Source organism: Puma concolor, chromosome C1 (genome assembly GCF_028749965.1).
Source record: "Puma concolor isolate L17-30 chromosome C1, mPumCon1.1.hap2, whole genome shotgun sequence".
Lineage (NCBI taxonomy): Eukaryota > Metazoa > Chordata > Mammalia > Carnivora > Felidae > Puma > Puma concolor.
Window position 1 is genome coordinate 87,119,590 of NC_141674.1, and position 72,089 is coordinate 87,191,678.

General features: G+C 38.8%; 1 long non-coding RNA gene and 1 other non-coding gene across 2 annotated transcripts; one reads left to right on the top strand and one right to left on the bottom strand.

The window, feature by feature from the left end:
• Positions 1–1,904: 1,904 nt before the first annotated feature.
• LOC112849151 (small nucleolar RNA SNORA31) lies at positions 1,905–2,027 on the bottom strand. The gene has a single exon (XR_003222579.1). It is a non-coding gene; the product is annotated as a small nucleolar RNA SNORA31 (small nucleolar RNA).
• A 16,467-nt stretch (positions 2,028–18,494) lies between these two features.
• Positions 18,495–53,459, top strand: LOC147578206 (uncharacterized). Its single transcript, XR_015254222.1, has 5 exons — positions 18,495–19,136; positions 20,423–20,490; positions 21,099–21,183; positions 22,642–22,727; positions 52,778–53,459. It is a non-coding gene; the product is annotated as an uncharacterized LOC147578206 (long non-coding RNA).
• Positions 53,460–72,089: the final 18,630 nt, after the last annotated feature.

A 72,089-nucleotide genomic window follows, 5' to 3' on the forward strand; every position in this document is an offset into this window, starting at 1 on the left:
GAGGAAGCAGTGGTAACAATGAAGGTGAAATGGGAGGTAAAAGAGAAGGTTGGAGAGAAGAAAACACCACACTCCATTCAGCTTCAACTTGAGCCATTTCAGTCTTGGCTCTTTTCAATATTGGTTTTGGGTAAGTTTTTACATGCAATAAAGGATTCTAATCCTTAAAAAAAAATCGAAAACCACTTAAGTATTGTAGCTCTACCATCTTACAAATTAAGACATTGAAACTTACAAAGGTTAAGTGACTATGAGAAAAATTACACAATTACATCATTAGATTGTAGCAAAATTTAGATACGAACTCAGGTTTTTGAATCTCAGACTTTTTCACGTGCTCCATCTTTGATGCCTAGAGAGCACAGGATAAAGAACTATAAACATATAAACATATATGTAAGCATATATAAACATAAGCCTAATATTATCTTAATATGTTTCTTCATGAATATGTATGCATATTTGCAAATTATTTGTTTATAGTGACCCTTAATTCATGAAGAATTGACATGGCTTACAACAACAAATTAGGAATTTGTAGGAGGGAAAGAAAGATGGACGTAAAGGCACAACATACCAGTACTAAGGTCTAGATGGTTGTACGGGTGGGCTATGGGTGGACTGTGAGCTTGGTAGAGGTCCGTGCCTAGGAAACCAATTCTGCACAACCTAGATTGGGTTTCTGGCATCTTGAAAACACATGAGATCAACAATTGACAGAAAAACACTTTCAGAATCTGGACAAACAAAAGTAACTGCTCCAGACTGTCAGCTCTTACCGTTCTTGATGTGCATAAGGCTTACTTATTTCCCTTTGCTCTAACATACTCAGACTCCAAGTGCCTGAACATAATGTGGAGAGTTAAAATAGGAGTGCCTCAATTCCCAAAGTGCCTTACATCTGTCAGTTTAAGAGGAAACCATGGTATTGCTTTAATGTGTGTGTGAGTGTGTGTGTATGCGCCCGCACACACTTTTATTAAACATATGCTTCCAGCCACATTCCACTTGGCAAGATCACAAGTACATAATAGCTACAAGCTGTAAAGAAAAAAATAAAAGAGAACTTAACCAGTGTTTTTAAAAATAAGATAAATACGACCTCCCCAGCTACTTTAAGCATTCATTTACACATTCTTTGAGTGTGCACACTAGCTTTTCTTCTGTCTCCAAGTCTCTATTTATTCACTCCTGCCCAAAGATGAATATTGCAATTGTACATGGTGCAAACATTGGAAATCTGTGTTTACGTTTGTGTTTCCAACTGAATATGCTAATGGTGTTTAATCAGCAGTGATGTTGCTTTATATCAATGTTTTGTGCCACGTACAGCCTCAGTGATAATGTTGTGATAACCAAAATTTTCCCCACATCAAAACTTGGAGACCATCCCAGTTTTTTTTGAACAGCCATTTGATTTCAAAATATGATGAAATCCTTTAATCGTCTTCAGGATTATTTCTGTGTTTTCAGGAAGCATTCGATATCCCCTTAGTTTCAGTAAGGGGTGGAGGTGGGGCTTGAAACAGATTTGCCCTTGCAGCAGTTCAGAGATTTTGGTATTCCAAACAAGCTCACCAGCTGTCTCAGAGGACCTGCAGGAGTAGGCTCCAAGGTTGGTGATGCCGTAGAAGGAAATGGCTGCAGGCTACTTGGAGTGCGATTTGGGATACTCTGTGGTGAAATCCAGCAGCACGCTGGCCAGAAAAACAAGAATCCAGGGGCAGTTGAGTGTGATGGAGGTGGGAAATGACAAGCTTTTAGTCGCGAATTTACAGAACATATTTCTAATCCTCTAATAATCTAGCTAAGGCATGAGAGGGCCTGCACAAGATTTGATGAGTGTCTGACCCTAGGCAAAGAGCTACTCTGCAGATAAAGTATGTACTCTTTTTTTTTTTGGCAAATGTATTCCCTTATTCAATCTGGGCCACAAAGACAGAAAGTACACGAGTTTGTTTCTTTTGTATCCTAATGCAAACCAAAAGAACAACAGCAAATTATTTAAGGCCTATCAGTAAATGCAGTAAAAGGTCATACTCTTGAGTCTTAAGACACACACATATCCCTCTCCTCTCAAAAAAAAAAAAAAAAAAAAAGGAAGAATAGCAACCCCAACCCCCAAACTTCCTTTTATAGAGTAGAAGTATTTCTTATTCTTTGTGTATGTTCAAAGTTGGGACTGCTTTTTTTTCCCCCCCTCAGTGAGTCTGTGAGAACCCTGCTGGGCTTTTTTTTAACAGAAACATGACATACCTTTTAAGGAATACTGTCATCTGGAAAACAACCCACCCTTTCATTTTAGCCTTGTTAAATTGTATCCAGATTCTCTTTAGTGCTGCTTCTCTCACAGGACATAAAACATTTTGGTTCTTAAACACTTATGAGAGGTACACTGCTTGAGATGTACAGATAGCTTTCATTAGCACTAATGGGAGCTATGCTTCTGCAGGAGAGAATAGAGCCCGAAGATTTTAAATTATGCTTGATGCAGATCTTCCAAATGGAATAAATTACGAGGGATGCTTAGGGGGAAAAGGTCTAAATATCCCCTAAAGCCATAGTTTAATAGCAAAGCAATACTTCTGAGTAACGGAAGTGAAGTCAACAGTAATGGCTTTGCTCCTATCACCATGCTAAGTAGCTGATATTGACTCTTGAAAATTCTTTATTGGATTAGTACTGCACTTGAATTCCATTATTTTCCAAAGGACCTGAGAGATAGTTGTCTGTCTTGAATAGTCCACTAAAATGGATTCAGTTCAGTGCAGTTTTCAAGGCCATTTATCTTAAAATCAGTAAGTTTCCAATTGGCGAACATAATACCAAGATCTTTATTTTTGTTTCTTAATGACCCATTCTGAAAATAGTGCTCCCTGAATCTTTCTTTTTGGGGCATATCTTTTATTTTGTTTTTTAAAAAATGTCTACATTCCATTTTTCTTTGAGAACTATTGCCCACATCTCTGAGATCACTGAAATTGTTTCCTATATTGTTCATTTTGTGACATACCTCCTGTCTTCTTATTTTAAAATTTGTCACATTTTCTTTTATTTGAGACTTCCTCACCCTCCCTCTCCTTCCTCCCACACCCCATCAACCCTCAGTTTGTTCTCAGTTTTTAAGAGTCTCTTATGCTTTGGCTCTCTCCCACTCTAACCTCTTTTTTTTTTTTTTTTGTTCCCCTCCCCCATGGGTTTCTTTTAAGTTTCTCAGGATCCACATAAGAGTGAAACCATATGGTATCTGTCTTTCTCTGTATGGCTTATTTCACTTAGCATCACACTCTCCAGTTCCATCCACGTTGCTACAAAAGGCCATATTTCATTCTTTCTCATTGCCATGTAGTACTCCATTGTGTATATAAACCACAATTTCTTTATCCATTCATCAGTTGATGGACATTTAGGCTCTTTCCATAATTTGGCTATTGTTGAGAGTGCTGCTATAAACATTGGGGTACAAGTGCCCCTATGCATCAGTACTCCTGTATCCCTTGGGTAAATTCCTAGCAGTGCTATTGCTGGGTCATAGGGTAGGTCTATTTTTAATTTTTGAGGAACCTCCACACTGTTTTGCAGAGTGGCTGCACCAATTTGCATTCCCACCAACAGTGCAAGAGGGTTCCCGTTTCTCCACATCCTCTCTAGCATCTATACTCTCCTGATTTGTTCATTTTGGCCACTCTGACTGGCGTGAGGTGATATCTGAGTGTGGTTTTGATTTGTATTTCCCTGATGAGGAGGAACGTTGAGCATCTTTTCATGTGCCTGTTGGCCATCTGGATGTCTTCTTTAGAGAAGTGTCTATTCATGTTTTCTGCCCATTTCTTCACTGGGTTATTTGCTTTTCGGGTGTGGAGTTTGGTGAGCTCTTTGTAGATTTTGGATACTAGCCCTTTGTCTGATATGTCATTTGAAAATATCTTTTCCCATTCCGTTGGTTGCCTTTTAGTTTTGTTGGTTGTTTCCTTTGCTGTGCAGAAGCTTTTGATCTTCATAAGGTCCCAGTAGTTCATTTTTGCTTTTAATTCCCTTGCCTTTGGGGATGCGTCAAGTAAGAAATTGCTACGGCTGAGGTCAGAGAGGTCTTTTCCTGCTTTCTCTTCTAGGGTTTTGATGGTTTCCTGTCTCACATTCAGGTCCTTTATCCACTTTGAGTTTATTTTTGTGAATGGTGTGAGAAAGTGGTCTAGTTTCAACCTTCTGCATGTTGCTGTCCAATCCTCCCAGCACCATTTGTTAAAGAGACTGTCTTTTTTCCATTGGATATTCTTTCCTGCTTTCTCAAAGATGAGTTGGCCATACTTTTGTGGGTCTAGTTCTGGGGTTTCTATTCTATTCCATTGGTCTATGTGTCTGTTTTTGTGCCAATACCATGCTGTCTTGATGATGACAGCTTTGTAGTAGAGGCTAAAGTCTGGGATTGTGATGCCTCCTGCTTTGGTCTTCTTCAGAATTACTTTGGCTATTCGGGGCCTTTTGTGTTTCCATATGAATTTTAGCATTGCTTGTTCTAGTTTCGGGAAGAATGCTGGTGCAATTTTGATTGGGATTGCATTGAATGTGTAGATAGCTTTGGGTAGTATTGACATTTTGACAATATTTATTCTTCCAATTCATGAGCATGGAATGTTTTTCCATTTCTTTATATCTTCTTCAATTTCCTTCATAAGCTTTCTATAGTTTTCAGCATACAGATCTTTTACATTTTTGGTTAGATTTATTCCTAGGTATTTTATGCTTCATGGTGCAATTGTGAATGGGATCAGTTTCTTTATTTGTCTTTCTTTTGCTTCATTATTAGTGTATAAGAATGCAACTGATTTCTGTACATTGATTTTGTATCCTGCAACTTTGCTAAATTCATGTATCAGTTCTAGCAGACTTCTGGTGGAGTCTATCGGATTTTCCATGTATAATATCATGTCATCTGTAAAAAGTGAAAGCTTGACTTCATCTTTGCCAATTTTGATGCCTTTGATTTCCTTTTGTTGTCTGATTGCTGATACTAGAACTTCCAGCACTATGTTAAACAACAGAGGTGAGAGTGGACATCCCTGTCGTGTTCCTCATCTCAGGGAAAAAGCTCTCAGTTTTTCCCCATTGAGGATGATATTAGCTGTGGGCTTTTCATAAATGGCTTTTATGATCTTTAAGTATATTCCTTGGAGGAGTTTTTTTTTCTATGACCCAAAGAGTCATTTCCTTTATTTCATTTCCTGTGACAGCACTGTCTTCACTTGAAAATTTTATTTTGTCTTCCAGGGGAAATCAAGCATTATTTTAAATCAGTATTGATGACTTTTATGGGTAGGAAAAGGGTAGGGCATAGGGTTAGTGAGAGGAAGACAAGATATCATGCACCAGGAGAAGACGAGGTGACTGCCAAAAGACCAAATTGGCTGGTGAATTCATCGTGATTCACATCAGATCTGAGATGTTCAGTATCCCAGCATTCACAGGAATCACATAAGTAATGCCAATCAAACTTAAAACGACTGAAGTAGAGAACCCAGATAGACAAGTCATGAATATACAATGGGAGATACTATTTTCTAGAGTGGGATGGTGGTGCCTGCTCTTCAGGACACTTCTTTCACCTCTGGAATCAATGTAACAAGAAGCCAAATGAATAACCAGAAAGTTTTTCAGTAAGCATGAAATCAGCATAGAGGAAGAGGAAATAAAGAAAAATGAAGGATAATTCATCCAAGTCAGTTGATGCCCAGTGAATCATACCTTCTCTACAATAGGGTAATCTATGTGAGGGGTTCACATGGTTTGTATTCCTGATCACTCTCCCCAGGGTAGTCTGGAAACTACTACCAATCTCTGGGATGTTGGTTTCTATTTTTTTCTTCCATCTGACCATTTTCCTGTGGTTTATTCAGTCCTTCTTTTTTTTAATACTCAGTCTTTCTTTAGACATGGTACAAATTCAATTGCAATGGCTCTTGCTTGTCCAATTACAGTTACTTTGATTTCACTTTTGAGCTTTTCTAAATTATTTTTTAAACATTTATTTATTTATTTTTGAGAGAGAGAGAGAGAAGAGGGTGGAGGGGCAGAGAGAGAGGGAGAGAGAATCCCAAGCAGGCTCTGCACTGTCAACACAGAGTCTGACAGGGGGCTCGAACTCACAAGCTGTGAGATCATGACCTGAGCTGAAATCAAGAGTCAGACACTTAACCAACTGAGCCACCCAGGAACCCCTAAATTTTTGAGATTAGTTAAAATCTCTAGTTAGTGCAACCATCATATGTGCATTTTTCTAGTTCAGAGGCATATTTATTTTCTTCAGTTTTAAGTTCACAGAAAGAGAATGCCTCTCTGTTAATCATTGTATACTGCCACACATCTGCATTATGATACTCTAATAATTTTTTTGAGTGCCTATGATGGACTGGATACTCTGCTGGTGTTCTATGAAGTTCTAAAAGCAGTCTATTTTTATAGGTTAGGAAACTGAGGGTCACAAGAGGCTAAGAAACTTTCCCCCAAACCTTACAGGTATGCAAGAGTGAGAGTTGGGATTCACAGCCAGTTCTTTCTGGCTCTTTTCACTGTGTCCCTCAGCCTCCCATATTTTGTTTTTGATGTTTTGTTTGAAATTACTAAAATGGAAAATGGCATGAAAGGTGGAAGAAGATACTGCTTTACTGTTTTCTTTTTAGTTCTTTTTTGGGAAACTAATGTCATCTATTCCCTGAGCCTACATTTATTTTAATTGTGCCTAGGATTTGGTTAGTATCCATGTCTGCAATCAAAGAAAACGCAATGGAAAAATTCTGAAAAGATGAGGATGCAAGTTGCATATTTCCAAGTGAAGTAGGCCAATCTGGAAAGACTACAAACCAAATGATTCCAACTATATGACATTCTAGAAAAAGCAAAATTATGGAGACAGAAAATGATCAGTGGTTGCCAGGGGCAAGTGGGGGAGGAAGGGGTGAACAGGCAGGTAATTTTTAGCAGTGAAACTGCTCTGTATGATAATATCATGGTAGATTCATGTCATTATGCATTTGTCAAAATCTATAAAATGTACAATACAAGAGTAAGCTCTAATGTAAACTACAGACTTCGGATGATAATGATATAACAATACAGGTTCATAAATTGTGACAAATGTACCATTCTGGTGGGGATGTTGATAAAGGGTGAGGTTCTGCATATATAGGGACAGGAGGTATATGGGAACTCTCTGTACCTTCTGCTCAATTTTGTTGTGAACCCAAAACTGCTCTAAAAATAGAAGTTATTTTTAAAAAGTGCAGTGGAAAGTAGCAAGATGAAGTGGGTGTTCTTTGGAAATGTTGCCTGCTCCCTCTTTGAATAGATGTAGCACATTCAGTTACACAATCACTTCTCTACCCTCATGAGCTTCCTTTCTCTTCTTCCACTCACCCATCCTCATCCATTTTCCTCACAAAACCTTCAGCAGAGAGTAAAGCATCTTTGTGTGCATTTGTGTGTTGATCTGCAGTTGTGGAAAGGAAGGGAAATATGATTAGTGTTTGGTCTGAATAAAGAAAGAATCGTTCTGGTTTCTCCCCTCTCTCCACGTCAAGGTTGCCTTGGTAGAATTGGAGATCGTGAGGATGAATTGGAGGGGCTAGTAGCATAAAAATAAAATTCTTGAAATAATTGTGAAGAGCTACTTTCTTGTCACCTGGTATTTTTCTATCTCATAGTATCTGTTATATTTCATAAGCATTAATCATCAAGAAATACAACTCCTAGGAAGGTTTTTTTTTAATCCCCCAAATAACTCAGTCCTAGAATTTAAAGGCTCTATATGACATTTTATATGTCAAAGATTGCAGCTTCAAAAATCCATCAAATCAGACAGCTCACACTGTTACTGGAAAGGAACATTCGAATATGTGAGCAAGCTTAATGGCCTCTGCTGCCTTTTAAGAATATAAATGGACAATTCTTCACATGCACAGTGCTAAAATTAAATTAGCGGCATGGGATGGCAAATGGGAAAATAATGACATGAAACACCCAGGGTGCCTGCTACTTGCTCAGTGGGGAGGTGAAGACTCCATAGGAGGCAGAAAGAAAAAAAATAGGCTGGGCCATCTAGAGCATGTTCTATGGTTGGCATGGGCGAGGCAGTTGGGCAGCACTGACAGCTGGCCTGCAAGTTGAAGAGGATGGGAGAGTAGGAGGAACAGGCAGGCTTCACTTCAAGCTGTTTTGTGTGCATATGGCCACAAGCTGGCTCCCTGTCAATCTACTGCCCACACCCTCCTCTCTTCATCCTGAGTAAGTATCCATTTTGGAATGTAGTCTGTCAGCCAGAGCCACTGGACATTAAGTAGTTGATCTGCTCAGACAGAATTTGTTCCAACTATAGAAAAAAAAAAAAAGGCAAAGGATATAGTGCTCTGGCGGTTTTTCCTTTATTGAGATACTATATTTCAGTCTTGTAATAAAACTGACCTCTTAGGTCAAGGCTGGTGAAGGACATTCCAGGATAGACAAGGATGGATTTCAGGAGAGACCTAGAATTTAAATCCATTTTAAATTTGAATTTAAATCTACCCAATCCATTTTAAACTAATTGTTTGCTGCTATTTTGTTAAAGATTATTTCTGAAAGCTATTGAGGAACACTGGGAATCACTAGGAATTCTATCTATCTCTGTGATACTATTTAACTATGCATAGAATAGTTTCTTAACACTTTAAAAAGAATAGTTGAAGAAGTAAAAAAAAAATAATTGTTCAAATGGGATTTAACTAAACAGCTACAGACATCTGCACTCCATGAGAAGTATTAGAAAATTTTGTGCACATGTGTATATGAATGTGTAAGTATGTGTGTGTGTATTTGTTTTTGGTGGAATGATTGAAAAAGAAGCATACCAAATAAATATGGTATTTATGTTGGTGACCTGTTTTTTTTTTCTATTTTAAATTCCAATATAGTTAACATACAGTGTTATATTAGTTTCTGGTGGACTGTTTGTTGAAAGGATAATGGCTGTGCACATGTTTGGTAGAAAGCTGTCAACATTTTCACTTGTGGTAATAAGACCACAGATTTGTACATTTTAAAAACATGGCTTTTATCATTTTCTCAGGATCCACATGAAGGAACAAATTGGGATCATTCACCAGTCATAAGCCAAGTGACTATTCATCTCAGTTCTGAATATATAGGTTTTACAAATTCTCTTTTACACAAGAATGCTACCCAAGAGCAACCCTAACTTTTCCCCACCCACACACTTCCAGAAATTCTTTTGAGATCCATAGAAAAGGGCCTTCTGTATTTACAAATAAACAAATTTACAATATATGTTGGAGGAACAATTCAAGCATATATTTTGAAAATAGGGGGAATAACAGTAAGCAAAGGTAAATTATAAATCTAACTGGAAATAGATATATATTTTAAAACCAGAGGATCACACTAAACAGATGCATTTGGTAAGAGAGGGCATGACAATATCAGAAGTTCAAAAGGAGAATGGTATTAAAATTGTAAATCATTAAAGATAACTTTTATTATTTGAACTTTAAATTTCAGAATATGTAGCATAAAGGTGGGGATGTGCATTTATGTGGATTTCCCTTAAAACACCACACTGAGCATTTTTAGGCTGGCATAATTTAACTTTATAATTTAAAATAATTTGGTTTATTTTTCTCCCTGTTTCAGATCAATGGATCAACATTACTGCATTTATTTTAAATGGTGGCATGGGGAGCTCAGGTGATCTGTTAGCTGGTTCCAGAAAGAGTATTAGACTTTGAGAGAAGCTATGAATAAAAACTCCATTCTGTTGCCTCAGTGATTAGCTAAGCCATATTGTAATCTCATGGTTTACTACATGTGGGGCTGAGTGCTTACTGCTTAAAAAAATGAAAGTGACTAAAATGTCTTTAGACAAGAACTGATTGGAGGGCACTTGTTGGGATGAGCACATTATGTAAGTGCTGAATCACTAAATTCTACTCCTGAAACCATTATTACACTATATGTTAACTAACTTGGGTTTAAATAAAATGAAAAAATAATAAAAGAACTGATATTTTCAAACATTGTGATCTAATATTTACAAAGTGTTAGACATCCAGGAGGTGGTAGTAGTGAGTAATGATTAAGAGTATGGACACAACCCAGGCCGAGAAGATTGATTACCTTTCCAAAACAGGAGGGACCTAAGTGGTTCAGATGTGGCAGATACACGAAGGCATCTAAACAAATGAGAGACATTTTTCACAGACTGATAATGTTAAAGTCAGCTGGAGGAGGCTACATCTCCTCGAACCCTAGATTGTCTCTTTGATTCATTGGAACAATATGACTATTGTAAAATATGACATCATGGAGACATTTTCTGAAATCTGCAAGAGAGGGGTAAGGCATGATAATAGGGTTAGTCAGGCCAGATTAGTCTCATGTTGGCCTTATTGGAGTGACCGGTGCAATTGAATTCAATATTGTCAAATGGTCAATCTGATTATACTTGTGTGTGTGTGTGTGTGTGTGTGTGTGTGTGTGTGTGTGTGTTGCAGGAGCATTTGAAGGGAGATGATGGCCAATGTATTTATGGGAATTAGCTGGCAGGTAAAAGCAGTAAAGGAGAGGGTTATATGTGATTGTATGTGTGTTAGTTATCTGTTGCTGTGTAACACATTGCCACCAAATTTAGAAGGTTATAAACAACCTTAACCATTTAGTATCTATCACCTTTTCTGTGGGCTAGAAGTATGGGAACAACTTGACCAAACCGTTATGGCTTGAAGATTCTCATGAGATAGCAGTCAGATGTCAGGTGAGACTACTGGGATATGAAGACTTGACTGAGGCTGGAACATCCTCTACAAAGGTAACTAACTCCTATGATTGGCAAATTGGAGCTGACTATTGGTGGAAGTTCTCAATTCCTCTCCCGGAGTGCCTTTCCATGTGGCTGGTTGACTGTCCTTATGATATGGTGGCTGGGTTCCACCAAAGTGAGCCAAACAAAGAAACTGAAGCTTCAATACCATTGGTAGCCGATCGTTGGAAGTCACACTGTCATGTCTGCCTGTACTTTAGTTATCACATAAGCCAGCTCTGATTCGTATAGAAGGAGACTAATATACAGCATGAATACAGAAAGTGAGGATAATCAGGGGCCATTTTGGAGGTTGGCTGTCACAATCCATTAAGAGAAATTCCCTTTCCTTTTTCAAGTAATTGGGATAGAACATGTTTTCACTAGGAAGTCCTTGTGAATACTTGTCATCATACTGTGATGTTGAATCACGATATTTATTATATGCAGGAGTACTGACAGAAAGTAGAAGTACATTGGAATTACCCTGTGGAGTAATTATGGTAGAATTGCTATCAAATAGTGGTAAGAGAGAGAAAAAAATCTGTCCCCCAGTCAGATTATTACATTAAAAGAACAAACTGAACACAAGCAAACAAAGCAAAAAAAACATAATGACTCTGGAATGGCTAAAAAAAAAAAAAAAACAACAAAAAACTGGGCTAACTTTTTGTATTAGAGACCAATCTGAAAAACCTGTCCTTTTTTGAAAAATATATATTTTCTACCTCAAAAGAGAAAGGAAGAAGCATATAGTCTGCGAACATTCAAGAACATGACACAAGTGGATTGCCAAGAGGCTTTCTTCTGTTTTCTGCCAAGTATCTCAGTGATTGAACTGTACTCCTCATTTGAGTTTACTGTATTATTGAAACTGTCATGTTGTGTTAAATGGAACCATTTGTTTCTCCACACTGGCTGATGAGTGTTTTAGGTTGGCATTGTACTTGGCTGGCCTATATTCCAGTGTACGATGACTAATTAGCCTGAACTTGGGTGACAGAGTTGGGAAGGGAGTAGTGAGTGGTTAGCGAGATGTCAATCCACTATTGCCAACTCCTACCTCAAAATTTCTTGTTCTAGGTCTCCATTTATCATCCATGTCAACTTTTCTGCTCATTGGCTCCTGCTTGACATCTAAATCACAATTTGGGTGACCATAGGCATTCTGATACGTAAACATTCCTTTGACCAAGTTGAGTATGTAATAAAAATAAGTCCCATAAGGGATTCTAGCCACTGCGATTGATTGGAAACTATTCTAGGGCTGTAAAACTTGTGGCATTCAAAATAATTTTTAATATGGGAGGACTTCAGAAATGTTGTAAGAGAACTCTGCAAATTCAAGTTGTATTGATTCATGGGTGAATAACAAACCCAAGCACCATAGTATTTTCTTCCTCTCTAGATCTGTGCTGTAATGATATCCAAGTTTCAAAATATTACTTGTCTTGTAATCTACCCAGATTCTTGGCATTTTAGCAGCTGTGGCCTAGATTCGCATTGCCCATCCTAGTATCCATCTCCTCTTCTTAGAACTCTAAGGCACGTGATTGTCTGGAATAAGGACAACATTTGCAGTTAGATATGGTCGTATGCCTAAAGGTCTATGCCTTTGGCTAGACCTTTGGAAGGAGGACAGTGGAAGTGCATGACAGTTTCTGGGAAACTTCTGTAAGATAGATTGTAGGTGTGCTTTAAACCTGCTTCCCCCTTACTTGCTTCCTTCTGTGTAGAACTCAGATGTGATGGTTGGAGCACCATGTTGGACCAAGTATAAGTAATCATGAAATGGAACTGAAGGCAGTCCAAGTCCCAGGTGATGAGGAAGCCACCATATCAGCTCTTGCTTGCCTATCCTGGACATCACGTGAGAAGGAAATTTCTATTTGGTGAAGGTAAGTTACTTTGGTAGAGCTCCATTGCAGGATCTTTATGAAGTCTTAGATTTAAAAGTGGTCTTCTACTATGCTGGTAAACATGTGGCATTGCCAGTCCCTTTGTAAGCTGTGTAGAAATAACAATGGCACTTTCCATGTGATAGTCAGAGATACATCACTTTAGTAGCATCGCAGGGGAGAATCACAGTACCTCAATGCAGTATGCCTACACAGAAGCTCCAGATGCTGTCACTTCTGTTGCCAAGAAAGCAGCTGCCTCTCCCGATTCCCTGTTGGTTCCAGGGCACATTCCTGGGTGATTCATCTTGGGACACATGTGTTCATTCTGTGCCAGAATGAGGAACACCAATTTCAACTTTTGCAATTCATTAATGTTTTCACACATGTGAGGTCATGGAAAGTTTTTGTAATGGCTGTTTTACGGCATTATGACTTCAGTGATAAAATACTAATTTTTTTTCATATTAGAGGATAAAAAATATGAGAAATTTAGCGTCCTATATGTGGCCAAATGAGTCCAAATTTTTTGCAAATAAAAGATAGAGAAAACAGACTTGGAAATAAATATTCAAAACATGAAACCTGTAATTATTTAACTCACAAGCTGTAATCCTTTCTGAATTAAAGCTCTGGCTTAATATGCATGTTTCAATAGTATCATACCCTTTAAAGTGAATTCATCCACAGTTTGATTAAAGAATTACAGTCGTGTTAACTGTGGCTATTTTTGTAAAGTAATTATGGAATACTTATTATGAATAAAACACTGAATTATACCCTATGAAGGGGGGAACACAAGTGTCTAAAGTAGAGAAAACAGCATGAATATGTCTTACTTAGTATGGTATTAACGGTATACACATATCGTAATTCATTGAAGACCTGAAGGAAATGTGCTGAACTTTTAGCATTAGTCTTGAGTTATTGTGCAGGGTATTTGGTGAATCTTTAGTGTCCCTTGGTAGCTTCAATAGGTGTTTGATAAAAAGCTATGTTTTTCAAAATCATGGCTATTATTTGATTATTCATGTTTTCATCACTAGACACTGCATATATGATGTATCTTATAATCTCTTCTAATTAAAAAAATGCTGCTACTGTAAACATGGCTGGCAACTCCCTTTATGTGCACGTTTTGCAAGTGTGAAGAATGGCTGTTCATTTGCAGCTGTAATCAGTTCACTGAAAACATTTGTTTCTCTATAGCTGACAGTTCTGAAGCCTGTGTTAAAATAGAGTCAAAGTCGTTCCTTAACAGAAGTGCAAGAGACAGTTTTCTACGGTTTCCTATTATCTCTCAAATGTGTTTTCTACTCAGCTTACATGTTCTATACAGGTTTGCAAGAGAGCAGCCGCTTGGGAATCCTGATGCCGAGAGTGATAATAATGCCTATTAGAAGTCAGGTATTTTACATATATTTTTTGTAAACTTCATAATAATTTAAAGGGCAGTTATCATAGCTCCCATTTTGTTAATGATAAAACTAAGACACAGAGGGGCGCCTGGCTGGCTCAGTCAGTTAAGTGTCCGACTCTTGGTTTCAGCTCAGGTCATGATCTCAGGATTCATGGGATTGAGTTCTGCATAGGGCTCTCACTGACAGCGCAGAGCCTGCTTGGGATTCTCTCTCTCTTTCTCTCTCTCTCTCTCTCTCTCTCTGCCCCTCCCCCCCCACACTCTTTCTCAAAATAAATAAACTTAAAAAAAAAACAAACCTGAGACCCAGAGATTTAAGTTAACCTTTTAAGATCAAAATACTGATTAATGGAAAACGTTGGTTTGAACTCAAGTCTGTCAGTAGCAAAATTGTGGTTTCCACTATATGATACTACTTTCCATGTGATACTAGACTTTCACTATTACAGTCCCTTTACAGCAGTTGGGATATTGGAATGAATCTGCTTCATTTTTAGTGGGTTGAAATATTTCATGACTTTGTTGTGAAGCCCAGTTGATTTACTGCTTAATGTCAGGTAGCGTCCACTGACAACACAGGTGAAATTACCTAAGAAGCCAAACATACACACCATGATTATGACCGTTTACCATCTCTTTTCCCCAAAGATGCTTTTATTGTTAAAGAGGTTGTGCTGAAATGTGATGTTTTAAAATTAAGCTCATTGAGGATATATATATATATATATATATATATATACACACATATATATATACTATTTCTAGGAATAATTTATTTCTAGGAATTCCTGGTGATGATATTTTAGGGAGTCTCAATTAAGAGAAGAGGTGAATATTCTAGTCAATGGATGCAAACAGTACTGTAGAGATGGGTGAAAATGACCACATGATAATAGACTGTCAGGGGGATGGTTTGTAATGCATGAACTGGTTTGTGGCGCAGGCCGTTCAGCCGGTAATGAGGCAGCAGATACTGCCTGTGGCTTGCACGTTTAAAGCTTTCTGCCTAATTTGCAGAATATTAAAGGGAAAACCTGGTAGAACATTAGAATAGTATTCCTTTAAAGGCAAACCCCAAAGAAGTCAGATCTACTGCCTGTTCCTCAAGGTATGATTCAGGCCTGTTTAGAGACACGCCCTTTCCAGGCCCCAATTCATTGTATTGTGTTGCAAATATAAGGCAAACGACGTGTTCCTTCCCACTACTAGAGAGCAAACTTCACCCAAAGGCTCCATTTCTCTCTCTTGTATAAAGCCTAAACCTTTTGATACCTCCCTGAGGCTTTTAAACAGTTAAACAGGTGATCTCATGGTTCCTGAGTTCAAGCCCCCACGTTGAACTCTGTGCTGACAGCTCAGAGCCTGGAGCCTGCTTCAGATTCTGTGTCTCCCTCTCTCTCTCTGCCCCTCCCCCACACATGCTCTGTCTCTCCCTGTCCCCAAAATAAACAAACACTAAAAAAAATTTTTTTTTAAATAAATAAACAACAGTTAAGCATGGCAATGTTGGGAATGGGTTGTCCAATGAGATACTTAGAGATGACAAAATCCTGGGATCCTAGAACTCCTTGAACTCAGAAAAAGCATCTGAAAGACTGACAGTTTTGCATACATAGATTTTTAAATCTCACATTTTGTAAGAGACAAGCCATTTAGCTCTTGTTTTATCACCAGCAATTTGAAGCTATCATTGAGACAGAAAATATGACCTGTGAAGTTTCATGGCATATGTAAAACCTTTCCCATTTTTCAAGTTACTCTCATTTGCTTAGTCATTTACTGAAATAAGATTTCTTGTGAGATAAAACACCACAACCACCACCTACACAAACAAATAAATCAATAACTAACTCTTCCCTCAAATACCTTATCACAAGAAATTCATTTGCTTCTTTCACAAATCAATTATTTGTATATTTGGAACTTGATGTCTTTGCAAGTTAATAATTGGTTGTTTAAATCAGGAGTAACTGCATTTGAACAAAGTTATTCCCATATTGGACCCATTCTTTTTTGAAGTTGGAACTTCAGGCAGTAAGGAGTTCATTATTCTTTGTTTGTATTTTGCTATTGTTAAATAATTTAAACAAGGAAGCCTTTGGATTGAGATGGCTTTAAGGTCCTAGCAGCCTACATGCATAAATGAAAATCTAAGCCTGTAAATGCCTCAAGGTTATGAATTTGAAACCTAAGGACAACCAATCATAACCAACCGAGACGTTAAACTACAGCCAGTCAAGAATTTCCTTACTTTGCTTCTACCTTTGCTCTATAAAGTCTCTCCCCCAGCTGCTGTCAGTGGATCCACCCTAACCACTTCTGATTTGTTGCTGCACTGATTCAAATAGATTTTTGCTTAAATAAACCCTTAACATTTTTGACATGCCTCAGTTTCTCTTTTAACAGTATGAACTGTTTCCCACTCCCCACTCCCCAGTCGGGTTAAGAAGGCGTTTGCAAAATCATATATTCTTAGAATTTCCCCATGACTTTGAACAACGATTCTGAGTAAGAGATGAATTCTTGTGCTGTGTAAGGTAATAATAATACTTACCCTATGGCACTGACATAAGGATAAAGTGAGTTAGTATGGGTGAAGTGCTTTTTATTTTTTATTTATTTATTTATTTATTTATTTAAAAAAATTTTTTTTTTAACGTTTATTTATTTTTGAGACAGAGAGAGATAGAGCATGATCGGGGGAGGGTCAGAGAGAGAGGGAGACACAGAATCTGAAACAGGCTCCAGGTTCTGAGCTGTCAGCACAGAGCCTGACGTGGGGCTCGAACCCACGAACTGTGAGATCGTGACCTGAGCTGAAGTCGGATGCTTAGCCGACTGAGCCACCCAGGCGCCCCTGAAGTGCTTTTTAAAAGAGTTCCTGACACATAATAGGCGCTCAGTGTAAGGTGGTTATAATTATTGCCTCATTGCTTTAGTCCTGATCATCATCATCTTTCACCTAAATAACAGCAATAACCTATTAATTTTTTTTTTTTGCCATCAGTCTTATCTCCCTCTAGCCTTTTTCCACAGAACAAGCCAGAATTATCCTTTTTGAGGTACAAATATGCTGCTCCCATTGCTTGACTTTAGTAGCTGCCTGTTACTCACAAGATATAATCTAAACTCTTTACTATTACAGTCTGGTTTCTCTTAGTTCTCTTGCCTTATCTTGTAATCCCTCAACCTCAAAATCCACATCTTTTAATTTTATTTGTAAACCCAATGTTTAAAAAAAATGAATTAGAAGCTTCAACTTGGTTTTCTTTTATTAATAATCAATTCATGAATTAGTGGATTAAAATTTCCCCTGCAATTAACTCCATTTATAAATTTAGTTATTTTATATTCCCTTGAGTGTTTCAAACCACATTAAAATTTTTTAAATCTCTTGATCTTAGGCGCCTTAAAAAACAAGTAAATGTGCTTTTTTTTATAACGGTAAAAAATACATAACATAAAACTTGCATTTTTACCATTTTTAAGTGCACAGTTAGTTCAGGGTCCTTAAGTGCATTCACACTGTTGTCCAGATATACTTTTAACTAGAGCTTTAAAAATAGTCTAAGGGCTTAAGCATATTTTGTAAGTTTGATTAAATCAAACTTATAAATGTTGAAAATTGGGTCTCCAAAAAATTCATATTCTGTCCACAATTTAGTTATTTTATATCCTTTATGTTAAAATAAAAATACCAGTTAGATATTTCAATGTGAAATCACAAGGCTTTTATGTCATATTCTCTTAAACATTTGGAACATAAAAAATACATTAAAGAAAACATTTCAAAAATTTACTTATGAAAATGGGTAAGGTTGTATTACCATCTTGATGCAAAGGAACAGCATCCTAGTAGGCCAATTTAAATATTCATTTTCTGCAGGCACATCATACAGGAAATGAGAATAGTCACATAACCAATGTTAGACTTGCCAAGAAAAAAAAATTCAAAGATTTGGAAATGGGCAAGAGGGATGATTGCCCTTTTAAAGGAATGTTAGGGATTTCCTTCAGAGATTATCTGACATTATAGGGCTATGCACCTTTGATTGTTTCTCTGTGACAATTTCAAAACCATAGAGCTAGAAATTAAGTTATAGAAAACTGGTATTTCTCAAGTGATTCTCATGCATAGCAATACAAGTGAATTATGTCGTGTAGAGATGTAACTTGTTTCTACTATGTGGAAAAAATAATTTCAAATATTTTGTTTTAAGTTATTAACCAGTTTTAATCTATTAGCAAATTCATTTTAGCAAGCTTGATTGCCTACACATATATATCTATCTGCTTTAAATTCACCTTTCAACCAGTTTTAACACCTTATTGATTTGCTCATTAATTAATGAGCTAAAATAAAGTGTTTGATAGTATTCATTTCATACTTTTATGAGTCATGTTCTTAATTTTGTAAAAATATATACTTCAGAAAATTAGATTTTTAAAATAGAATGTCTGATTAAAAATATCCTGGGGCGCCTGGGTGGCTCCATCAGTTAAGCTTCCGACTTTGGCTCAGGTCATTATCTCACGGTTCCTGGGATGTGACGGGCTCTGTGCTAACAGCTCAGAGCCTGGAGCCTGCTTGGGGTTCTGTGTCTCCTCCTCTCTCTGCCCCTCCCCTGCTCATGCTCTCTTTCTCTCTCTCTCAAAAATGTATAAACATTAAAAAATTTAAAAAAAAATCTTGACTGACAAGTGACAGCATGCTGAGAGTGAACTATTTACTAGTTGAACAAGTCATAATCCCTATGTTCTTTAGAAAATTTTTCACACAGTGGGGATTTATTCCCAGAAGAAGTCATTAATTACTGCATGGAAAACATTTCTGTTCCAGACCAGTGTTGAGAAAAGTTACAAACTTTTAGAATGTTTCCAAAAATTATTCACAACATTCTTGAGGTTACAGAACTACTTACCATTTCTGGCTGTCCTTGGAGAAGAGACCCAGGATGATTCAGCCAAGCCGCAGGTAAACATGCTGAATATTCCCATCTCTTTCTAAGGAATTTTTTAAGATATGCCTTTTTGGTGTGTATATGTTATGCATCTTTTCTTTTTTCCTTCCTTCCTTCCTTCCTTCCTTCCTTCCTTCCTTCCTTCCTTCCTCTCTCTCTTCCTCCCTCCCTCTCTCCCACCCTTTCTTTCTCTCTCTCTTCCTTCCTTCCTTCCTTCCTTCCTTCCTTCCTTCCTTCCTTCCATCCTCTATTTCTTTCTCCCTCCCCCACCCTTTCTTTCTCTTTTTCTCTCTTCTTTCTTTTTCTCTTTCTTTCTTTGTCTCTCTCTGTCTCTTTCTTTCTTTTGCCTTTCTATTTTTCATCCTCTGATTTTGATGGATAGAATCCCTTACTCGTTTAACTAGGTAGTGCTAATCTCTTTGCTGAATGTTTAAATTGAACAAATCTTTTTATTGCCTGATTGGTTTCTATTTCTCTTGCTCATTAGACACCATTCTTTCACTGACACCCATCTTCACTCTTTTCCAGCTCATACAGAGAACTACAGACATTGCCCCTAGTACACCAGGTTGTCCCTTGTCTTTAGATCTTTGTACCTAAACCTGCAATCATCCTGCCCCTACTTCTGAGATGAACTTCTCTGGGAGGTTTTTCTGCTTTGAAACTCAGGGTTAGGTTTATTTTGTGTGTGTGTTCTCATCACAGATGTATCTATCTCTCCTGCGGTGCTTATCACACTGCATTGTAAATACCTGTTGCCTTGCCTGCTATCTCTATTAGATAATCTTGAGGATGGGGACAACATCTTGTTCGCTGTTGGAGCTTTCACACTAAAGAGAGGCCCCATAGAAGGTGCTTAGTACATACTTATGAGAAAAAAAAAACAGATGAAGTTCAGGGAGCAGTTCTGAGACTTCAACACTATATTCTGATGGTGGAACAAAGATCAAACACTAGAAAAATAAATCCATGTTGTCAAAGCTCCTAAGGAATCTAAGGCCACTTTAGTAGCATTTTGCTAGTCTTGTCAGTTTACTGACCTTATCTAATTCATTCTTCATCAACCACTTTTATAGAAATATCCTAAGAGGACCAATGGCTAAAGGTACTTGTGACCTTATTAAAAGCGCTTATGGTTGCTGGATGAGTAACTTTAAAACAGAAATCAAGTTTTCTCTTGTCATAGAGAATGACACCAACTCTCCTCTGCTCATACAAAAGATTTAAGCCACGATAAATGATGAAACAATTTTAAGACATCATATTCCAGCAGCTGCTAGTTTGGTGTTTTCTCTTGCAGGCAGACACGGTTTCATAGAGTCTTTGCTGGTGTTAAAGGGAAGCCCTGACTCCAGGCCTTTTCCATAGGTGAGGTCTCGTTCCTGTCTTTTCGTTTTGTTTCACTCCTTAGAAATTTTTTTTGTAGAGTTTACTTTGGACTGTCCAAGATTTCCAGTGTTTCTGTTGCAATCCAGTTGGCTATGACCTAGAGACTTATAAAGAAAACAATTAGCATTTTATGTTTAGCTGCAATTTTCAGTGTATCAACCACATGTGATTGTACCATATTTCTGCTCAGTGACTCCCTAATTAGTAACAGTCACAGATGCTCTTGCTGCATTCTTGGAATCACTATCTGAACAAAAATAAAGCTAATGTGCTCTATTTTAGTTATAATAAATTTTCAGGTACCACACAAATCATGAAAATAGTCAATGACAACAGATGTTACCAATTACTTTGTAGTTCTGTATTGGGGGGGGAAGAGGGGGTTGAATATGCATAAGACATTTCTTTCTTTCTTTTATATTTATATTTTGTGATAAAATGGTAGCTGAAAGAAATGAGATAATTCAAAATTATTAACAGTATGTGTGAAATTGTACAGAATACTTCTATAATTCTAATGTTAAGGAAAGAGTTGATACTAATATATTACCTTAGGTAATTATGACTTATGTTTATTGTGTTTCAAGGGATGTGATTTGCTTTTAAGAGCCAGACAGATGCTACAAATCTTTCTTCCCAAGAAAAAACATTCTGAGATTCCTCTCAACAATTGTGAATTATTTGTTTTGAACATTGTGGATGTCTGGCATTCATTTTGTGTTATCCTGACCCTTTTGTAGCCAGGCATCAAAATCCGTTTTTCTAGTACTGTGGTTAGTCTGCCTGACAAGGATTTTAAAATGCATTTTAGTTTGGAACCATAGCTAATGTAGTTAATGAAAGTACTTTCTTACTTTCTATTCTGATGATGAGGAAGATGTCTGTGCAGTGAAAGTAGTTAGCTAGTAAAGAATATCATCTCATAGCCCATTGATATGTTATTTTATGAAATTAAGTGAGGTTTTCTTCTTTCTTGTAATTACTGTCTATCTTATTCCATATAGAATGTCAGATACTAGGAAGAATAATAGATACTTTAATTTTACTTTTTTAATTATCAAGAATTAAAAAAAAATATGACCTAACCCTTCAAGGGTGGGTATGATAAGAATGTTTACATTAAGTATTCCAGGTACTAGAAAAAGCTAATCTGAAAGTTACCAACTACTTTTAGAAAGAATTATTGGGTTGGGGCACCTGGTGGTTCAGTCAGTTAAGTTTCTAACTTTGGCTCAGGTCATGATCTCACAGCTTGTGAGTTCAATCTCTACCCTGGGCTCTGTGCTGACAGCTCAGAGGCTGGAGTCTGCTTTGGATTCTCTGTCTCCCTTTCTCTCTCTGCCCTTCCCCTGCTTGTGCTCTCTCTCTCTCAAAAATAAACATATAAAAAATAAACATTAAAAAATTGCTGGATTTATTTTAATTTATATAATATAGATGTATATTACACATATAATTAATGTTGACTTTTAATGTACCCGACTTCACCCATGAGGGGTTTCCAATTAGGGAATTGTGTAACAGTGTCTAAGATGACAAGAGTAGCAAGGGTTTTTGCTTTTTTTTTTTTTTTTAATTATCATTTATTTTGAGAGAGATAGAGAGAGAGCACGATGAGGGGAGAGGTAGAGTGAGAATCCCAACCAGGTTCTGCACTGACAGTGTAGAGCTCAATGTGGGGCTCGAAGTCATGAACCACAAGATCATAACCTGAGCCAAAACCAAAAGTTGGACGCTTAACCATCTAAGCCACCCAGGTGCCCCTGTTTTTAAATTTTCACCCCTACTTTAGTTTTTTTTCAAGACACTAGTCAATTTGGGGACATTGTGAGCCATTGTGGTATTGATGTAAGCTTCTTGCTGAAAAGGAGATTAGTTGGCTATAATAGGAATCTAGACATACCTTTTTAGTAGATTAATTGGATCAGTGGTTCCAGATCTTTACCCCTCCTCTAGCCCATGAACTTTGCTTTGTGACTTTGAAGTTGCCCTTACTTAAAGAGGTAAAGTTTCTCTCTGTCCCTAAATTCTGAATTTGGCCACGTGATTTGCAGATTTGGTATGTGTAGACGTTTGAAAAAGTGCTTGTATATTCCTGCTTCTGCTCTTGACCCTCTGCCTTTTCCACAGGAACACACCCAAGCTAGGCTGCTGGAGGAATGTAAGGGACATGTAGACAGAATCAGCCACTGACAGCCAGTCAACCCGACATGCAGGTGAGTCCAGTTGTTAGCAGAAGGCCCACTTCGTCTAACTTGCTCACATATAGACTTGTGGACTAATTAAAGGCTAATTTCTAGCATAGTTCATTCATAGTATCATTGTGGCAACAGGTAACTGATATAAATCTCATTCAAGATTTGTTTCTTTTGGGGGGAAATGAGAATTCCCAACTAATGGCTTCAGGGATACTTTCTTTTTCTTAGATTCAGACAGTTCAACCACTGGATAACGGAGGCCTGATAATTCCAGTTAGATAGGATTATAATTGTAGCTTAACCGTGAGGATCAATAGAGCATGTGTTTTAGGCCCCTGGTGCCTGCTTCAGGTGCAAGAAGAAGTTTTAGGCTGAATGCAAAGTATTAATTACCAGAGAACACAGAGTCAGGCATATATTTTTTGCTAATGGAATGTACTAAAACCTGATTACAAAAAATCCTAGGGGACTTGGGAAAAAAAGCTATAAGGGGCATTTTATAATGTCCCACTTGCACTGAGTTCTAAGTTAGGTCAGGGGGATTTAAAAGCTTAACATTATCCAAAGACTTTCTTGGTACATCAGGTGTTTATAAGGAATTTTCAGCATATTATCTATTCACTATATAATCACACACATAAATATATTTTTGCCCTCTCTAGAAAATTTTAGAGGGAGATTTATTTTATTTTTTCTTTCTTTTTAGTTTCTTAATACTACCACTTTTGGCTTTGGTATTTCCTTCCATTAAACAAAATACTAAGCTCCTACAGTCTATAATTTAAAAAAATATTTCAATGTTTATTTTTGAGAGAGAGAGAGAGAGAGAGCATGCGAGAGCATGGGGGAGGGGCAGAGAGAGAGGAAGAGAAAGAGAGAGTGGAAGAGGGGCAAAGAGGAAGACGCAGAATCTGAAGCAAACTCCAAGCTCTGAACTATCAGTGCAGACCCTGACTCAGGGCTGGAACTCACAAACCATGAGATCATGACCTGACCCGAGGTCGAGCGCTCAACCGACTGAGCCAGCCAGGTGCATCTACAGTCTACAATTTTAACCTCTACTTTTAAAATTAAAAATACTCTAGGGGCGCCTGGGTGGCGCAGTCGGTTAAGCGTCCGGCTTCAGCCAGGTCACGATCTCGCGGTCCGTGAGTTCGAGCCCCGCGTCAGGCTCTGGGCTGATGGCTCAGAGCCTGGAGCCTGTTTCCGATTCTATGTCTCCCTCTCTCTGCCCCTCCCCTGTTCATGCTCTGTCTCTCTCTGTCCCAAAAATAAATAAACGTTGAAAAAAAAATTTTTTTTTAATTAAAAATACTCTAGAAATTTATCATAAGCATGATATTTAATGGTTGTATAATACTTAGTTGCATGAATTTAGGCATAATTAACCATTTCCTCTTCTTTTCTACTCTATCACTATTCAAAGTTTTGCTGTAGCAATATTTTTTGTTTGTATTTCTTTCTGATTACCTTTTTATGATGGATTTCCAGAAGTGAGGTTATGGATTCAGATGTTATCAGTATCGTAAAGGCCTAAACTTCTGAATACACTTAGCCTAACTTTTTAAGAAAGGTTATGTTGCTTCTTGAAGTGTGTGAAATTGCTTTTCTTACAACAGACTTGCCAGCATTGAGTACATTCTTGAAAAATTACCCTATGATAGTATACATATATTATGAAATTTACAAAGCTCAATAATGCTAAAAAATAACAAAAGTGTAATTGTTTTCAATTGCAAAAAATAGTAACTTTTCTCAGATTAAAGATTATTATGTGGCTTTGAAACTGTGATAGAGCTAGAAAGGCAACATTCTTCCCCCCCACCCCATGCTTCTAGGTCAAGGGACCTAGAACAATGATTCATGATAGGATTCTAATTTCCAGCTAATTGAGGGCATGTCTTGAGGCTTTTAGTTTTGGAACTCTAGGTACATAAAGAAAAGGGAATGAGGTGACAACTACCACAGGGAAAGTAGCAACTGGCCCTAAGAGTGTGTGTCTGAAACTTCACAGTATAGAGGGAGGTACAGTTATGGATATTCAGACCATATTATAAGGCTTGAATGCTTGGATGTTATGATGCTTGAAAACAGGAGACGGTGAGATAGTGAGACTAGTAGAAGATTGAGGATACAACAGGCCTTGTTAGAATCCTGTCTCTGTCACTTATGAACAATGTTGTCTTGGGCAACCAATCTGAGCCTTATTTTTCTCATTTTCTAAAAAGAAGATAATATTTTTCTTATTTTCTAAAAAGAAGATAATTGTTTCTAAAAGAAGATAATAATAAAGTGTTCTGATGTAAGTAAATAACAACACAGTTTAAATGCACTTAGTGGGGCCCCTGGGTGGTTCAGTTGGTTGAGCCTCCAACTTTGGCTCTGGTCATGATCTCTGGGTTTGTGGTTTCGAGCCCCGCATCAGGCTCTGTGCTGACAGCTCAGAGCCTGAACCTGCTTCAGATTCTGTGCCTCCCTGCTTGTGTCTGCCCCTCCCTGCTTGTGCTCTGTCTCTCTCTGTCTCTCTCTCTCCCTCTCAAAAATAAACATTAAAAAATGAATAAATGCACCTAGTAATAACAGTTATCAAAAGGAAATGATGAATGGATTGGGTGTCATGGCATAGATTTAATGATGGGGTTCTGTAAAATTTGAAGCATCAGGAAGCCAAAGAATAACAGAAATTTGGGGGGATCTGCAAAACGTTGTGGACTAAGTGAAAAAAATTTTGGGCTCTGGTGGGCACTTGGGCATTTTTCCTTTTACCTGCATGATAACTCAGTCTCCCAGTGGTAATGCTTAATGGAGCAGTGACCAGATGTGAATACTTGGGCTGCCTTGCCTTGCTACATCTTTAATTTTATCCTCTAGTGAAATTACTGTTATCAGAAACCGTGTGTTTGGAACTACGAAATTAGAGAATTTTGGGCATTTATTGGGATTGCTCTAATTGAGGGCATCTAGGAGAAAGACAATAACTTGGTATGTCAAGCTGATATGGAGGTTGGGTCTGAGGGGCACCTGGGTGGCTCAGTGGGTTAAGCATCTGACTTCAGCTGGGGTCATGATCTCGTGGTTCTGTGAGTTTGAGCCCCACATAGGGCTCTCTGCTGTCAGTGTGGAGCCCACTTCACATCCTCAGTCTCCCTCTCTCTGCCCTTCTCTTGCTTGCGTGTGCGTTCTTTCTCTCTCTCTCTCACTCTCTCTCAAAAATAAACTTAAAAAAAAAAAAAAAGTTGACGTTGAGATATGGCTATGGCCAAAACCTGTTTTCAGAGAAAACAGGAGGCTAGAAAACAACACAGATGGTCTTTGCCTCAAACCCATTGTGGCTAAGAGACTGTTAAAAAAAATCTTTGTGGTTAACAGTTATCTAAAAACTGATAGAGAGGTAAGTTGTAATGAGACACAAATGGTTTGAGTTTTCTAATGCCCATATGCCAGGTCTAGACCTATCATTTTATATTCACAAGAAAAGAAATGTAAAACATGTGCTGGCATGTAATGCCACATTTGATTAATTTTGACTATTATTAGGATTGTCAGTAATTCCTGCAGCTAAATTTACTGTGTAGACATATGCATTGATTATTGAGATGGGCACATTGATGTGTCAGCTATGCCTGCCACTGGCAAATCATTTCAGCTCAATATAGAAAGGCAGAGTTTGATATCTTGTAAAAGTCTTTTAATAAAACCCTCTATTGGAACTAGCCCTATTTAAATGGACCATTATGATTAGGAAAGGGACTTTGGTTTCCCCAAAGAGGAGTCTTCTACTAATGAGGATTAATTTGAGAATTAGGGAAATTACTTAGAATCAGAAACAGCTGAGAGGAAATGGTTTTAAAGATTTGAATTGGGTTGAATGACTGTGGCTCAAAAATTGGAATTGTTCTTTGTAAGAAATGCCATTAACCCAAACTGAAGGATTAGCAGAGGATTGTGAAAAAGTAAATGAGGCAGTTCTCATTAAGATAGTTTCTTTGGACTGAGTAAAGACGAACGAAGCACTGTTCTTGTATTACTCACTGGTAAAGTGTTAGTTGGACAGAAAGATCCACACATATTTAATTTGTTTTTTTCTTATTTTTTTCTCTTGTACATTACATGTATTTTTCATTCCACAAGGGGATGTTTATAGGGCATCACTAAAAATGACACAGGAACTAGGACCATATACTTCTAGAGTGGATGGGATTTTCATTTGACTTTCTACCCTGTGACAGTCTTCCTGATAGTAAGTTGGTGTCTGTGCTGGAATAAATCCAGGTCGGAGAAATTCAGGATCTCACGAATCAGTCCATTTCCTTCGCCGATAGCACCAAATGTTAGCAAACTCTTCTTTGTGGGGCAAGAAAAATGGTTGCTGCACACCACCTGGGGTTTGCTCTAGGTAGCAGGAGAATCAATCTTCTGTTACATATCTACTCTGCTGTTCTGGGAGCAACAGTGATGGAGGAGAGCACAGTGACCTTAGAGCCCCTCTAAATTCTTAGAGAATTTCATTAGGAATTTGTGAAGTCCTAAATAAAAGCTTAAAAGTTAAGATTTAGGTGATTCTTTGAATAGTTAAGATGAAAGTCTGGCTAGCAGGCTTTTTTCTTTAGGAAAACAAATTTTCAAAAATTATGAAAGCAAGACCCAGGCTATATTAAAGGGGAGGAAATGCGTAAAAGAGAATAAAACTTAATAAAGGAATAGGGATTTGGCTTTGATCTGGGGTGATCTAAAGGCTGAGTTTGAGGTTCTGGGACTCAGGGAAGAAATCACTTTATAAGTGGTGTCCAAAAACATGGTGTGGGCAAATTAACTCTAAGAACATTGGTTTTTGATATTACAGGTTTTTGGTTCAGTTGGTTAGTTTCATACTGTAAAGCTTCTCAGCAAATGGAAGATTTCAGCAAAAGTATGTTTTGTAACAACAATAGATGATGGTGCTTTGTGAAATGAAAGGGGGATGGCGTGGGGCAAAAAAAAATCCAGGACAGTTGTAGGAAGAGGGTGAGGCAACCAGAGTAGCCTATGAGAAAACATCAGAGCAGGGGCGGCAGGTGAGAGCAGAGAAATGGCTTGTAGAATATAAGCACCTTCTTTGTCCCTCCAAGAAATCATGGAATTGTGGGGACGAGAGGAGTGTTATTTTGCTTGCCTACTAAAGGAAAATAAGAACACAGAAGCTCACAGAGGACTTGGAGTCATTTGGGTTACAGTAGCCAATGATTATATAGCACTGATTGATTTTAGTTTTTAGAAGCTTTCTCGAATAAGTTTAATACTATGTGCACAAGGACTTTTCTCAACCAACTGAGCCACCCAGGTGTCCCTTGCACAAGGCCTTTTCTTAAATATTTAAAAGCTGCCCTGCCTGTCCCCAGTTGGACAGATACAGCTCTATCAAGCATTCCACAAATACTTGGACTCCAGATCTTCTCCCCTCACCATCTTGGACTTGGTTCTCTGGACGTGCATTCTTTTCTCAATATCTCTCTTAAAATGTCATACTTAAAATGGAGCTTAGTATCCCAAGACTAGTCTATCCAATGAGATTCAATGAGAGAAGAAGCATGTGACCTCCCTTTTTCGGAGCTTTGTACTTCTAGCTTTGCATACTAAAACAGAATCAATTATAATTATGGACCCCTTATCACACTACTGACCCATATTCAACTTTGATTTAACAAAACACCTAATTTTTTGACACAGAGATATTTTTAAAAATATTTTTTAATGTTTATTTATTCTTGACAGAATGAGAGGGAGAGGGAGAGAGAGAGAGAGTGAGCGGGAGATGGGCAGAGAGGGAGAGGGAGACACAGAATCCAAAGCAGGCTCCAGACTCCAAGATGTCAGCACAGAGCCGGTGCAGAGATTGAACTCAAGAACCATGAGATCATGAACTGAGCTGAAGTCAGACGCTCAACCAGCTGAGCCACCCAGGTGCCCCAACACAGAGATATTTTTTATTCATATCTCCATTATTCTACAGTTGTGGAGTTCATATTTTTTAAGACTAAATTTTATTGTGCACATGTGGTCCATCTTGTTTCTTGAATTCACTCTGGATCTTGATTTATGCCCTGTAAAGATTTTATAAGGTTGCAAGATGTAAATACTTTCTTTTTCCCTTTTCCAGCTTTATTGAGGTATAATTAACAAATTGTAAGATATTTAAAGTGTACATCGTCGTGATTTGATGTACATGTACATTGGGAAAGGATTCCCACCATCTGGTTAATTAACACATTCATTACATAATTATGTAATTACTTAAATGACTTATTGGTGAGAATATTTAAGTTCTCCTCTCTTAGCAAATTTTAATGATAGAACACAGTGTTATCAACTATACTTTCCATGTTATACATTAGATCCTCAGATCTTACTCATCTTACAGCTGCAGACTTGTTGTTCCTTTTACCAACCTCACCCTATTTCCCACACCTGCCACATTTTGGCAACCACTTTTTTACTTTCTGTTTCTATAGGTTTGATTTTTTTTTTTTTTTTTTTACCATGAAGTATTTGTCTTTCTTAGTCTGGCTTATTTAACCTAGCATAATGCCTTTAAGTACCATTCGTGTTGTTGCAAATGGCAGGATTTTCTTCTTTCTCATGGCTGAATAATATTCCATTGTATATATACACTACATCTTCTTTCTCTACTCGTTTATTCATGAACACTTAAGTTTTTCCATATCTTCGTTATTGTAAATGATGCTGTAATGAACATGGGGGTGCAGGTATGTTTTCGAGTAGTGTTTTCAGTTCCCAAATAGGAGTAGAATTAGTGGATCATATAGTAGTTTTATTTTTAATTTTTTAAGGAACTTCCATACTGGTTTTCATAGTGGCTATGCCAATTTATAATCCCATCAAGGGTTCACTTTTCTCTATGTCCTTATTGACATTGTGATGTCGTTAGCTCATCTTTTTTGATGATAGCCATTCTGACAGATGAGGCAATACCTCATTGTGGTTTTGATTTACATTGCCTTGATGGTTAGTGATGTTGAGCACCTTTCCATGTATCTCTTAGCCATTTGTATGACTTCTTTGGAAAAACATCCATTTGGTTCCTTTGTCCTTTTAAAATGGATTATTTTGCTCTTGAGTTATATGAGTTTCTCATATAGTTTGGGTATTAACCCTGTATTTGATATATGGTTTGCAAATATTTTCCCCCATTCTGTAGGTTGCCTTTTCACTTTGTTGATGGTTTCCTTTGCTGTACAGAAACTTTTTAGTTTGATGTAGTCCTACTTGTTTATTTTAATCTACTTTCTTGTCAATGTTGAAAATACTGAAAAGAACAAGGCAGAAAATAAAACATGGCATGCCATTGTTTAGACACAGTTACTCAATCAACTACACATCTGTGTAAACATGCAACATTTGGCTCTCATGGTCTCTCTTAGTCATCTAGAGATTCTGGAGAATAAAACAGCCTCCATAATCAATAGAATCTCATGCCACATATTCTACAGTTTTAATTTCAATTAACAAAGAGATATAATGTTTCATTCAAATGGGAATATACTGTAACCTGCTTATGGATCTTCAGTTTCTTACAAATACTATGACCTCTTTCAAATTTATGGTATTAGGATTGTTTTTATTTTTTTTATTTTTTTTTTTTATATGAAATTTATTGTCAAATTGGTTTCCATACAACACCCAGTGCTCATCCCAAAAGGTGCCCTCCTCAGTACCCATCACCCACCCTCTCCTCCCTCCCACCCCCCATCAACCCTTAGTTTGTTCTCAGTTCTCAACAGTCTCTTATGCTTTGGCTCTCTCCCACTCTAACCTCTTCTTTTTTTTTTTTTTTTTTTGTTCCCCTCCCCCATGGGTTTCTCTTAAGTTTCTCAGGATCCACATAAGAGTGAAACCATATGGTATCTGTCTTTCTCTGTATGGCTTATTTCACTTAGCATCACACTCTCCAGTTCCATCCACGTTGCTACAAAAGGCCATATTTCATTTTTTCTCATTGCCACGTAGTACTCCATTGTGTATATAAACCACAATTTCTTTATCCATTCATCAGTTGATGGACATTTAGGCTCTTTCCATAATTTGGCTATTGTTGAGAGTGCTGCTATGAACATTGGGGTACAAGTACCCCTATGCATCAGTACTCCTGTGTCCCTTGGATAAATTCCTAGCAGTGCTATTGCTGGGTCATAGGGTAGGTCTATTTTTAATTTTCTGAGGAACCTCCACACTGCTTTCCAGAGCGGCTGCACCAATTTGCATTCCCACCAACAGTGCAGGAGGGTTCCCGTTTCTCCACATCCTCGCCAGCATCTATAGTCTCCTGATTTGTTCATTTTGGCCACTCTGACTGGCGTGAGGTGATATCTGAGTGTGGTTTTGATTTGTATTTCCCTGATAAGGAGCGACGCTGAACATCTTTTCATGTGCCTGTTGGCCATCCGGATGTCTTCTTTAGAGAAGTGTCTATTCATGTTTTCTGCCCATGTCTTCACTGGGTTATTTGCTTTTCGGGTGTGGAGTTTGGTGAGCTCTTTATAGATTTTGGATACTAGCCCTTTGTCCGATATGTCATTTGCAAATATCTTTTCCCATTCCGTTGGTTGCCTTTTAGTTTTGTTGGTTGTTTCCTTTGCTGTGCAGAAGCTTTTTATCTTCATAAGGTCCCAGGAATTCACTTTTGCTTTTAATTCCCTTGCCTTTGGGGATGTGTCGAGGAAGAGATTGCTACGGCTGAGGTCAGAGAGGTCTTTTCCTGCTTTCTCCTCTAAGGTTTTGATGGTTTCCTGTCTCACATTCAGGTCCTTTATCCATTTTGAGTTTATTTTTGTGAATGGTGTGAGAAAGTGGTCTAGTTTCAACCTTCTGCATGTTGCTGTCCAGTTCTCCCAGCACCATTTGTTAAAGAGACTGTCTTTTTTCCATTGGATGTTTTTTCCTGCTTTGTCAAAGATGAGTTGGCCATACGTTTGTGGGTCGAGTTCTGGGGTTTCTATTCTATTCCATTGGTCTATGTGTCTGTTTTTCTGCCAATACCATGCTGTCTTGATGATGACAGCTTTGTAGTAGAGGCTAAAGTCTGGGATTGTGATGCCTCCTGCTTTGGTCTTCTTCTTCAAAATTACTTTGGCTATTCGGGGCCTTTTGTGGTTCCATATGAATTTTAGGATTGCTTGTTCTAGTTTCGAGAAGAATGCTGGTGCAATTTTGATTGGGATTGCATTGAATGTGTAGATAGCTTTGGGTAGTATTGACATTTTGATAATATTTATTCTTCCAATCCATGAGCAGGGAATGTCTTTCCATTTCTTTAAATCTTCTTCAATTACCTTCAAAAGCTTTCTATAGTTTTCAGCATACAGATCCTTTACATCTTTGGTTAGATTTATTCCTAGGTATTTTATGCTTCTTGGTGCAATTGTGAATGGGATCAGTTTCTTTATTTGTCTTTCTGTTGCTTCATTGTTAGTGTATAAGAATGCAACTGATTTCTGTACATTGATTTTGTATCCTGCAACTTTGCTGAATTCATGTATCAGTTCTAGCAGACTTTTGGTGGAGTCTATCGGATTTTCCATGTATAATATCATGTCATCTGCAAAGAGCGAAAGCTTGACTTCATCTTTGCCAATTTTGACGCCTTTGATTTCCTTTTGTTGTCTGATTGCTGTTGCTAGAACTTCCAGCACTATGTTAAATAACAGCGGTGAGAGTGGGCATCCCTGTCGTGTTCCTGATCTCAGGGAAAAAGCTCTCAGTTTTTCCCCGTTGAGGATGATGTTAGCTGTGGGCTTTTCATAAATGGCTTTTATGATCTTTAAGTATGTTCCTTCTATCCCGACTTTCTCAAGAGTTTTTATTAAGAAAGGGTGCTGGATTTTGTCGAAGGCCTTTTCTGCATCGATTGACAGGATCATATGGTTTTTCTCCTTTTTTTTGTTAATGTGATGTATCACGTTGATTGATTTGCGAATGTTGAACCAGCCCTGCATCCCAGGAATGAATCCCACTTGATCATGGTGAATAATTCCTTTTATATGCCGTTGAATTCGATTTGCTAGTATCTTATTGAGAATTTTTGCATCCATATTCATCAGGGATATTGGCCTGTAGTTCTCTTTTTTTACTGGGTCTCTGTCTGGTTTAGGAATCAAAGTAATACTGGCTTCATAGAATGAGTCTGGAAGTTTTCCTTCCCTTTCTATTTCTTGGAATAGCTTGAGAAGGATAGGTATTATCTCTGCTTTAAACGTCTGGTAGAACTCCCCTGGGAAGCCATCTGGTCCTGGACTCTTATTTGTTGGGAGATTTTTGATAACCGATTCAATTTCTTCGCTGGTGATGGGTCTGTTCAAGCTTTCTATTTCCTCCTGATTGAGTTTTGGAAGAGTGTGGGTGTTCAGGAATTTGTCCATTTCTTCCAGGTTGTCCAATTTGTTGGCATATAATTTTTCATAGTATTCCCTGATAATTGTTTGTATCTCTGAGGGATTGGTTGTAATCATTCCATTTTCATTCATGATTTTATCTATTTGGGTCATCTCCCTTTTCTTTTTGAGAAGCCTGGCTAGAGGTTTGTCAATTTTGTTTATTTTTTCAAAAAACCAACTCTTGGTTTCGTTGATCTGCTCTACAGTTTTTTTAGATTCTATATTGTTTATTTCTGCTCTGATCTTTATTATTTCTCTTCTTCTGCTGGGTTTAGGCTGCCTTTGCTGTTCTGCTTCTATTTCCTTTAGGTGTGCTGTTAGATTTTGTATTTGGGATTTTTCTTGTTTCTTGAGATAGGCCTGGATTGCAATGTATTTTCCTCTCAGGACTGCCTTCGCTGCATCCCAAAGCGTTTGGATTGTTGTATTTTCATTTTCGTTTGTTTCCATATATTTTTTAATTTCTTCTCTAATTGCCTGGTTGACCCACTCATTCGTTAGTAGGGTGTTCTTTAACCTCCATGCTTTTGGAGGTTTTCCAGACTTTTTTCTGTGGTTGATTTCAAGCTTCATAGCATTGTGGTCTGAAAGTATGCATGGTATGATTTCAATTCTTGTAAACTTATGAAGGGCTGTTTTGTGACCCAGTATATGATCTATCTTGGAGAATGTTCCATGTGCACTCGAGAAGAAAGTATATTCTGTTGCTTTGGGATGCAGAGTTCTAAATATATCTGTCAAGTCCATCTGATCCAATGTCTCATTCAGGGCCCTTGTTTCTTTATTGACCGTGTGTCTAGTTGATCTATCCATTTCTGTAAGTGGGGTGTTAAAGTCCCCTGCAATTACCACATTCTTATCAATAAGGTTGCTTATGTTTATGAGTAATTGTTTTATATATTTGGGCGCTCCAGTATTCGGTGCATAGACATTTATAATTGTTAGCTCTTCCTGATGGATAGACCCTGTCACTATTATATAATGTCCTTCTTCATCTCTTGTTACAGCCTTTAATTTAAAGTCTAGTTTGTCTGATATAAGGATGGCTACTCCAGCTTTCTTTTGGCTTCCAGTAGCATGATAAATAGATCTCCATCCCCTCACTCTCAATCTAAAGGTGTCCTCAGGTCTAAAATGAGTCTCTTGTAGACAGCAAATAGATGGGTCTTGTTTTTTAATCCATTCTGATACCCTAAGTCTTTTGGTTGGCGCATTAAGCCATTTACATTCAGTGTTATTATAGAAAGGTATGGGTTTAGAGTCATTGTGATGTCTGTATGTTTTATGCTTGTAGTGATGTCTCTGGTACTTTGTCTCACAGGGTCCCCCTTAGGATCTCTTGTAGGGCTGGTTTAGTGGTGACAAATTCCTTCAGTTTTTGTTTGTTTGGGAAGACCTTTATCTCTCCTTCGATTCTAAATGACAGACTTGCTGGATAAAGGATTCTCGGCTGCATATTTTTTCTGTCTAGCACACTGAAAATCTCGTGCCAATTCTTTCTGGCCTGCCAAGTTTCAAAAGAGAGATCAGTCACGAGTCTTATAGGTCTCCCTTCATATGTGAGGGCACGTTTACCCCTTGCTGCTTTCAGAATTTTCTCTTTATCCTTGTATTTTGCCAGTTTCACTATGATATGTCGTGCAGAAGATCGATTCAAGTTACGTCTGAAGGGAGTTCTCTGTGCCTCTTGGATTTCAATGCCTTTTTCCTTCCCCAGTTCAGGGAAGTTCTCAGCTATTATTTCTTCAAGTACCCCTTCAGCACCTTTCCCTCTCTCTTCCTCCTCTGGGATACCAATAATGCGTATATTATTTCTTTTTAGTGTATCACTTAGTTCTCTAATATTCCCCTCGTACTCCTGGATTTTTTTATCTCTCTTTTTCTCAGCTTCCTCTTTTTCCATAACTTTATCTTCTAGTTCACCTATTCTCTCCTCTGCCTCTTCAATCCGAGCTGTGGTGGTTTCCATTTTGTTATGCATTTCGTTTAAAGCGTTTTTCAGCTCCTCGTGACTGTTCCTTAGTCCCTTGATCTCTGTAGCAAGAGATTCTCTGCTGTCCTCTATACTGTTTTCAAGCCCAGCGATTAATTTTATGACTATTATTCTAAATTCACTTTCTGTTATATTGTTTAAATCCTTTTTGATCAGCTCATTAGCTGTTGTTATTTCCTGGAGATTCTTCTGAGGGGAATTCTTCCGCTTGGTCATTTTGGATAGTCCCTGGCGTGGTGAGGACCTGCAGGGCACTTCCCCTGTGCTGTGGTGTATAACTGGAGTTCGTGGGCGGAGCCGCTGTCAGACCTGATGTCTGCCCCCAGCCCACAGCTGTGTCCACAGTCAGACTGGTGGGTGCCTTCTCTTCCCCTCTCCTAGGGGCGGGATTCACTGTGGGGTGGGGTGGCCTGTCTGGGCTACTTGCACACTGCCAGGCTTGTGATGCTGGGGATCTGGCGTCTTAGCTGGGGTGGGTAGGCAAGGTGCACAGGGGCAGGAGGGGCAGGCTTAGCTTGCTTCTCCTTAGGTGATCCTCTTCAGGAGGGGCCCTGTGGCAGCAGGAGGGAGTCAGATCCGCTGCCGGAGGTTTGGCTCCGCAGAAGCACAGAGTTGGGTGTTTGCGCGCGGAGCGAGCAAGTTCCCTGGCAGGAACTGGTTCTCTTTGGGATTTTGGCTGGGGGATGGGCGGGGAAGATGGCGCTGGCGAGCGCCTTTGTTCCCCACCAAACTGAGCTCTGTCGTCCGGGGGCTCAGCAGCTCTCCTTCCCTTTGTCCCCCAGCCTTCCCGCTTTGTGAGCAGAGCTGTTAACTTATGACCTCCCAGACGCTAAGTCGCGCTTGCTGTCGGAACACAGTCCGTCAGGCCCCTCCGCTTTTTGCAAGCCAGACTCGGGGGCTCTGCTTGGCCGGCGAGCCGCCCCTCCGCCCCGGCTCCCTCCCGCCAGTCCGTGGAGCGCGCACCGCCTCGCCGCCCTTCCTACCCTCTTCCGTGGGCCTCTCGTCTGCGCTTGGCTCCGGCGACTCCGTTCTGCTAATCCTCTGGTGGTTTTCTGGGTTATTTAGGCAGGTGTAGGTGGAATCTAAGTGATCAGCAGGACGCGCGGTGAGCCCAGCGTCCTCCTACGCCGCCATCTTCCCTCTCCTCCTTCTAGGATTGTTTTTAAATAGCTTTTTTTGACATTTGCCAACTTAGGACTTGGAGGTTCATTTTCTTCTCTCCTCTGAGTAACAAGAAGTTTCACCTTCCCTGAATGTCATGAGATCCTTTCTCCCCTCTGTTCTCAAGACAATTCTTGGAAGATGTCTCGGATTGTGCTCTTATACTAAAGGAATTTTGTAATTTTAGTTTGTGAAGAACTAAGATGTGGTGTTTGCCCAGCTTCTGTCTGTGATTACTTTCTTCATCTTGCATTTAAGCTTTCAGTAAAATATACAATCTTATTTAAAGAATTTTTAAAAAACTTTTTACCCCCTCCCCATTATTTCAGGCCAAGAGAACATTTTAACTTGCTTAATATAAATTTAATTTAAATGTAATTTACATACTCTATGTTGTATAAGCAATGTACAAACATGGTCTTGTTGTAACAATATAAATGTTATATAAACACAGTTTTATTCTGTCAGAGTCTCAGCTATATTTACATCACTATCTCCTTGTATTAGTCAGTTTTCTTAGTTATAGTCAAATTCATTCTGGTGAGTTTAGACGAAAAGGAATTTGTTACAGCATGTTAGTGGGCTCAGAGAATTTCTAGGTGTACATTGAATCAAGGCTGTATTATACAGACAGGAGCAATGTGAGTAGAAGAAATGCCCAAACACATCACGGCACTATTCCCAAAGAAAGCAAGAAATCTTACTACAGTCTTCTGTTATTCTATACCTATTCACCAAAACCTCCTCTACAGATACTGATAAAAATCTTAGGGCCTTCTTGACCATGAATGTCAGATCTGTGCAACCCCTGCTCACAATCTTGTCTCTGTCAAAGTCTCGTTAGTGAGTCTGTTAGTGGAATATAGTCAAATGAAGAACCTACCTACAGGCAACTTGGGAAATGCAGACGTAATTTTCCCACCCCTAGGGAGCAGGGAGATACACTGTAAGGCTGCTGGAGTGGTGTGAAGTGAATCAATATGCAGTATCTGCTGCGGCCACCTCTTGGGTCATCTAACATGTACTCTTTTTTCCCAGAGTACAACTTCCCACAACAATGGGAGCCAGCAGCATGCTCTATGTATAAAGAACCCAGTATAAAGGAACAATTCTTTTTGGAATTGAAGAAAGGCTGACCTTCTCCCGAAAGGGGAGGATCACTATATCATCAGTCATTAAGTGATGTTCATAATTCTTGTTCAGTCATTATTCTGGCTTAATATTCTTAATTATGTACCAGATTTATAAAGTTTATCATGGTCAGCTTATCTTATACAAACTAGTAGGAGAAATGTAAAGGCAAAAAAAAAAATAGTCAATTGGTAAGGGAAGAGAAATTCTTAATTCCTGATTCATTTCCCTGTGTATCCATTATCTAATTTTGTCACCCTCAGCCCTGTATTGAGTTGTAGCTTTTCTAAAATTTATTGCTGGATAAGGTGGTACTAGGAGTCCATTGGTTTCAGGCTTACTCCTCCTGCCTCCCCTGCACAGCAGAACCTTTATTTCCTCTTGAAAATCAGCACTGGGGGAACTGGGTGCCTCAGTTGGTTAAGAATCTGACTCTTGATATCAGCTCAATTGTGATCTCATGGTCATGAGATCAAGCTCCACGTTGGGCTCTACACTGAACATGGAGCCTGTTTAGGATTCTCTCTCTCGCCCTCTCCCTCTCTCTCTCTCTCCCTCCCCACCCCCTTTCCACATTCTCTCTCTCTCTGTCTCACACACACACACAAAATAAACAAACATTAAAAAAAAAGAAAATCAGCATCATTTATCCTAGTCTATACAGTAATTTCCAGCCTATTGGTCCAGGACATCAGAAAAGAAGATTGGGCAACTGCCGGTTCAACATAGATTTCAGTAGAACTAATAGTTTCCCAGAACCTGGACAGCTAACATTTTCAGCAAGTCAAATAAAATATTTGTTATATTCTCTGAATTGGCCTGAATAAACTTCCAGCAGATGAGCAAGAAGGACCTTGAATCAGCTTTTTATATGTTTAGAATCTCTGCTAATCATATTATGATTACTTCCAGCTAGGTTTATGATGATGTAGTTTTGTTTTTCTTCTCTATCTCCACATGTTCTCTGTCATTCTCTCCTCAAGTCAGTGAGTCTTCATGTAGATGTCACTCTAGCAAGATATAGTGCTTGGTAAATAATAGGTGATCCATACATGTAGAACATTGTTTTTTTAATCCTGACTTCAAATTAGGTTCACTTGGACAGAAGTTAAAGAGAGAGAGAGAGAGAGAGAGAGAGAGAGAGAGAGAGAGAGAGAGAAAGCATGGAAAAAACTTCCTCCATCCTGGACAAAAATCCCAAAACAAAAACAAGTAAAACTCATACTGGGGCTCTACTTAAGACCATCTATAGGGCATCTGGGTGGCTCAATCAGTTAAGTGCCGACTCTTGATCTTGGTGCAGGTCATGATCTCATGGCTGTGAGATTAAGTCCCATTTCAGGCTCTGGGCTGAGCATGGAGCCTGCTTGGGATTCTTTTTCTGCCCCTCCCCTGATTGTGCACACTCTGTCTTCTCTCTCTCTCTCTCAATAAATTTTTGGTTTTTTTTTTTTTTTTGAAGGTCAACTATATGAGGGGTTCTTTGAATGAGGCCCAGGCATCAGTATTTTTAAAAACAGTCTATGTCAGGGGCACCTGGGTGGCTCAGTTGGTTAAGTGTCCAACTTTGGCTCAAGTCATGATCTCATGGCTCGTGAGTTCGAGCCCTACATTGAGCTCTCTGTAGTCAGCATGGAGCCTGCTTTGGATCCTCTATCTCCTTCTCTCTCTGCCCCTCCCCTGCTCTTTCTCTCTCTCTCTCTTTTATCACTCTCTCTCAAATAAATAATTAAAAAAATAAAAATAAATAAAAATAGTCTATGTCATTCTCATGTGCTGCCAGATTTGAGACATGCTATACAATTGTAGGCCTGGAGACAGCCCCCAATCTCTTATTATCTAATTTCACCTTTGGGTAGAAACACCTAAAGCACCTCAGCCAATGAACACTAAAACCTTATAAATACACAAACATACTTTAACTGTTATGTGTGTGTTTAATATGATCCATTTATTGAAGACAATTTTTAAAAATAGAGGTAAAAAATGAAAACAATATCACTTATAATCCCCTCACATAGAGGCCACCACTGTAGACATTTAGATTCATATCCTTGTTTAGAAACCCATCCACAAGTAACTGGGGATCGTGATATATACTTAATTTTTATCCTGCCTTTTCTCCTTATGTTGTTTTGAGCTGTTCTTCAGATTACTAAATGTTCTTTGAAAAACGGGAGTTTTTTTTTTTGTTTTTTTTTGTTTTTTTTTTTTTATTTATATATGAAATTTATTCTCAAATTGGTTTCCATACAACACCCAGTGCTCATCCCAAAACGTGCCCTCCTCAGTACCCATCACCCACCCTCTCCTCCCTCCCACCCCCCTTCAACCCTCAGTTTGCTCTCAGTTCTCAACAGTCTCTTATGCTTTGGCTCTCTCCCACTCTAACCTCTTTTTTTTTTTTTTTTTTTTGTTCCCCTCCCCCATGGGTTTCTCTTAAGTTTCTCAGGATCCACATAAGAGTGAAACCATATGGTATCTGTCTTTCTCTGTATGGCTTATTTCACTTAGCATCACACTCTCCAGTTCCATCCACGTTGCTACAAAAGGCCATATTTCATTTTTTCTCATTGCCACGTAGTACTCCATTGTGTATATAAACCACAATTTCTTTATCCATTCATCAGTTGATGGACATTTAGGCTCTTTCCATAATTTGGCTATTGTTGAGAGTGCTGCTATGAACATTGGGGTACAAGTGCCCCTATGCATCAGTACTCCTGTGTCCCTTGGATAAATTCCTAGCAGTGCTATTGCTGGGTCATAGGGTAGGTCTATTTTTAATTTTCTGAGGAACCTCCACACTGCTTTCCAGAGCGGCTGCACCAATTTGCATTCCCACCAACAGTGCAAGAGGGTTCCCGTTTCTCCACATCCTCGCCAGCATCTATAGTCTCCTGATTTGTTCATTTTGGCCACTCTGACTGGCGTGAGGTGATACCTGAGTGTGGTTTTGATTTGTATTTCCCTGATAAGGAGCGACGCTGAACATCTTTTCATGTGCCTGTTGGCCATCCGGATGTCTTCTTTAGAGAAGTGTCTATTCATGTTTTCTGCCCATTTCTTCACTGGGTTATTTGCTTTTCGGGTGTGGAGTTTGGTGAGCTCTTTATAGATTTTGGATACTAGCCCTTTGTCCGATATGTCATTGGCAAATATCTTTTCCCATTCCGTTGGTTGCCTTTTAGTTTTGTTGGTTGTTTCCTTTGCTGTGCAGAAGCTTTTGATCTTCATAAGGTCCCAGTAATTCACTTTTGCTTTTAATTCCCTTGCCTTTGGGGATGTGTCGAGTAAGAGATTGCTACGGCTGAGGTCAGAGAGGTCTTTTCCTGCTTTCTCCTCTAAGGTTTTGATGGTTTCCTGTCTCACATTCAGGTCCTTTATCCATTTTGAGTTTATTTTTGTGAATGGTGTCAGAAAGTGGTCTAGTTTCAACCTTCTGCATGTTGCTGTCCAGTTCTCCCAGCACCATTTGTTAAAGAGACTGTCTTTTTTCCATTGGATGTTCTTTCCTGCTTTGTCAAAGATGAGTTGGCCATACGTTTGTGGGTCTAGTTCTGGGGTTTCTATTCTATTCCATTGGTCTATGTGTCTGTTTTTCTGCCAATACCATGCTGTCTTGATGATGACAGCTTTGTAGTAGAGGCTAAAGTCTGGGATTGTGATGCCTCCTGCTTTGGTCTTCTTCTTCAAAATTACTTTGGCTATTCGGGGCCTTTTGTGGTTCCATATGAATTTTAGGATTGCTTGTTCTAGTTTCGAGAAGAATGCTGGTGCAATTTTGATTGGGATTGCATTGAATGTGTAGATAGCTTTGGGTAGTATTGACATTTTGATAATATTTATTCTTCCAATCCATGAGCAGGGAATGTCTTTCCATTTCTTTAAATCTTCTTCAATTACCTTCATAAGCTTTCTGTAGTTTTCAGCATACAGATCCTTTACATCTTTGGTTAGATTTATTCCTAGGTATTTTATGCTTCTTGGTGCAATTGTGAATGGGATCAGTTTCTTTATTTGTCTTTCTGTTGCTTCATTGTTAGTGTATAAGAATGCAACTGATTTCTGTACATTGATTTTGTATCCTGCAACTTTGCTGAATTCATGTATCAGTTCTAGCAGACTTTTGGTGGAGTCTATCGGATTTTCCATGTATAATATCATGTCATCTGCAAAGAGCGAAAGCTTGACTTCATCTTTGCCAATTTTGACGCCTTTGATTTCCTTTTGTTGTCTGATTGCTGATGCTAGAACTTCCAGCACTATGTTAAACAACAGCGGTGAGAGTGGGCATCCCTGTCGTGTTCCTGATCTCAGGGAAAAAGCTCTCAGTTTTTCCCCGTTGAGGATGATGTTAGCTGTGGGCTTTTCATAAATAGCTTTTATGATCTTTAAGTATGTTCCTTCTATCCCGACTTTCTCAAGAGTTTTTATTAAGAAAGGGTGCTGGATTTTGTCGAAGGCCTTTTCTGCATCGATTGACAGGATCATATGGTTCTTCTCTTTTTTTTTGTTAATGTGATGTATCACGTTGATTGATTTGCGAATGTTGAACCAGCCCTGCATCCCAGGAATGAATCCCACTTGATCATGGTGAATAATTCTTTTTATATGCCGTTGAATTCGATTTGCTAGTATCTTATTGAGAATTTTTGCATCCATATTCATCAAGGATATTGGCCTGTAGTTCTCTTTTTTTACTGGGTCTCTGTCTGGTTTAGGAATCAAAGTAATACTGGCTTCATAGAATGAGTCTGGAAGTTTTCCTTCCCTTTCTATTTCTTGGAATAGCTTGAGAAGGATAGGTATTATCTCTGCTTTAAACGTCTGGTAGAACTCCCCTGGGAAGCCATCTGGTCCTGGACTCTTATTTGTTGGGAGATTTTTGATAACCGATTCAATTTCTTCGCTGGTGATGGGTCTGTTCAAGCTTTCTATTTCCTCCTGATTGAGTTTTGGAAGAGTGTGGGTGTTCAGGAATTTGTCCATTTCTTCCAGGTTGTCCAATTTGTTGGCATATAATTTTTCATAGTATTCCCTGATAATTGTTTGTATCTCTGAGGGATTGGTTGTAATCATTCCATTTTCATTCATGATTTTATCTATTTGGGTCCTCTCCCTTTTCTTTTTGAGAAGCCTGGCTAGAGGTTTGTCAATTTTGTTTATTTTTTCAAAAAACCAACTCTTGGTTTCGTTGATCTGCTCTACAGTTTTTTTAGATTCTATATTGTTTATTTCTGCTCTGATCTTTATTATTTCTCTTCTTCTGCTGGGTTTAGGCTGCCTTTGCTGTTCTGCTTCTATTTCCTTTAGGTGTGCTGTTAGATTTTGTATTTGGGATTTTTCTTGTTTCTTGAGATAGGCCTGGATTGCAATGTATTTTCCTCTCAGGACTGCCTTTGCTGCGTCCCAAAGCGTTTGGATTGTTGTATTTTCATTTTCGTTTGTTTCCATATATTTTTTAATTTCTTCTCTAATTGCCTGGTTGACCCACTCATTCGTTAGTAGGGTGTTCTTTAACCTCCATGCTTTTGGAGGTTTTCCAGACTTTTTTCTGTGGTTGATTTCAAGCTTCATAGCATTGTGGTCTGAAAGGATGCATGGTATGATTTCAATTCTTGTATACTTATGAAGGGCTGTTTTGTGACCCAGTATATGATCTATCTTGGAGAATGTTCCATGTGCACTCGAGAAGAAAGTATATTCTGTTGCTTTGGGATGCAGAGTTCTAAATATATCTGTCAAGTCCATCTGATCCAATGTCTCATTCAGGGCCCTTGTTTCTTTATTGACCGTGCGTCTAGATGATCTATCCATTTCTGTAAGTGGGGTGTTAAAGTCCCCTGCAATTACCACATTCTTATCAATAAGGTTGCTTATGTTTGTGAGTAATTGTTTTATATATTTGGGCGCTCCGGTATTCGGCGCATAGACATTTATAATTGTTAGCTCTTCCTGATGGATAGACCCTGTCAGTATTATATAATGCCCTTCTTCATCTCTTGTTACAGCCTTTAATTTAAAGTCTAGTTTGTCTGATATAAGGATGGCTACTCCAGCTTTCTTTTGGCTTCCAGTAGCATGATAAATAGATCTCCATCCCCTCACTCTCAATCTAAAGGTGTCCTCAGGTCTAAAATGAGTCTCTTGTAAACAGCAAATAGATGGGTCTTGTTTTTTTATCCATTCTGATACCCTATGTCTTTTGGTTGGCGCATTTAATCCATTTACATTCAGTGTTATTATAGAAAGATATGGGTTTAGAGTCATTGTGATGTCTGTATGTTTTATGCTTGTAGTGATGTCTCTGGTACTTTGTCTCACAGGGTCCCCCTTAGGATCTCTTGGAGGGCTGGTTTAGTGGTGACAAATTCCTTCAGTTTTTGTTTGTTTGGGAAGACCTTTATCTCTCCTTCTATTCTAAATGACAGACTTGCTGGATAAAGGATTCTCGGCTGCATATTTTTTCTGTCTAGCACACTGAAAATCTCGTGCCAATTCTTTCTGGCCTGCCAAGTTTCAAAAGAGAGATCAGTCACGAGTCTTATAGGTCTCCCTTTATATGTGAGGGCACGTTTACCCCTTGCTGCTTTCAGAATTTTCTCTTTATCCTTGTATTTTGCCAGTTTCACTATGATATGTCGTGCCGAAGATCGATTCAAGTTACGTCTGAAGGGAGTTCTCTGTGCCTCTTGGATTTCAATGCCTTTTTCCTTCCCCAGTTCAGGGAAGTTCTCAGCTATTATTTCTTCAAGTACCCCTTCAGCACCTTTCCCTTTCTCTTCCTCCTCTGGGATACCAATGATGCGTATATTATTTCTTTTTAGTGTATCACTTAGTTCTCTAATTTTCCCCTCATACTCCTGAATTTTTTTATCTCTCTTTTTCTCAGCTTCCTCTTTTTCCATAACTTTATCTTCTAGTTCACCTATTCTCTCCTCTGCCTCTTCAATCCGAGCCGTGGTGGTTTCCATTTTGTTATGCATTTCGTTTAAAGCGTTTTTCAGCTCCTCGTGACTGTTCCTTAGGCCCTTGATCTCTGTAGCAAGAGATTCTCTGCTGTCAGCTATACTGTTTTCAAGCCCAGCGATTAATTTTATGACTATTATTCTAAATTCACTTTCTGTTATATTATTTAAATCCTTTTTGATCAGCTCATTAGCTGTTGTTATTTCCTGGAGATTCTTCTGAGGGGAATTCTTCCGCTTGGTCATTTTGGATAGTCCCTGGCGTGGTGAGGACCTGCAGGACACTTCCCCTGTGCTGTGGTGTATAACTGGAGTTGGTGGTCGGAGCCGCAGTCAGACCTGATGTCTGTCCCGAGCCCACCTCTGGGGCCACAGTCAGACTGGTGCGTGCCTTCTCTTCCCCTCTCCTAGGGGCGGGATTCACTGTGGGGTGGGGTGGTCTGTCTGGGCTACTTGCACACTGCCAGGCTTGTGATGCTGGGGATCTGGCGTCTTAGCTGGGGTGGGTAGGCAAGTGCACAGGGGCAGGAGGGGCAGGCTTAGCTTGCTTCTCCTTAGGTGATCCACTTCAGGAGGGGCCCTGTGGCAGCAGGAGGGAGTCAGATCCGCTGCAGGAGGTTTGGCTCCGCAGAAGCGCAGAGTTGGGTGTTTGCGCGCGGAGCGAGCAAGTTCCCTGGCAGGAACTGGTTCTCTTTGGGATTTTGGCTGGGGGATGGGCGGGGAAGATGGCGCTGGCGAGCGCCTTTGTTCCCCACCAAACTGAGCTCTGTCGTCCGGGGGCTCAGCAGCTCTCCTTCCCTTTGTCCTCCAGCCTTCCCGCTTTCTGAGCAGAGCTGTTAGCTTATGACCTCCCAGACGCTAAGTCGCGCTTGCTGTCGGAACACAGTCCGTCAGGCCCCTCCGCTTTTTGCAAGCCAGACTCGGGGGCTCTGCTTGGCCGGCGAGCCGCCCTTCCGCCCCGGCTCCCTCCCGCCAGTCCGTGGAGCGCGCACCGCCTCGCCGCCCTTCCTACCCTCTTCCGTGGGCCTCTCGTCTGCGCTTGGCTCCGGCGACTCCGTTCTGCTAATCCTCTGGCGGTTTTCTGGGTTATTTAGGCAGGTGTAGGTGGAATCTAAGTGATCAGCAGGACGCGCGGTGAGCCCAGCGTCCTCCTACGCCGCCATCTTCCCTACCGAGTGCGAAAAACGGGAGTTTTAGAGGCCACAGAATACTCTACTGTGTGGCTGAACCAAAATATATTTATCTTTAAATATTTCTCATGGAAATTTTCAAAGTAGAGATACAGTGGAAATGAACCACCACATTCCCATTATGGGACTCAAACTTTACCATCCTGATTTAACAGCTTAATTATGGTTTATGTCCCCCTGTAGATACAGGGGAATAGTTAGTTACAAGGCTGTCAGTCCTAAATGATCACTTTGGTTTGTCCTTAGGACACCTTCCTGTCAATGGCCACCATGGATGTTCGTACATAATTTAACCTCCAGATTCAGTTTTGTATTTTCAGTGCAGGCCTGGGGAAGTTCAAAGCATCCACCCCCAAATGTTGGACTCAGCCTATCTTAATGCCTTTGGTAGTTTTTTCTTTCAATTATTGTTATGGCTTTATGATTTTTGAACCATGTATCTTTACCTGGAATTTTTGCAAATTGATGGATTTTTAAAATAGCTTTTTTTTTTTTTTTTTTTTTTTTTTTTTTTTTTTTTTTTTTATCAGTTTCTTTTTTTTTTTTTTTTTTTTTTTTTTATTTTATTTTATTTTATTTTTTTTATTTATATATGAAATTTATTGTCAAATTGGTTTCCATACAACACCCAGTGCTCATCCCAAAAGGTGCCCTCCTCAGTACCCATCACCCACCCTCTCCTCCCTCCCACCCCCCATCAACCCTTAGTTTGTTCTCAGTTCTCAACAGTCTCTTATGCTTTGGCTCTCTCCCACTCTAACCTCTTTTTTTTTTTTTTTTTTTTTTTTTGTTCCCCTCCCCCATGGGTTTCTCTTAAGTTTCTCAGGATCCACATAAGAGTGAAACCATATGGTATCTGTCTTTCTCTGTATGGCTTATTTCACTTAGCATCACACTCTCCAGTTCCATCCACGTTGCTACAAAAGGCCATATTTCATTTTTTCTCATTGCCACGTAGTACTCCATTGTGTATATAAACCACAATTTCTTTATCCATTCATCAGTTGATGGACATTTAGGCTCTTTCCATAATTTGGCTATTGTTGAGAGTGCTGCTATGAACATTGGGGTACAAGTGCCCCTATGCATCAGTACTCCTGTGTCCCTTGGATAAATTCCTAGCAGTGCTATTGCTGGGTCATAGGGTAGGTCTATTTTTAATTTTCTGAGGAACCTCCACACTGCTTTCCAGAGCGGCTGCACCAATTTGCATTCCCACCAACAGTGCAAGAGGGTTCCCGTTTCTCCACATCCTCTCCAGCATCTATAGTCTCCTGATTTGTTCATTTTGGCCACTCTGACTGGCGTGAGGTGATATCTGAGTGTGGTTTTGATTTGTATTTCCCTGATAAGGAGTGACGCTGAACATCTTTTCATGTGCCTGTTGGCCATCCGGATGTCTTCTTTAGAGAAGTGTCTATTCATGTTTTCTGCCCATTTCTTCACTGGGTTATTTGCTTTTCGGGTGTGGAGTTTGGTGAGCTCTTTATAGATTTTGGATACTAGCCCTTTGTCCGATATGTCATTTGCAAATATCTTTTCCCATTCCGTTGGTTGCCTTTTAGTTTTGTTGGTTGTTTCCTTTGCTGTGCAGAAGCTTTTTATCTTCATAAGGTCCCAGCAATTCACTTTTGCTTTTAATTCCCTTGCCTTGGGGGATGTGTCGAGTAAGAGATTGCTACGGCTGAGGTCAGAGAGGTCTTTTCCTGCTTTCTCCTCTAAGGTTTTGATGGTTTCCTGTCTCACATTCAGGTCCTTTATCCATTTTGAGTTTATTTTTGTGAATGGTGTGAGAAAGTGGTCTAGTTTCAACCTTCTGCATGTTGCTGTCCAGTTCTCCCAGCACCATTTGTTAAAGAGACTGTCTTTTTTCCATTGGATGTTCTTTCCTGCTTTGTCAAAGATGAGTTGGCCATATGTTTGTGGGTCTAGTTCTGGGGTTTCTATTCTATTCCATTGGTCTATGTGTCTGTTTTTGTGCCAATACCATGCTGTCTTGATGATGACAGCTTTGTAGTAGAGGCTAAAGTCTGGGATTGTGATGCCTCCTGCTTTGGTCTTCTTCTTCAAAATTACTTTGGCTATTCGGGGCCTTTTGTGGTTCCATATGAATTTTAGGATTGCTTGTTCTAGTTTCGAGAAGAATGCTGGTGCAATTTTGATTGGGATTGCATTGAATGTGTAGATAGCTTTGGGTAGTATTGACATTTTGATAATATTTATTCTTCCAATCCATGAGCAGGGAATGTCTTTCCATTTCTTTAAATCTTCTTCAATTACCTTCATAAGCTTTCTATAGTTTTCAGCATACAGATCCTTTACATCTTTGGTTAGATTTATTCCTAGGTATTTTATGCTTCTTGGTGCAATTGTGAATGGGATCAGTTTCTTTACTTGTCTTTCTGTTGCTTCATTGTTAGTGTATAAGAATGCAACTGATTTCTGCACATTGATTTTGTATCCTGCAACTTTGCTGAATTCATGTATCAGTTCTAGCAGACTTTTGGTGGAGTCTATCGGATTTTCCATGTATAATATCATGTCATCTGCAAAAAGTGAAAGCTTGACTTCATCTTTGCCAATTTTGACGCCTTTGATTTCCTTTTGTTGTCTGATTGCTGTTGCTAGAACTTCCAGCACTATGTTAAATAACAGCGGTGAGAGTGGGCATCCCTGTCGTGTTCCTGATCTCAGGGAAAAAGCTCTCAGTTTTTCCCCATTGAGGATGATGTTAGCTGTGGGCTTTTCATAAATGGCTTTTATGATCTTTAAGTATGTTCCTTCTATCCCGACTTTCTCAAGAGTTTTTATTAAGAAAGGGTGCTGGATTTTGTCGAAGGCCTTTTCTGCATCGATTGACAGGATCATATGGTTTTTCTCCTTTTTTTTGTTAATGTGATGTATCACGTTGATTGATTTGCGAATGTTGAACCAGCCCTGCATCCCAGGAATGAATCCCACTTGATCATGGTGAATAATTCTTTTTATATGCCGTTGAATTCGATTTGCTAGTATCTTATTGAGAATTTTTGCATCCATGTTCATCAGGGATATTGGCCTGTAGTTCTCTTTTTTTACTGGGTCTCTGTCTGGTTTAGGAATCAAAGTAATACTGGCTTCATAGAATGAGTCTGGAAGTTTTCCTTCCCTTTCTATTTCTTGGAATAGCTTGAGAAGGATAGGTATTATCTCTGCTTTAAACGTCTGGTAGAACTCCCCTGGGAAGCCATCTGGTCCTGGACTCTTATTTGTTGGGAGATTTTTGATAACCGATTCAATTTCTTCGCTGGTGATGGGTCTGTTCAAGCTTTCTAATTCCTCCTGATTGAGTTTTGGAAGAGTGTGGGTGTTCAGGAATTTGTCCATTTCTTCCAGGTTGTCCAATTTGTTGGCATATAATTTTTCATAGTATTCCCTGATAATTGTTTGTATCTCTGAGGGATTGGTTGTAATAATTCCATTTTCATTCATGATTTTATTTATTTGGGTCATCTCCCTTTTCTTTTTGAGAAGCCTGGCTAGAGGTTTGTCAATTTTGTTTATTTTTTCGAAAAACCAACTCTTGGTTTCGTTGATCTGCTCTACAGTTTTTTTAGATTCTATATTGTTTATTTCTGCTCTGATCTTTATTATTTCTCTTCTTCTGCTGGGTTTAGGCTGCCTTTGCTGTTCTGCTTCTATTTCCTTTAGGTGTGCTGTTAGATTTTGTATTTGGGATTTTTCTTGTTTCTTGAGATAGGCCTGGATGGCAATGTATTTTCCTCTCAGGACTGCCTTCGCTGCGTCCCAAAGCGTTTGGATTGTTGTATTTTCATTTTCGTTTGTTTCCATATATTTTTTAATTTCTTCTCTAATTGCCTGGTTGACCCACTCATTCGTTAGTAGGGTGTTCTTTAACCTCCATGCTTTTGGAGGTTTTCCAGACTTTTTTCTGTGGTTGATTTCAAGCTTCATAGCATTGTGGTCTGAAAGTATGCATGGTATGATTTCAATTCTTGTATACTTATGAAGGGCTGTTTTGTGACCCAGTATATGATCTATCTTGGAGAATGTTCCATGTGCACTCGAGAAGAAAGTATATTCTGTTGCTTTGGGATGCAGAGTTCTAAATATATCTGTCAAGTCCATCTGATCCAATGTCTCATTCAGAGCCCTTGTTTCTTTATTGATCGTGTGTCTAGATGATCTATCCATTTCTGTAAGTGGGGTGTTAAAGTCCCCCGCAATTACCACATTCTTATCAATAAGGTTGCTTGTGTTTATGAGTAATTGTTTTATATATTTGGGCGCTCCGGTATTCGGCGCATAGACATTTATAATTGTTAGCTCTTCCTGATGGATAGACCCTGTCACTATTATATAATGTCCTTCTTCATCTCTTGTTACAGCCTTTAATTTAAAGTCTAGTTTGTCTGATATAAGGATGGCTACTCCAGCTTTCTTTTGGCTTCCAGTAGCATGATAAATAGTTCTCCATCCCCTCACTCTCAATCTAAAGGTGTCCTCAGGTCTAAAATGAGTCTCTTGTAGACAGCAAATAGATGGGTCTTGTTTTTTTATCCATTCTGATACCCTATGTCTTTTGGTTGGCGCATTTAGTCCATTTACATTCAGTGTTATTATAGAAAGATATGGGTTTAGAGTCATTGTGATGTCTGTATGTTTTATGCTTGTAGTGATGTCTCTGGTACTTTGTCTCACAGGGTCCCCCTTAGGATCTCTTGGAGGGCTGGTTTAGTGGTGACAAATTCCTTCAGTTTTTGTTTGTTTGGGAAGACCTTTATCTCTCCTTCTATTCTAAATGACAGACTTGCTGGATAAAGGATTCTCGGCTGCATATTTTTTCTGTCTAGCACCCTGAAAATCTCGTGCCAATTCTTTCTGGCCTGCCAAGTTTCAAAAGAGAGATCAGTCACGAGTCTTATAGGTCTCCCTTTATATGTGAGGGCACGTTTACCCCTTGCTGCTTTCAGAATTTTCTCTTTATCCTTGTATTTTGCCAGTTTCACTATGATATGTCGTGCAGAAGATCGATTCAAGTTACGTCTGAAGGGAGTTCTCTGTGCCTCTTGGATTTCAATGCCTTTTTCCTTCCCCAGTTCAGGGAAGTTCTCAGCTATTATTTCTTCAAGTACCCCTTCAGCACCTTTCCCTCTCTCTTCCTCCTCTGGGATACCAATGATGCGTATATTATTTCTTTTTAGTGTATCACTTAGTTCTCTAATTTTCCCCTCATATTCCTGGATTTTTTTATCCCTCTTTTTCTCAGCTTCCTCTTTTTCCATAACTTTATCTTCTAGTTCACCTATTCTCTCCTCTGCCTCTTCAATCCGAGCCGTGGTGGTTTCCATTTTGTTATGCATTTCGTTTAAAGCGTTTTTCAGCTCCTCGTGACTGTTCCTTAGTCCCTTGATCTCTGTAGCAAGAGATTCTCTGCTGTCAGCTATACTGTTTTCAAGCCCAGCGATTAATTTTATGACTATTATTCTAAATTCACTTTCTGTTATATTATTTAAATCCTTTTTGATCAGCTCATTAGCTGTTGTTATTTCCTGGAGATTCTTCTGAGGGGAATTCTTCCGCTTGGTCATTTTGGATAGTCCCTGGCGTGGTGAGGACCTGCAGGGCACTTCCCCTGTGCTGTGGTGTATAACTGGAGTTGGTGGGCGGAGCCGCAGTCAGACCTGATGTCTGCTCCCAGCCCACCGCTGGGGCCACAGTCAGACTGGTGCGTGCCTTCTCTTCCCCTCTCCTAGGGGTGGGATTCACTGTGGGGTGGGGTGGTCTGTCTGGGCTACTTGCACACTGCCAGGCTTGTGATGCTGGGGATCTGGCGTCTTAGCTGGGGTGGGTAGGCAAGGTGCACAGGGGCAGGAGGGGCAGGCTTAGCTTGCTTCTCCTTAGGTGATCCACTTCAGGAGGGGCCCTGTGGCAGCAGGAGGGAGTCAGATCCGCTGCCGGAGGTTTGGCTCCGCAGAAGCGCAGAGTTGGGTGTTTGCGCGGAGCGAGCAAGTTCCCTGGCAGGAACTGGTTCTCTTTGGGATTTTGGCTGGGGGATGGGCGGGGAAGATGGCGCTGGCGAGCGCCTTTGTTCCCCACCAAACTGAGCTCTGTCGTCCGGGGGCTCAGCAGCTCTCCTTCCCTTTGTCCTCCAGCCTTCCCGCTTTCTGAGCAGAGCTGTTAACTTATGACTTCCCAGACGCTAAGTCGCGCTTGCTGTCGGAACACAGTCCGTCAGGCCCCTCCGCTTTTTGCAAGCCAGACTCGGGGGCTCTGCTTGGCCGGCGAGCCGCCCCTCCGCCCCGGCTCCCTCCCGCCAGTCCGTGGAGCGCGCACCGCCTCGCCGCCCTTCCTACCCTCTTCCGTGGGCCTCTCGTCTGCGCTTGGCTCCGGCGACTCCGTTCTGCTAATCCTCTGGTGGTTTTCTGGGTTATTTAGGCAGGTGTAGGTGGAATCTAAGTGATCAGCAGGACGCGCGGTGAGCCCAGCGTCCTCCTACGCCGCCATCTTCCTCCAAGGTCCCTTTTATCTAAAATAGCTTTATAGAGATATGAATGATATATAATAACATGCACATATTTAAGCTATACAATGTGATAGGAATTTAAGAAACAAAACAGAAAAAATAGACAAAAACCCAGACTTTTATTTATTTATTTCTTTTTTAATGTTTATTTGTGAGAGGGAGAGAGACAGAGTGTGAGCAGGGGAGGGGCAAAGAGAGAGGGAGACACAGAATCAGAAGCAGGCTCCAGGCTCTGAGCTGTCAGCACAGAGTCCGACGCGGGGCTCAAACTCACGAACTGGGAGATCATGATCTGAGCCGAAGTCAGATGTTTAACTGACTGAGCCACCCAGGCACCCCTTTTTTTGTTAATATTTTTATTTTTATATATTTTTTAATGTTTATTTATTTGTGTGAGAGAGACAGAGTGTGAGAAAAAAAAAACAGACTTTTAAATATAGAGAACAAACTAGTGGTTGTCAGAGGAAGGTTGCTAGGGGGATGAGTGAAATAGGTGAAAGGAATTAAGGGTAAATTTATCATAATGAGCACTGAGTGATGTAAAAATGAAAATAAGAAGAAAATAAAAATAATAAAGTGCATAATGTGATAAAATGTGGAATATGTATACTGCATGGTCTGAATGTTTATGTCCACCAAAATTCATATGTTGAAATCTTAACCCCACAGGTGATGTGGGAGGGGGTGTGGACTTTGGGAGGTGGTAATACCTTTACAAAGAAGGCTCCAGAGAAACACCTTGCCCCTTCTAACATGCAAGGGCACAGCAATAAAGCACTGACGATCAACCAGGAAGATGGCCCTCATCAGAATCTGACCATGCTGGAGCCTTCATCTTGGACTTCTCAGCCTGCAGAATGGTGAAAAATAAGTTTTTGTGTTTTATAAGCCACCCAGTCTATGGTATTTTGTTATAGCAGCCCAAATGGACTAAAATATGTGCACTCTTGAAACTATCACCAAAATCAACACAATGAACAAATTCATCACTCCAAAAAAATATCCTCATACTGTTTGTAATATCTCTCACTGGACTCATCCCTGTCCCTCTCAAGTTTCTGGACAACAGTGATCTGCTTTCTGTCCCCATAGATTAGTTTGCATTTCTTACAATTTTATATCAGTGGACTAATACAGTATGTACTCTTTTTTGTCTTTTACTCAGCATTATTATTTTGAGATTCCTCCATATGGTAGTGTGTATCACTAGTTTATTCTTTTTTTATTGCTGTGTAATATTCAATTACATGGATATACCACTTTTGTTTATCCATTAACCTATTGATGGCATTTGGGTGGCTTCTAGTTTTTAGCTACTATAATAAAGCTGCTACAAATATTTATGTACAAATTTTTATGTTTATGTACAATTTTTATGTTTATTTATTATTATTTTATTTATTTACTTATTTATTTTTTTGAGATAGTGCCAGTGGTGGGGAGGAGCAGAGAGGGAGCGATACAGAGGATTTGAAGGAAGGAGGGCCTGTGTTTACAGCAGAGAGCCTGATGCAGGGCTCAAACTCACAAACCATGAGATCATGACCTGAGCCAAAGTTGGAGGCTCAACCAGTTGAGCCACTCAGGTGCCCCTCATGTACAAATCTTTGCTTTCATTTCTCTTGGGTGGGAAAGCAAAAATGAAATGATAACGTGAAATGGATGAATCATATGATAGTGCATATTTAGAGAAATTGCCAAATTGTTTTCCAAAATTTTGTACTGTTTTATATTGCCACCAGCAGTGACAATGTCCTCCTTATCTTCACCAACATTTGCTATGGCCATTCTTTTTAACTTTAGCTATCTTAGGAAGTATAAAACGTGTAGTATATCTCAGTGTGGTTTTAAACTTGTATTTCCCTGATGACTAATGACGTTGAGCATACTTTTTTATGTGCTTATTTGTCACCTACGTATTATCTTTAGTAGGTGATTGTTCAAATCTTTTGACTAGTTTTCAATTAGCTTTTTTCTTATTGTTGACTTTTGAAAGATATACTTATATATATGCATCTGTATACAGGTCTGTATGTGCATGTGTGTATATATATATATATATATATATATACATATATATATATATATATATGCATCTGTATACAGGTCTGTATACAGATGCATATATATATATGTATATATATATATGTATATATATATATATATATATATATACACACATGCACATACATATTCTAGATTTAAGACCTTTATCATATGTTAAGTTGTGCAATTATTTCCTTATGGTCTATGGCTTGTCTTTTATTATTTTAATAGTGTCTTTCGAAAAGCAGCTTGAAATTTTGATGAAGTCCTGATGGATTTTTGACAATACTGAATAATCTCTGTGTAAGATTTGCTTTAGAATTTGTTATGAGCCAGCTATCAAAGTTATTACCAGTGACTGAGAATGTTCTGTGTTCTTTGTGAGGAAAAACAGAATTTTAATGAGATGTTGAGTTTTTTCTCTGGAAAAATACCTTGATCAAGAAAAAATTATTCTGTATAATAAACATTTCCTTATTTTATTAGCATCAAAAAGGAAGCCATACTTTGCCTAGAGATAATACTGAGCTTTTCCCTCACCCTAAGATGAGAATACACAATGAGAAATTTTACCCCTCCTTGGATTATACCTTTGGTCATGTGTATCAACTAACAATGCATCCTTCTTGTCTTTGTTTCTTGTGGGAGACTTGCCCCCTAATCATGATGGCCTACGAAGTCATAAGTAAGAATGTTTTGGATCTATTCTATGCACATGGATCTAAGTGGGAAAATCTATACTTGTGTGTGGTTTCCTGTTCTGTTCCTTAGCATATCTTGGCCAATGCCTCCCATTTATAGTCAGGATTCTATTCAGGACAATACTGTGCATTTTGGGCCAGTTTGTATACATATGGCAATGGTGATGATGATGACAGTAGTGTAGAGAGATGAAGATTTTTAGCATAGAGCTTATTTGCCTTAATTTTAACATTTTCCAAAGTGTGTATTTATGGAAAATTCCCAAGGAAATTTTTTTTTGAGGGGAAGAAGGGTTTTTTTTTACTCTTTAGTCTCTCTGCCAAATTAATCCATTTCTATGTTTGTAATAAATATCTGATATTTTTGCCTTCAAAACATTTCTTTTTCTCATGACAGCAGTCTGAATTTCCTTTGGGGGAACTAACTGCCTCTTCTTTATTCTTAGTTCATGTATTTTAGATGGCTATGGTTTCTCCTTCTGGTTCTAGGTGAAGATCCATCACCCAAAGCCTGGACTGTAATAACCCTGCATCCTCTTGACCACAACGATGGGTTCAAGGGCGGGAATCTGATTCTTATGACCTTTGAAAGCCTTCTTCTTTTTAAAAATTGAAGTATAGTTGGCATTGAATGTTGTATTAGTTTTGAGTGTACAACATAGTGATTTGACAGTTCTACACATTGCCATTGCTCATCACAGCAAGTGCAGTAAGTGTGGTTACCTGTGTCACCACATTATTACAGTATTACTGACTATATTCCCTGTGCTGGACTCTTCATCTCTGAGCCTTATTTATTTTGGAACTGGAAATTTTCTTAATGGTATTATTGAAAGTGCCTGAAAGGGGTCCCCAAGACATGCCGAAAAGTTAGAAAAGAAGTATGCAACTGCTCATGGCCATTTTGCCACCATGTGGGAGGGGTATCCCTGAGAATGAAACCAACACAGAAAATGGCAAAGCCAAGAGGTGGGTGAGATAGAGGTGGTATGTTCCAAAGGTTCCAGAGGTGGTATGATATTTTTTGAGACTGTGAACTCTGCCTTCATATTAAACTGGTTTTAATTTTTGAACTCAATAAATTATCTCTTACTTAAACTGGTTTGAGTGGATTTTTCTCACTCTAACTAAAGGAATTCTGGCAGAAACAGTGTTTGAATAAAATTAAGCCCTTGACATAGAAGTCTCTTATTATAGAGAGTTCTGTTGTATTCTTGTTCTCTGTGACCCACTTCCACTAAAAATATTTGTAGGTTCTATTAATAGGATTTAATTTTTTTGGGGGGAATCCAAATAGCCTAGAACTCTAGATGGATTTAGCTATTTATTTTTCTTCCTGTGACTGTCTTCTTTCTCACTTTTAGAGTAAGTAGGAAGATATGGATGGAGAGAAATTAATACTTGGGTTAGGATAAGTTGTTGGAGATGTTCAAGTGTAGTCTAGATTCTCCCTTGGCAGATCTGCGGAATGCAGCTGTGAACTACCTCTGGTTCTCTGCCCTGATTATTGTGTTCCTTGTCTTCATGCTCACATTCAGGTTTGCTCTTCTAGTTTGCTACACTCCTAAACTGATTTATAAAAAATTATTTTTAATGTTTTATTTAGTTTTGAGAGAGAGAGAGGGAGAGAGACAGAGCACAAGCAGAAGAAGGGCAGAGAGAGAGGCAGACACAGAATCAGAAGCAGGCTCAGGCTCTGAGCTGTCAGCACAGAGCCTGACACAGGGTTCGAACTCATGAACTGCTAGATTATGACCTGAGCTGAAGTCAGACACTTAACCGACTGAGCCACCCAGATGCCCCTACTCCTAACCTTATTTCAATTCATATCTCAAACATCTCTTTCAAGAAGATTTCCCTACCCTCTGTAGACTTTAAGTGCCCTTCTTCTTCTGTAATACTCCTTTGATGCCCTCTGCTCTTTGTTAATTCTACATCTTATGTCTGTATGTTTTAAATGGTGAGCTCTTCAAATGCCGCCATTGTGTCTTATTCATCTGTATCCCCAGTGTTTGGAGCTATTCCTAGTACAGAGCAGATGCTCCATAATTGTTCTTTCAAAGACAAAACAGAACAAAACAAAATGAAAAAAACAAAAATGAATGCATAGATAACTGGATTTAACTTCTGGATGGTGGGGTTGATCTAGATCTGACCAATCATCAAAATCACCTGGAGACATTTTTTCCTTAGCTTTATTGAGATATAATTGACATATAATATTGTATAAGTTTAATGTGTATAATATGTTGATTTCATACACTTAGATATTGCAAAAATGATTACCACCATAGCATTAGCTAACGGTTCTATCTGTCATATAATTACCATTTATTTTTTGTGGTGAGAGCACTTAAGATCTACTTTCTGAACAACTTTCAAGTATATAATGCATTATGGCTAAGTGTAATCGCGATGCTGGATCAGTAGATTCCACAGAACTTATTTATCTTCTAACACCAATATCTTTCCATTTCCTCCATCTGCTCAGCCTCTGGCATCCACTATTTTAACTCTCTGTTTCTAGGAATCCAGCATTTTTAGATTTCACATATAGGTGGTATCTTACAGTGTTTGTCTTCCTCTGACTTATTTCATCTAGCATAATGCCTTCAAATTCCATGTCTGTTGTTGCAAATGGCAGGATTTCCTTCCTTTTTTGTGGTTGAACAATATGCTCCACTGTATCTATACATACATCTTCTTTATCCATTCATCTTTGGCAGATACTAAGTTGCTTTCGCATCTTGGCTATTGTGAATAATATTGCAATAAAAGTAGATATCTTTTGATATCCTATTTCCATGTCATTTGCATGTATAAACCTGGAGATATTTTCTTTTTTTTTTTTTAATTTTTTTTTTTCAACGTTTATTTATTTTTGGGACAGAGAGAGACAGAGCATGAACGGGGGAGGGGCAGAGAGAGAGGGAGACACAGAATCGGAAACAGGCTCCAGGCTCTGAGCCATCAGCCCAGAGCCTGACGCGGGGCTCGAACTCCCGGACCGCGAGATGGTGACCTGGCTGAAGTCGGACGCTTAACCGACTGTGCCAGCCAGGCACCCCAAACCTGGAGATATTTTCAAACAGAAAAATTTTATTCGGCCAATACGTAGAGATTGTGATGTAGTGGGCATATGAACAAAGTGTTACAGACTTATTTAAGCAATAGAAATTCATTTTCTCATGATTCTGGGAGCTAGAAGTCTGAGATCAAGGTGTTGGCAGGGTTTTTTTTTTTTTTAATTTTTGAATGCTTATTTATTTTTGAGAGAGAGAGACAGATTATGAGTGGGGGAGAGGCAAAGAGAGAGGGAGACACAGAATCTGAAGCAGGCTCCAGGCCCCAAGCTGTCAGCACAGAGCCCGGAGTGGGGCTTGAACTCAAAAACCATGCGATCATGATCTGAAGTCAGATGCTTAACTGACTGAACCACCCAGGTACACATCAGGGTTGGTTCCTTCTGAGGCCTTTCTCCTTGGCTTTCAGATGGCTGTCTTCTGTTTTCACAGGAACTTTCCTCTGTGTCTGTCTGTTTCCTAATCTCCCATAAAGATACCAGTTGTATTGTTTTAGGACTCACTGTAATGACCTTATTTCTCCTTAATCACTTCATTAAAGACCCTATTTCCAACTACAGTCATATTCTGAGGTACTGACAGGACACACAAATTTTGGGGGGATATAATTCAGCCTGTAACAGTGTGTCTGTCTGGCCTGGGAAGTAGAATGGTGAAATAGCTCCATAATAATTCTGAAGATTAGTCTCATTTGGAGATCCTGGATCTAAATTGTCTTCAACATTTCTGTTTCTATTAAAAGTCACATGTTTCACTCTTCTTGCAGCTATGAAAGCCAACATTGGTGTTCTGTTTCTTTGTTATCTTGAGACTCAGGTTATGCCAAAATATCCACATGCAAAATGTACCTATTTATTCAATCTACAACAATAATTATGACTCTTATTTAGTGTATAAAATTATTAATATTTTTTGACAAAGCTTCTCTGGAAGACCAAGACTGATTATATTAGGGAATTCTTTTGTCAGAAATGCTATGGGTCTGGTTTCTAGGGGAAAATCATTTGCAAAATCAAAGCTTTTTTCAATTACAAACCAGGAGAGCCTGTGCATATATCTCCCATATATGCTTTTTGAGTCTATCCGATGCCCACACAATGCTATGTTTCTGAAGGGCTTACTTTCTCAATTGTCATTTATTTGCTTTGTCATTCCAGAGTGATGTATGGTATGGATTTAATTCCCAACACCACACATTAAGCCCAGCTATTCATAGGAAAGGGGACTCTGTCCTTCACCAGGGCAGCTGGAGCCATTATCCCCCCACGTACGCTTTCTTAGAGTTTTTTTGTTCATGGAGTCTAGTAAATGTTTGCCTCCCCCATTGCTTATTCAAAGTCATTGAATATTGTAATTTCTTTCCATTAATCAGCATTATACCTATATGTATGCTGTATGAACAGTGGAAAGGAGTAATGAGGCGTGATGTTTACTCTGATGCTTTTGGTGGGAATGTTCATCTTATGAAGAAATGAACTGAAACCTAAAGCATTCTCCCAAGGAGCACCTATTATGCATTCCACTGAATTTGCTTTTTAGTTTTCTTCTCCTTAGGAGAGAGGGCTTCCCCCACCCTTTGGTCAATCGAGTATGGCACAAGGGTAATGACAAGTCTAATAGATGCTGTAAACCACTACTTCTAATGCACAATGTAATTGAGTCAGAATATAGTGTCTATACTGATGGAGTCCCTGGTGCTTTAACGGCTGAAATTATGATTAGAAAGATCCAGATAATGCTGACTTCTATTACATTAAACCACAGTATTATATGATTTTCCTTGCTGAAGCATATCCTTTTCTTTTGAATTATGCAGTGTTGTCTTAAATGGTTTAATATTACTTTGGAATAGAATTTTAAAACATTGCTGAGAGAATTTAACATTTTTGGTAAAACAGATGCAAGCTCAATTTCCAGCAGTGTTTTTCAACAGTTTCTTTCTGGAACTTTCACAGGAAAGAGCCTTTTTAAATAGCACTCTATGGCAAACCTTCCTAGCCAACTAAAAGGGGATCATGTAGGGGGCAGTCCAATGCCCTGGACATGGAAAGATCATTATCCTAATTGCTGTGTTGCATGCGGAAGCTGTATATGCACTTTTCACGTTGTCAAGGGTGCAAGGTGAGAAAACACTTTATGGATGGTAGTGAGGAGTGGGAGTTACTATTAAAATAATGAATGCCTCCGTAACTCAGACCTAGTGAGATGTGAGTGAAATAGGTTGTTTTCTCCCTTTGTGAATAAAGAACATCGATTACTGCTGTGGACTAAGACACTTTTATGTGTGATGTAAAGCCACCCAATGTAATACTCTAAAACTGTTAGTTTCACCTTGTCTTTACTCAATTGTTTATAATTTGTTTTAAAGGACATTCACTATAACCATATGAATAATAAATAACAAAAGCGATTTTGTGTTGCTGTTAATGGTGTTAAGAGTTACCATTGTTTGAGTGGTTCTTTGCTGAGCATTTTACATATAATAAAATTCAATCCTCACATGATAAAGTTGAAAGAGTTTAAGAAACTTGCTGAATGAACAACAGCCGGTAAGTGGCAGAGCTGGGATGTGAACTCTGGTCTTTGTAAAGCCACTATGCTTTATGACATCTCTTGTGAACCTCTTAGAGAGATCTACCTATCTGAGGGAAAAACAAAAATCATTACCAATGAATTCTGTAAGAATTGGGTTGTTAACCATGACCCTATATGTACATATCAAGTAAATTGGAAACATGAGGACTCCCTGGTGCTCCAGGACGTCTACTATGCAGACAGAGTAATATCAATCTGGACAAGGAAAATATATTTTTATTTAATAAGAAAATAGTTTATATTAAACTAAACAATATTAATAGAATCTTGCAGTCAGTTTATATAGGGTGTCATACACAATCATATTTAAACCATTTTCTAAAAAAAGAAAAAAAATTCAAAGGAAAAAGTAACAATAGTAATAGCTGACTTTTTACCCGGCATGGTTTTAAATACTTAGTATGTTTTTTTTTCTTTAAAAAAACTTTTTTTCATTTTTTCATTTTTGAGAGACAGAGTATGAGCAGGGGCGGGACAGAGAGAGGGAGACACAGAATCTAAAGCAGGCTCCAGCCTCTGTGAGCTGTCAGCACAGGGCCCAATGTGGGGCTTGAACCCATGAACCGTGAGATCATGAGATCACGACCTGAGCTGAATTCAGTTCCCTTAACCAACTGAGCCACCCAGGTGCCCCAATATTTCACTTTCTTCATCATGACCGTTAATATATTATGGAAATAGGAAGCAAGAAAAAGCAACTACAGAAAATACCAGTAATTTTAACAGAGCAATTAAATAACTTGTCTGAGTGGTAGGAGCAGAATTGAAATGGCCTCGGTGATTTCAGTGGGAATGATGGATCCCAGAGTGGCAGAGGCAGTCATAGTTTCCATTACTGGCAGCAAAAGTAGAGTCATAACCAGAATTATATGACCTTTAAGCATATTTGGGGGTGCCTGATTGGTTTTGGGTTCATTGGAATTGAAATAGGTAGCTTACTAAAATCTTACATGAACTGGAAAACCAAAAATAAGCAAAGAAACAAACAAAATACAGATTCTAGGTGTGTTAAAAAGGAGCTTGTCTTGGGCCACCATGATGGAGAGTCATAGGAATTCTTGAATTCCAAGAACTAAGTCAGTTTACAAAAGCAGACACTCTGGGAAAAAAAAAAAAAAAAAAAGCAAGAAAAAGGGAAGGATTGTATGCTTGAGGAAAGGTTCTGTGATAATATCGTAAGACTTTGCTGAAATCTGCCTCCTAACTTTACCCAAACTTGCTTTCCTTTATAGGGTAACTATGTCCGGTGCCTTAGACACTGACTTTAAGCCAATACTAATCAATGCAAACTTCATTTAACTTATCTGTTTGGCCATTTGGAAGATATACTGGTCTTGAAAAATGTGACCTGATTTCATCAGCTTATTCAGTGACTAATTTTCAGTTGCTGCTTCAGATATTATCTCTTTATTGGAACAAATTAGGAAAGTCTGTGGCATCTACTGTATAGCTCTCAATTTTTATCTATTCCAATATGCAGAGAACAACAGGGGCAGTTTTCTTTTATAAGGAAAGCAATACGTTTTCCTCTTCTGGTCTTAGGGCCACGTTAACTCTTTACTCATGAAGAAAAGGTAGTCTTCAGGCACTATGACTTTCTCACCATTTCACAGGGCATTTTGTATCTTAACTACACCGATGTCATCATGCTGAAAGGACAAGCAGTCCAGGGAGTAGCAGTTATTCTACTCTCTTGGGACATTTTGAATGAACTGGTACTTTCCCTGGCAAACCAGTCTATGCTGAAACATGGCGGAAAGTAAATTCCATTAGCAAGTGGTTTACATTCTTAGAACTCCTGTGGCACCCCTGTGGCTCAGTTGGTTAAGCTTCTGACTCTTGAGTTTGGCTCAGGTCATGATCTCACAACATGGTTTCACAGTTCATGAGTTTGAACTCTGCATCAGGCTCTGCAAGTGCAGAGCCTGCTTAGGATTCTCTCTCTCTGTCTCTTTTTCTCTCTCTCCCTCCCTCCCATGCACTCTTTCAAAATCCACTCCATCATCATCCTATGCCAGTGACCTTTGACTGAAGAAGGCAAAAATTAGAAGTAGATTCATTAACACTATGTTGGCAATAGCTGAAAGTGGACTGCTGCAGCATGGTAGCCGCACTTTGAGGAGGGTCTGAAGACTTGAGGCAAGGGAAATGTTCCCAGTGTATAGCTGGTTGAATAGTATGCCTCATGTTCATTTCATCTAGAAGAACAGATACTTGAGGTATGAATTTGCAATGATTCATGGGGAGATGTTAATGCTTTGGCTGGACAACCCAGGAGCATTGAGTCAACAGATAGGAGGGTTAATGAAAAGAAGATCTGGAGGAAAAATATGTGGGTTATTCTTTCAGATTAGGTAGTGTGAGAATATTTGAACATCTAGCATATACCCTCCACTATGGAAGAGGCTCTTGATAATCAGGTATGCATGAAAGACCATTTCATTCATAGGATTTTCCCAGCCAAACCAGTGCTTGCTCAGTGTGATATCAAATAAAGTGGCTGTGGTGGCAGATGATGGTGGCATCCCTTATTTGACTAGCATCACTGCTGAATGTAGCAGAGAAAAATCTTTGCTCATAGGAGTCTACTGTTAAATGTTTAGGAATTATGTGTTAACTGATTTACCCCTGTTTATTTGATTCCTTTGCTATTTTACCTATTTAATTTTATTATCCCTGTGGTGATGGTTGACTTCTCAATCTCATCTATTTGTTGCAAGCTATTAGGATGAGGTCATTTGGTTCCAGACTTGGAGTTGATGCAGCAACCAGTGATGTGGATAGTTCCCCTTCTGGGGAAACAGCAAGTGCACTTTCATTAAAAATAAATAAATAAATAAATAAATAAATAAGTGCAAGGGCACCTGCGTGGCTCAGTTAAGGGTCTGACTCTTTCTTTTTTTTTTTTTAATTTTTTTTTTCAACGTTTATTTATTTTTGGGACAGAGAGAGACAGAGCATGAACGGGGGAGGGGCAGAGAGAGAGGGAGACACAGAATTGGAAACAGGCTCCAGGCTCTGAGCCATCAGCCCAGAGCCTGACACGGGGCTCAAACTCCCGGACCGCGAGATCGTGACCTGGCTGAAGTCGGACGCTTAACCGACTGCGCCACCCAGGCGCCCCTAGGGTCTGACTCTTGATTTCTGCTTAGGTCATGATCTCATGATTTGTGAGATGGAGCCCCGTGTCAGGCTCTGTGCTGATAGTGTGGAGATGCTTGGGATTCTCTTTCTCCTTTGCTCTCTCTGCCCCTCCCCTGCTTGTGCTGTCTCTCAAAATAAATAAATAAACATTAAAAAATGGGTGCATTAGGTAAATATAAATATAAAAATATAAATAATGTAAATATTTGTTGTGGTGGTTGTTAATGTTTGGAAGTTTAGGCATAGAAAAGTGGGATTTATTGATGGTAGGCAGAAACCATAGTGAACGTTTATCTTATTTATGGTCTTCCTAGCACCTTCTGAATACCCCTCCTAAAATTTCTCACCTAATGATATATCATTCTAAGTCAGAGGACAGAAAGGCTTCCTACTTACCATTAGACCTAAAATGAAGTCTAAGGAGAACGCACTTGGGAAACTATTTTGGAAGAGAATGACATGAAGAGGTCACACATAGAGAATTAATTCATGTGAGAATAAAGGAGAGACAATGAGCTCTCAGAAGTAACATACACACGCACACATGAACACACACACACATGTTCTGGGGTATAGTTCCATGCTCTGGGTGGGCAGTACAAAATCCATGGCCGTGATGGCAATAGTAGAACCTTTGCCAGAACAGTTTGTAAGTAATTGAACTATTCTTCCTGGCCGCGCAGTCTGCAAAACAGATATCTCCAGGATTCCCTGATATTTTACAAGTAACCCCATAACCTTCAATATATTATTTTACTATATATCTTGGATGGAGTGGGTTCTATTGTTTATGGATAAAAATGACTCCTGGTACAAGGATATTTGAGGTAACTAAAGGGAGGAATGTAGGAATGGTCAGCTATCATAGAAGCAATTTTTTTTTAAAGCTACCTACTCGTAGTTAAAAGATAGAGCAATCCCAGCAAAGTCCCAACTCATGTCATGAGAATTGCTACTTCCTCCACAACAATGTATATAAATCTGCCTCAATTTAAAAAATCTCATACACTAAATCTTCACTTACAAAACATATGTATTAAAGGATCGTTTTTTTTTCAATTTACCAAAGGATTCACCATATTTAAGGATTTATTATATATTTTACTTAACTGGCCAAGTTGCCATTTATTAACTACATTGTAACTAATTAAGAAATTCTGCTTTTTTTTTTTTCCCCAACGTTTATTTATTTTTGGGACAGAGAGAGACAGAGCATGAACGGGGGAGGGGCAGAGAGAGAGGGAGACACAGAATCGGAAACAGGCTCCAGGCTCTGAGCCATTAGCCCAGAGCCTGACGTGGGGCTCGAACTCCCGGACCGCGAGATCGTGACCTGGCTGAAGTTGGACGCTTAACCGACTGCGCCACCCAGGCACCCCAAGAAATTCTGCCTTTAAAAAGGTTTCTTCAAGATAATATTTGCTACATAAATACAGATTTTTTTTTTTTTTTTTTTTTTTTTTACTTAAGTATGAGAATTTAAATGCCTGCTTGGGAAGTTGTGAAATTGCTATAGTCCTGGGGCCTAACAAAGGATGCCAACCAGCACTTTCAAAATTGGAATGCTTTTTAAAAATATCAATATTATGAAGAATGTATACTGTTGAGGAATAAGTTTATTATGTAGGGTTCTTAAATGAAGACAGTAAAATACACATCTAACTAAAAATTCAACAGCACAAAATAGAATGCCATTCAGTTCTTAAACCTTTTCGTGTTAAAGTGGCTTACTATTGATTTTGCACAGTCACTATAATCCATTTTGTAGTTTTTTTTTTTTTTTCAAGTTTTAAATTTTAAAAACCTTTATTTAGGACCTATGATACTGTATAGGTAGCTGACTATGCCTGCATTCAGTGTGTGTGTGTGTGTGTGTGTGTGTGTGTGTGTGTGTTGTACTATATGGCAACATACTTATAAATACCACTAAATCCCTTCTGGGTTCACAAGTTCACAGCAATGTTGAACACCTATTAGGCATTTAAGAGTATCATAAAAAGACTATCTCTGGTGGGTTGTGTTTATGCTTGGAATAGATCTCCTCCCGGCAAGTTGATAGCCCATTAAAGGGATTTGATCTCAGCCTTTGTGAGATGTTTCCTTTTCTATTAGAGAGCAGATCTTACAGCTATAACATCGGTAGTTGTCTGTTTTATTCTAGGAAGTAGCTTTATAAGAGTTATAGGAGCAGGCCACTAATATTTAATGTGATGATATAGATGCAGAGATTTCACAAATAAAAATTTAAAAATCAGTGGCGCCTGGGTGGCTCAGTCGGTTAAGTGTCCGACTTTGGCCTAGGTCCTGATCTCATGGTCCGGTCCATGGGTTTGAGCCCCGCATCTGGCTCTGTGCTGACAACTTGGAGCCTGGATCCTGTTTCGGATTCTGTGTCTCCCTCTCTCTGTGCCCCTCCCCCTGCTCTCTCTCTCTCTCTCTCTCTCTCTCTCTCAAAAATAAAAATAAACATTAAAACAAATTTTAAAAAATCAAAAAAATCAGTTTATCCTTCCACCCAGGAGAGCTGAAAAATACGTTAGAACTGCATCTTTTAAAGCTTTCTGGAGAGGTACTAGATTTCAGATTATGTAATAAGCTCTGTTATTGAAGTTCTGTCTTCCAGGTAAAACATTGGATCTTTTTACAGCCTTGGAAGATTCTTTTCTCATAAATAAGATCTTATAAAATATTGGTTTAAATATTTGTGGGCTGCATTTACAGAGTTTCACCATATTTGAACAGCAATAGTAAATGGGCTTATTGGATATATTTCAGTTATTAGTATTCCCAATGCCACTCAAACCATCATAATCCTGACCCTAAATCCATCCTTTTCTCAGTTAACAATTTCCTAAATGGCTTTAATTAATTAGCTACCTCAAAGCAACCAAAAGTTAGTGGAAAAGTTTAAAGGAACAGTTGAAACACAAATATTGGGTTTCACTGGTGAGGAGAAATTGGAATTGAAGTTGTCAAATGTGTTTAGTCTGATTTTGACAATAGCAAAATCTGAGCGTGAAGATTAGTGGTTTTGTTTTCAGCCTACTTGATCTGGCCAAAGAACAGGCTACCTCAAACTGAAAGGTTACATATTTTTACCTACAATCTGCAGATATGGATATGGTTGTGGTAACTAATCACTCAAATTACCCTAGTAGGTTTATGTCATTTTATTTTTTCAGAAGGTCCCAAGATGTGCTTCATTTGTATACTCTCTGATATTTCCACAAATAAAGTGTCCTAGTTTTTCTCTAATGGTGCAAACTGGCTGCGTATCTGCTTGAGGCTCTGTTTCAGGATCTTGAGATCATCTCCATGTAGATGTCTGCTTGCTGGGGAAGGATGTCAAAATTTCCAGAGCTGAGAGCTAGTTTGTCTGCCAGGCCTATTTATCATGGCATTGTTCTACTGGTGTTACATCTTGCAGTAACCACCCTTCCTGCCTCACCCCTCTTTCCATAGAATTACCTGTATTTCCATATATCTGCTAAATCCTACACATTTTACTTTACAATATAGTTTTTTTTTCTGCATGGTCCTTCCTCTTCATATATTCATACAATACTTCTTACTGATTTCTCAGTCTTCAGTCTCGATCCCTTCAATTCATGTCACACCTGTGCTTAAAAATCTGAAAAGGATTATCATTACCTACTGGATAAAGTTCAGACATAGCAAACCAGGTTCTCCATGACCTGGTCTATTAGCCACTCTAGACTTACTGCTTGTACTTTTCCTATAGATATTACAATATTGTATGCCTTGGGACTTATGCTTTGCTTCACCTTAAAGGCTTCTGTTATACTTTTCTGATTCCTATCCATCCCTTTAAGATCTAGCTCAGGTGATATACCTTCTGGCATGTACCAAAGTTATTTAAACTTGTTTTATTTCTATCTGCTTTTAGTCTGCTCAGCGGGCTTTCCTTTTTGTTCTGTGTGCTTCTAGTTGTTGATTGGTCTCTTTGTGATTACTGCCTATCTATATATCTATATATCTATATCTATCTATCTACATGTCTATATCTGTATCTTCCACCATGTATCTTCTACCTGTTCATCCTTGTTAATGGCTTCAGTACAATTAGGCATTTCTAAACCAGATGATGAATATTGGGACAATTTTGATTTTGAAATGCTTTCTTTAATGGAAGACAGAAGTCAAGAATTCTTTAAAGTAGCCCATTCTGTGTTTAATTGCTCATGATCCTGTCCTGTTAGGATCCTCACAGGTGGAAGCCTGAGGCAATATACAGAATGAAATCATATAGAGAGAGGATTTGCAGAAGGGTTTTTGAAATTAGGAAGCTTCTGTCCTTGACCTAGGAGTCATGGTGTATTAGCTTTAACTATTGTGAAAGTAAAGACCTAAAAATTGACATAAAAAGTTCAGCTTTTAAATATTTAGTCAGCTGGAGTTCCCAGTGAAATCAGTACCTGGTTTGAATGAAAGAGGGCTTCTGATTTTGAGACAGCCACTATACACATTGTTTTCATTGTCAGCCACACATAGCTCCCCCTAAGTCTGAAGTTTAATGGCTAAAATTTTGCAAAAACAGCACGATAAACTCAGACTTTAATTAATTTTGTGACTTTTTCTTCTCCAATCATCTCCATTGCGCTAATTTGCCTAAATAGTATTAGACGCTCCAAGACATTTGACCTAGGTCAAAGGTAATTAGTTCAACAGCTATTGATAGTGAGCTGATGAATTTTTCATGCATGCAGTGGTTTGTAAACTTAAGCAATCTTTAACTGAGTGGCTATTTCAATTCCTCAAGTGATTAATGAAATAAAAGATGTTACAATATTGCACATTCAAAATGTAACACTCTAGAAGTATAGTAATAATGCACTTTATTAATTATTATTATTAATTATTTTAGAGAGAGTAAGCATGAGTGTGGGAGAGAGGCAGAGGGAGAGAGAGAGAATCGTGAACAGGCTCCATGCAGAGCCCGAGGTGAGGCTCAGTCCCACGATGCTGGCATCATGACCTAGGCCAAAATTAAGTATCTGGCACTTAATGACTGAGCTGCCCGGGCACCCCAACAATGCACTTTTAAACAATGAAGTCAAACCAGTATTTTACATGGGAGAGTGACTTCTGTAAGGATACAGTTTACATCACTAAGATTGCAAACCATTGTGGAAAATTTTGATTTCTGGAATGAAGACATTGATCCCAGGTGATTCCTCTTCTGAACTTGTCTTTATCTTACAACAGCTTTATTTCATAGAAATAAACTCCCCTGGTACGAACAGTTCTGTGTGTAAATTTGATTTGTAAGCAAGTCCTTTTTTTTTTTTTCTTTTTAAATAAGATTTTCCTGAGCTGGTGAAGTTTTTTTTAATCCTTAAGAATTCTGAAACGAACATCTAATTTAACATGAAGGAGACAGGTATGCACCACTCTGATTTTAGCCTATCTACTCTTGGACTTTTTTACAACAAGTATCTTTTTCTCTCCTGAATTCCCTCTCTCCTGAATTATTCCAGTCAGTTTGTGAGCAAACTCTCATATCCCATCTTAAAAAATGAAAATTTAGTAGATGAACAAAATAATGTCCTTGACTCCACAGCATCTCAGGTATGGCATCTGTCTGTTCCTTTTTATAGCAAAATTCTTCAAAACTGTTATGATTGTCTCTATGCACTCTTCTATTTTCTTCTCAACCCTCTTGCCATAATACACAGTAACTTAGCGGCATTGCGGGCTCTAATAGCTTCCCTGTATCCGTGCACTTTGGTCTCTAACTTCCTACTCATCACCTACTCTGGTTCTGGGTTGGACTTAGACTTGCTTTTGCTAATAAGATGTGGAGGAGATAATGAAGTGCCAATGTGCAGTCAAGTTTTCAGGATACCTTGTGCCTTTCTGCCCTTTTTCCTGGAACCCTGCCACCATTCTAAAACAAACCAGGACTGTCCTTTGGGAGGTTCAGAGACCCTGCAAAAACTGTGATGAGTCATCATTTCAGGTGAGGCTATTTTAGAGCAGCTGACCCCTAAGATACCACACTGGTTACATGAGCTAACCCAGCTGAGATCAGCTGAGACTGGTCCAGATTAACAGAGCTATTAGCTGACCATAAATTTGTGAGAAATAATAGTTGTTATTTTAGGCCATTGAGTTTTGTGGTAGTTGTTACATAGCAATAGCTAACTGCTATATGCCACTAATTAAGCTTTCATTGACACCAAACTTCTGAAATGGTCTTATCAAGGTCACCAGGGCCCTGTAATTCACCATATCCCTGAATCAAGTACTTGTCCTCATCTTTCTTGACTTCACAGTAACCATGAACAAGATGCTCCTTTTGACTGTTCTGTGAGCCTTCCTGGTACCATAGCTACTAAGTTTCGTGTTCCCTCACTGAGGCTCTTTCTTAATTTCCCTTGCTTCTCTTTCTCTTCTGTAGATCTTTAAATGTTGGGGACCACAGGAGTCTCTGTGTGTCCCCTTTTCCTTTCTCTATGTTTTCCCTGCATTCAAATACTATCTGTATGATCATAACTCCCAAATATAAATCCCTTTTTCTATATCTTCCCTCTGAATTCTAGAATCATATACCTGGAAGCTTATTTAGTATCTTCACTCAGAAATGCATTAGGCATTACCAACTTAACATGGCAAAAGATACTCTTTATTCTTCCCTCTTCCAATTATTTTTTTGTTTCTTTCCAAGTCTTATCTTTATCATCTCCCAAGCCCAAACCCAACTTACAAGTATGTTGCTAGCTCTTCTTCCAAAATGCATCATGTATGTGATCATATGTCACTAGCTCCTTCCACTCTAGTCTGACCTACTGTCTGTCATGTCTTATTTGCCCAACTGTACTTGCCTCTTAAGTGATTTTCCTGCTTTCATTCTTTCCTCTTATGGTCAATTTTCTTCACAGTAACTGGAACAGTTCTTCAAAAGTTTATATCAAATCATGTCATTACCTTACTTATACCTCCCAATGGCTTTCTGTGCCAATTGGAAGAAAATCCAAACTTCTTATTTTCCAAAGTCCTCTGTGACGTGCCTAAACTGTCTTCGTCTCTGACCCCCCTCATTCTTTTTCACTATTTTTCAGCCCCTCTGGTTTTCCTTTGTTACTTAAGCACTCCAAGATCACCTCTGTCTCTGAGGCTTTGTACTTGCTGTTCCCATTGCCTGAAATTTTCCCTACTAGATTTTTCTTGGTTGGCACTTTTTCAGATAAAAATTTTCTTAGATTAATATGTCATATTTTCAGAGAGGGCTCTTGGGACCATCCTAGCTAAAATAGCTTCTCCTATAGCCCCCAATTCATCCCCTGACCCACCATCCTGTTTTATTCATCTTCTTTATAGCACTTATCTATCTTCTAATTCTTATCTAAATTTAGCCTATTTATTCACATAGCTATTGTTGGTCTTTCTCCATTGGAGTATAGCCTTTCTGAAACTAGACTCTTACTTTCCTTGTGAACTGCTATTATACTTCATGCCCACAATAGTACTTGGCTCTGAATGGGTGTTCAGTAAGGATGTAGTGAAAGAATGAATGCTTCTGAAGTAGAGCACTTTAGATGTATGTGTCAAAATATCGGATCTTGATCTTACTTCAAAAAATATAATGACAAGAACCTACAATATATTTCTAAACTTTACATTCTTTAAATGTGTGAAAATAAGGTATTGCAATGGATTAAACCTGAAAAATCTCTTTTTTAATGGCATTGATCTAGTCATTGACATAGCTTTTGTATTAGCCAGCAGAAGGCTACTGGTGTGAAGACACATGAGTCCATTGCTCTGGCAGCTGGCCTTTTACTAAATTGATTTTCCAAATGCCATGCTCCACGTTAGACAGATTTGCAACATAGAAAGTTTAATTGTGTCTATGAATGGGCTATGCTCTCAGGGTTGCATATCTATGATGTACCAAGGAAATGCCAAATACAGTCAAAGGTTTTATTTAGGAATGAAAATATGTTTTCAAATGAGAAATGTTTCATTCATAGAATATTAAAGATGTATTCTTTAAGATTTAGCTTAAGCATTATCTTTCCTGGCAAGAATTCCTTGGTCTTCTAGAAAATGTCAGTCACATCTTCTTAGGCACCTAGTGCCTGAATGCATTGACCACATTGAATTTTTAATGGCTGAATTACAACCCTGCTTTTCCCTTCACTGAATCTTGAGATCCTTCAAATAGATCTCATGCCTCCTCCTTCATCTTTCTTCTTGAATGAAGATCCTGATTTTGGCATCTTGAGTTAGTTTGTAAAACTGAGCAAAGCTCAAGCAACTGTCTGTTGAATTGAATAGAATAAATATGTACTGGGTTGAATTACTACTTAATTGTTTCATGTGACTAAGTTTGCCTTTAGAATATAAAACTTGGGATGGTAGAAACCATGTATTATATTTCTCATGTAT